Source organism: Nerophis ophidion, linkage group LG12, assembly GCF_033978795.1.
Source record: "Nerophis ophidion isolate RoL-2023_Sa linkage group LG12, RoL_Noph_v1.0, whole genome shotgun sequence".
In the NCBI taxonomy this organism is placed as follows: Eukaryota; Metazoa; Chordata; class Actinopteri; order Syngnathiformes; family Syngnathidae; genus Nerophis; species Nerophis ophidion.
In genome coordinates this window covers 20,542,482-20,614,570 of record NC_084622.1, presented here as the reverse complement: position 1 = coordinate 20,614,570, position 72,089 = coordinate 20,542,482, and the positions used below count along the sequence as shown (strand labels likewise).

The 72,089-nt window shown below is 39.6% G+C and overlaps 4 protein-coding genes across 9 annotated transcripts in view; 1 reads left to right on the top strand and 3 right to left on the bottom strand.

Moving 5' to 3' along the window:
• pllp (plasmolipin) overlaps positions 1-11,062 on the top strand; it is a 21,702-nt gene extending 10,640 nt beyond the window's left edge. Inside the window, exons 2-4 of the mRNA XM_061917063.1 lie at positions 1,814-1,987; positions 4,777-4,893; positions 10,681-11,062. Coding sequence (XP_061773047.1) covers positions 1,814-1,987; positions 4,777-4,893; positions 10,681-10,788 — 399 coding nt within the window. The 3' untranslated portion in view covers positions 10,789-11,062. The remainder of the gene's footprint in view (positions 1-1,813; positions 1,988-4,776; positions 4,894-10,680) is intronic.
• Positions 11,063-18,985: 7,923 nt separating this feature from the next.
• On the bottom strand, positions 18,986-36,150 carry arl2bp (ADP-ribosylation factor-like 2 binding protein). 4 transcript variants are annotated; one of them, XM_061917062.1, is made up of 7 exons: positions 36,012-36,150; positions 26,488-26,557; positions 26,316-26,377; positions 22,974-23,080; positions 22,832-22,917; positions 19,856-19,952; positions 18,986-19,743 (listed from the first exon to the last, which is right to left on the bottom strand). In XM_061917062.1, the coding sequence occupies exons 2-7, from the start codon at positions 26,523-26,525 to the stop codon at positions 19,645-19,647; spliced, it is 489 nt and encodes a 162-aa protein (XP_061773046.1). In that variant the 5' UTR covers positions 26,526-26,557; positions 36,012-36,150; the 3' UTR covers positions 18,986-19,644. The 4 variants fall into 4 exon arrangements, with proteins under 4 accessions (XP_061773046.1, XP_061773043.1, XP_061773045.1 ...); XM_061917059.1 differs by lacking the exon at positions 36,012-36,150 and adding an exon at positions 26,782-26,932; XM_061917061.1 differs by lacking the exon at positions 36,012-36,150 and adding an exon at positions 26,645-26,712.
• On the bottom strand, positions 32,448-65,689 carry rspry1 (ring finger and SPRY domain containing 1). 3 transcript variants are annotated; one of them, XM_061917056.1, is made up of 16 exons: positions 65,398-65,689; positions 65,223-65,272; positions 59,570-60,183; positions 51,575-51,627; positions 48,149-48,261; positions 44,461-44,587; positions 44,315-44,373; positions 43,995-44,061; positions 41,692-41,823; positions 41,484-41,599; positions 40,709-40,852; positions 40,521-40,632; positions 39,425-39,527; positions 39,195-39,347; positions 37,578-37,682; positions 32,448-36,313 (listed from the first exon to the last, which is right to left on the bottom strand). In XM_061917056.1, exons 3-16 carry the CDS (start codon positions 59,959-59,961, stop codon positions 36,217-36,219), a joined length of 1,773 nt encoding a protein of 590 aa, XP_061773040.1. In that variant the 5' UTR covers positions 59,962-60,183; positions 65,223-65,272; positions 65,398-65,689; the 3' UTR covers positions 32,448-36,216. The 3 variants fall into 3 exon arrangements, with proteins under 3 accessions (XP_061773040.1, XP_061773041.1, XP_061773042.1); XM_061917057.1 differs by having other exon boundaries at positions 65,514-65,689; XM_061917058.1 differs by lacking the exon at positions 65,223-65,272 and having other exon boundaries at positions 65,514-65,689.
• Positions 65,690-69,442: 3,753 nt separating this feature from the next.
• On the bottom strand, positions 69,443-69,772 carry LOC133563752 (piercer of microtubule wall 2 protein-like). Its single transcript, XM_061918047.1, has one exon. The coding sequence runs from the start codon at positions 69,770-69,772 to the stop codon at positions 69,443-69,445; it is 330 nt and encodes a 109-aa protein (XP_061774031.1).
• Between the last annotated feature and the right edge of the window lie 2,317 nt (positions 69,773-72,089).

The following is a 72,089-nucleotide window of genomic DNA, read 5'->3' as shown; positions in this document are numbered from 1 at the left end:
AAAGGTGCCTTCAAAGATGTGTAGGTTACCCATGCCTTGGGCACTAATACACCCCCATACCATCGCAGATGCTGGCTTTTCAACTTTGCGCCTATAACAATCCGAATGGTTATTTTCCTCTTTGTTCTGGAGGACACCACGTCCTCTCTTTCCAAATATAATTTGAAATGTGGACTCATCAGACCACAGAACACGTTTCCACTTTGCATCAGTCCATCTTAGATGATCTCGGGCTCAGCCAAGCCTGTGGCGTTTCAGGATATTGTTGACAAATGGGTTTAGCTGCGCATAGCAGAGTTTTAACTTGCACTTACAGATGTAGCGACCAACTGTAGTTACTGGCAGTGGTTTTATGAAGTGTTCCTGAGCCCATGTGGTGATATCCTTTACACACAGATGTCGGTTTTTGATGCAGTACCGCCTGAGGGATCAAAGGTCCGTAATATCATCGCTTACGTGCAGTGATTTCTCTGAAACTTTTGATGATTTTATTAAAATCCCTAAATTCCTTGCAATAGCTCGTTGAGAAATGCTATTCTAAAACTGTTCGACAATTTGCTTACAAAGTGGTGACCCTCGCCCCATCCTTGTTTGAGAAATTACTTAGCATTTCATGGAAGTTGCTTTTATACCCAATCATGGCACCCACCTGTTCCCAATTAGCCTGCACAACTGTGGGACGTTCCAAATAAGTGTTTGATGAGCATTGTACCTCACAAGTGCAGGCTCAAACATGGCCTGAAAAGTAACCTAAAATGAACTCAAATGTAAAATGGTTCACTCTTCAGCACAGGTTCTAAACTCGAGACCCGGGGGCCAAACCCCCACATCATTCTATGTGGCCAGCAAAAGCCTGGAAAAAATGGGTTTCAATAAAATACTTTCTTTAATATTTTTATTTTTTTTGCAAAATGCATTTGTTTTTTCAATTTTGAAAGAAAAAATGCATATTTAAACTTTCATATTCTCTGATCATGCCAATTATATTATTGTATACTGTATTGCAAAACTATTTTTGTGAAATAAAAAATAGTTAAATATCTGTTCGTCACCTATATTCATGAATTTAAAACAAGTTATATATAAAAAAAAGACTGTGGTTTTTACAGCATTTTTCTCTAAATGTACACAGATGTCGGTTTTTGATGCAGTACCGCCTGAGGGATCAAAGGTCCGTAATATCATCGTTTACGTGCAGTGATTTCTCTGAACCTTTTGATGATTTTACGGACCGTAGATGGTAAAATCCCTTAATTCCTTGCAATAGCTCGTTGAGAAATGTTGTTCTAAAACTGTTCGACAATTTGCTTACAAAGTGGTGACCCTCACCTCATCCTTGTTTGTGAATTACTTAGCATTTCATGGAAGGTGCTTTTATACCCAATCATGGCACCCACCTGTTCCCAATTAGCCTGCACACCTGTGGGATGTTCCAAATAAGTGTTTGATGAGCATTCTTCAACTTTATCAGTATTTATTGCCACCTTTCCCAACTTCTTTGTCACGTGTTGCTGGCATCAAATTCTAAAGTTAATGATTATTTGCAAGAAAAGAAAAAGTTTATCAATTTGAACATCAAATATGTTGTCTTTGTAGCATATTCAACTGAATATGGGTTGAAAAGGATTTGCAAATCATTGTATTCCGTTTATATTTACATCTAACACAATTTCCCAACTCATATGGAAACGGGGTTTGTAGTTGCAGTCCAAATGTACAAAATGTTGGGGAAAGACTGACATGGATGTATTGATTGTTGTGTAATAGTTTGCCCAGTGTTTATGATGTGTGTGTCCATCTCTTACCCATCTAGTGTTTGGGCTTGCTCCACTGGGCGCTGATTGCCGCCTCTCCTTACATGTGGGCGCCGGCCAATGGCTGGGTGCTGTTTGTGGCCGTCACCTTCTGGCTTCTCACCACCGTCCTGTTCTTCATGATCCTCTTCCGTGTCCAGACGAGACTTTCCGCAGTGCCGTGGCCCCTCACGGTAAGGTTGATAGACAAAATGGACTTAGAGCACGGCACCGTTGAAGTGGTAGACGGATACAATGTTCTACTTACCTCCACCAGTGGAATTAAATCCCATTGGAAGGAACTTGCCTTTATTCTCGTAAACATAGTTTCTTCTGTAAATCAGAAAACGTCAAAAATACATCTCCTACAGTAGATAAGGCTTTATATTACATGTTTTATGGTCTATTCCAGGGGTCACCAACGCGGTGCCCGCGGGCACCAGGTCGCCCGTAAGGACCAGATGAGTCGCCCGCTGGCCTGTTCTAAAAATAGCTCAAATAGCAGAACTTACCAGTGAGCTGCCGCTATTTTTTAAATTTTATTTATTTACTAGCAAGCTGGTCTCATTTTGCTGGACATTTTTAATTCTAAGAGAGACAAAACTCAAATAGAATTTGAAAAATCGAGAAAATATTTTAAAGACTTGGTCATCACTAAATTCATTTATTTTTCTACTTTGCTTCTTTTAACTTTCAGAAAGACAATTTTCGAGAAAAAATACAACCTTAAAAATTAGGATTTTAAAACACATATACCTTTTTACCTTATAAATTCCTTCCTCTTCTTTCCTGACAATTTAAATAAATGTTCAAGTAAATATTTTTTTTATAGTAAAGAATAATAAATACATTTTAATTTAATTTTTCATTTTAATTTCTTTTTTTTGGACGAAGAATATTTGTGAAATATTTCTTCAAATTTATGATTAAAATTCAAAAAAAATATTCTGGCAAATCTAGAAAATCTTTAGAATCAAATTTAAATCTTATTTCAAAGTCTTTTGAATTTCTTTTAAGATTTTTGTTCTGGAAAAATCTAGAAGAAATAATGATTTGTCTTTGTTAGAAATATAGCTTGGTCCAATTTGTTATATATTCTAACAAAGTGCAGATTTTATTTTAACCTATTTAAAACATGTCATCAAAATTCTAAAATTAATGTTAATCAGGAAAAATTACTAATGATGTTCCATAAATTTTTTTTCAAAAAGATTTGAATTAGCTAGTTTTTCTCTTCTTTTTTTAGGGTGAATTTTGAATTTTAAAGAGTCGAAATTGAAGATAAACTATGTTTCAAAATTAAATTTTTTATTTTTTTCCTGTTTTCTCGTCTTTTAAACAGTTCAATTAAGTGTTTTTTTCAACATTTATTCTCTACAAGAAACCTTCCGTAAAAGGAAAAAAAATGTATGACGGAATGACAGACAGAAATACCCTTTTTTTAAAAAAAAAAAAAAATATATATATATATATATATATATATATGTATATATATATATATATATTAAAGGTAAATTGAGCAAATTGGCTATTTCTGGCAATTTATTTAAGTGTGTATCAAACTGGTAGCCCTTCGTCGCATTAATCAGTACCCAAGAAGTAGCTCTTGGTTTCAAAAAAGTTAGTGACCCCTGATCTATTCCTTATTAATGTACCTCACAAGTGCAGGCTCAAACATGGCCTGAAAAGTAACCTAAAAGGAACTCAAATGTAAAATGGTTCACTCTTCAGCACAGGTTCTAAACTCGAGACCCGGGGGCCAGACCCCCACATCATTCTATGTGGCCAGCAAAAGCCTGGAAAAAATGGGTTTCAATAAAATACTTTCTTTAATATTTTTATTTTTTTACTAAATGCATTTGTGTTTTCAATTTTGACAGAAAAAATGCATATTTAAACTTTCATATACTCTGATCATGCCAATTATATTATTGTATACTGTATTGCAAAACTATTTTTGTGAAATAAAAAATAATTAAATATCTGTTTGTCACCTTTATTCATGATTTTAAAACAAGTTATATATAAAAAAAATTACTGTGGTTTTTACAGCAGTTTTCGCTAAATGAAAAATGTTTTCCTTTTTATATTATAATAAACTGTGGTGACCTGCGATGAGGTGGCGACTTGTCCAGGGTGTACCCCGCCTTCCGCCCGATTGTAGCTGAGATAGGCGCCAGCACCCCCCGCGACCCCGAAAGGGAATAAGCGGTAGGAAATGGATGGATGGATGGAAACTGTGGTGACGTTTTGGCCTTTACAGTAATACACCCCTCGCTTGTCGTCTGCCTCTGGCTCTCTTCCTCTCTCGCCTCGCGTCAGCTTCCCTCTGGCTTCTTCTCATCTCTCCGCCTCTCTCCAGCCCCCGCCTGCTTGATTGTCCCCAGGTGCACGACTCACGCACCTGATCTTGATTGTGGCGTCGCTCTCGGCACGCCCTGCCTCGCCGCTTGCGGTCCCCGCCTCCTCACCGCCATTTTGGGCTGGGCTACGGTGTGCCCTGCCTCTCTGTCGGACTGCGGGCCACGCCTCCTCACCGCCATCTTGGGCTGGGCTACGGTGTGCCCTGCATCGCTGTCGGACTGCCGGCTTTTTTTGATTGATTAATTGATACTTTTATTAGTAGATTGCACAGTACAGTACATATTCCGTACAGTTGAACACTAAATGGTAACGGCCGAATAAGTTTTTCAACTTGTTTAAGTCGGGGTCCACGCTCATCAATTCATGGTAAATGAATTGCTCCGCCTCTCCACAAAAACATACTTGAAGTTGGGATATTGAGTAACACAAAAAATAATTTAAATGATTATATTTCACGGCTAATTTTAGTTTGTACTTATGTAAGTGTCCGGCTCCATGTGCAGGACACTTGGGTCCGTAAGAAAGGATGAGGGTATTTTACAAATAATTGTAAGGTGCTTTTCTACATTTTGATTTCCTGAGGACTGAAATGTCTGACAATGTACGTCTCCTCCACCAGGTGATGGTGTACCATGGAGTTGCAACGCTCCTCTACCTGACTGCCTTCCTGGCCAACGCCGCGTCCGTTCAGCCCTTCTATTACAGCTACTTTTTTGGACATATGGCCGCCGCTGCTGTGAGTGTGACACCTGACACCTGCGCGCACAAGAGCCGACAAATGGACACAAGTATTGGGACTCACATCGTATTCAATTAATTAGTCAACCGGGTGGGTGGTCACCACCAGGGGTTCTTAAAGGCCTACTGAAACCCACTACTACCGACCACGCAGTCTGATAGTTTATATATCAATGATGAAATATTAACATTGCAACACATGCCAATACGGCCTTTTTAGTTTACTAAATTGCAATTTTGAATTTCGCGCGGCAGTATCATGCTAAAATGTCGTGGTATGATGACACGTGCGCGTGACGTCACGCACTGTAGAGGACATTTGTTCCAGCACCGTTCACAACTATAAGTTATCTCTTTTCATCGCATAATTCCACAGTATTCTGGACATATGTGTTGCTGAATCTTTTGCAATTTGTTCAATGAATAATGGAGACGTCAAAGAAGAAAGCTGTAGGTGGGAAGCGGCGTATTGCGGCCACCTTTAGCAGCGCAAACACAGCCGGTGTTTCATTGTTTACATTCCCGAAAGATGACGGTGAAGCTTAACGATGGAACAGAGCGATCAAGCGAACACGGTTGAATTGGACCACTCACACAAAGTACAGTGTACTATGCAGCGATCATTTCGAAAGATCGTGTTTCGAAGAGGGTCCCATGCGAAGGGCAGAGATGGGCATCGCCACCACCCGTCGACTGGTGCTGAAAAAAGGTGCGGGGCTGACCTTCAGTTTGCACAGGTACGACCATATAATCACACTAAAACACTAGTAACACAATAAGCAGATAAGGGATTTTCCAGAATTATCCCAGTAAATTTGTCTAATAACATCTGAATCGCTCCCACTGTATAGTCTTTTTTTTTTTCCTAGTCCTTCACTCTCACTTTCCTCATCCACGAATCTTTCATCCTCGCTCAAATTAATAGGAAAATCGTCATTTTCTCGGTCCGAATGGCTCTCACTGCTGGTGGCCATGATTGTAAATAATGTTCAGATGTGAGGAGCTCCACAACCCGTGACGTCACACGCACATCGTCTGCTACTTTCGGTACAGGCAAGGCTTTTTTATTAGCGACCAAATGTTGCAAACTTTATCGTCGATGTTCTCTACTAAATACTTTCAGCAAAAATATGACAAAATCGCGAAATGATCAAGTATGACACATAGAATGGACCTGCTATCCCCATTTAAATAAAAAAATCTCATTTCTGTAGGGCTTTAACCTTTTTTGACCACATGGCCCATGCAACTTTTACCACTTAGTCCGGGGGTCGGCATCCCGCGGCTCTCGAGCCCCATTCGGCTCCGTAGCGCCCCCCTAGTGGCTCTAAGGAGCTTTTTCAAAAATATATAAAAAATTTAAAAAATGAGGGGAAAAATATATATTTTTTGTTTTAATATAGTTTCTTTAGGGGGATAAACATGACGCAAACCTCCCTAATTGTTATAAAGCACACTGTTTACATTAAACATGCTTCACTGATTCTAGTATTTGGCGAGTGACGTTTTGTCCTACTAATTTCGGCGGTCCGTGAACTCACCGTAGTTTGTTTACATCAGGGGTCGGCAACCTAAAATGTTGAAAGAGCCATATTGGACCAAAAATACGAAAACAAATCTGTCTGGAGCCGCAAAACAAATTTAAAAGCCATATTACATACAGATAATGTGTCATGAGATATAAATTGAATTAAAAGGACTTAAAGGAAACTAAATGAGCTCAAATATAGCTACAAATGAGGCATAATGATGCAATGTGTAAATCTAGCTAGCCTAAATATCATGTTAGCATTGATTAGCTTGCAGTCATGCAGTGTCCAAATATGTCTGATTAGCAGTCCACATAAGTCAATAACATCAACAAAACTCACCTTTGTGCATTCACGCACAACACTGAAGGTTTGGTGGACAAAATGAGACTGAAAAAGAAGTGGCAAAAAACACGTCTTAGAAAGTCGGAGGAAGTTATACATGTAAACGATCCATGGTGAGTTCAAAGACCGTCAAAATTAGTAGGACAAAATGGCAGTCGCCAAATACTCGAATCAATGAAGCATATTTAATACAAACAGTGTGCTTCAAAACAATTAGGGAGGTTTGTGTCATGTTTGTCCTCCTACAGAAAATATATATATTAAAACAAAAAATATATGTCTTCCCTTCATCTTTTTCCATTTTTTATATATTTTTGAAAAAGCTCCAGAGAGCCACTAGGGTGGCGCTAAAGAGCCGCATGCGGCTCCAGAGCCGCGGGTTGCCGATCCCCGGTTTACATGTATAACTTTCTCCAACTTTCTAAGACGTGTTTTATGCCACTTCTTTTTCCGTCTCATTTCGTCAGACAAACTTTAATGTTGCGCGTGAATGCACAAAGGTGAGTTTTGTGGATGTTATTGACTTGTGTGGAGTGCTAATCGGGCATATTTGGTCACTGCATGACTGCAAGCTAATCAATGCTAACATACTATTTAGGCTAGCTAGATGTATATATTGCATTATCATACCTCATTTTAGGTCATTTAGCTTCCTTTAAGTCATCTTCATTCAATTTATATCTCATGACACACTATGTATGTAATATGTTTTTTCATTTTTTTGCAGCTCCAGACAGATTTGTTTTGTATTTTTGGTCCAATATGGCTCTTCCAACATTTTGGTTTGCCGACATCTGACTTAGTCCTTTTACTCCTGACTTTGAACATATTCAATTATCTACTGCAGTTAAACCTAATCAAAATGATATAAAAGCATATTTGAGTTACAAAGATCATAACTCAGCACATACAACATGCCGAACAAGGCTCAGGTCTGACTGCTTATAAAAATAAATAGTAATAAAATATTCATCCATCCATCTTCTTCCTCTTATCCGAGGTCGGGTCGCGGTGGCAGCAGCCTAAGCAGGGAAGCCCGGGACTTCCTTCTCCCCAGCCACTTCGTCCAGCTCCTCCCGGGGGGATTCCTGGGGGACTCCCGAGGCGTTCCCAAGTCTTAGTCTTAGTCTTCCCAACGTGTCCTGGGTCTTCCCTGTGTGTGGGGGGGGGGGGGGGGGGGGGGGGGGGGGGGGGTGTATCTACAGCTAGAAATTACCAAGCCAAGTATTTCATATATATATATATATATATATATATATATATATATACATAAGAAACACTTGACTTTCAGTGAATTGTAGCTATAGATATAGTATACCTTTATTATATAAATACCTTTATTATATATATATATATATACCTTTATTATATATATATATATATATATATATACATAATAAATACTTGAATTTCAGTGTTCATTTATCTACACATATACACACACATAATACTCATCTAATCATTGTTGAGTTAAGGGTTGAAATGTCCATCCTTGTTCTATTTTCTGTCACTGTTTTTCTAACCATGCTGAACACCCTCTCTGATGATGCATTGCTGTGTGGCACGCACAAAAGTGCTTTCATCAAATGCACTACAGTATGGAATCTTCCATGTCTCCCTAGCTTGGCCCAAAACGTACAGTAGATGGCAGTATTGTCCTGTTTAAGAGTGTCACAACATTGCTGTTTACGGCAGACGAACTGCTTTACGGTAGCCGAACATGTGACTGCTGTTGTTGTGTGTTATTACCGCGCAGGGAGGACATTAATGAAACTGCCTAACAATAAACCCACATAAGAAACAAAGAACTCGCCCTCGGTCATTCTACAGTTATAACGTCATTGGGCAGACATGCCGTTTATATTGTAGGAAAGCGGACGTGAAAACAGGCAGTCAACACGTCATTCAGGTCTGCATGGAGCTGGGAGGGGCGTGGCCTCCAGCTCCGCCTGAATTTCGGGAGATTTTCGGGAGAAAATTTGTCCCAGGAGGTTTTTGGGAAAGGCGCTGAATTTTGGGAGTCTACCAGAAAATCCGGGAGGGTTGGCAAGTATGTCTGACGCTCACTCGTTTACACACGAGACGCATTTACGTGTTTCAGCGCTCCAAGTTTGTTGTTTCTTCCCACAAAGTGCCTTGGAAACATTGTCTTTTTACTATTCAGTCCTACGTGTCTGTGTCCGTGACATAAACAAGTTGACAGAATAGTAAAAAGACAATGTTTCCAAGGCACTTTGTGGGAAGGAACAACAAACTTTGAGCGCTGAAACACGTAGATGCGTCACGTGTGTAAACGAGTAAGCGTAAGACTTTGGCACGGAGACTACCGGAAACTAGGAGGGAGCAACTCCCCTTCAAAATAAAGGTCCCTTCTCCATCCATCTATCCATCCATTTTCTACCGCTCAGTCATTTTGGGGACGCGGGGGGCGCTAGTGCCTATCTCAGCTGCATTCGGTGGGAAGGCGGCGTACCTCCTGGACAAGTCGCTACCTCATCACAGGGCCAACACAGACAGACAGACAACATTCACACTCACATTCACACATTAGGGCCAATTTAGTGTTGCCAATCAACCTATCCCCAGGTGCATGTCTTTGGAAGTGGGAGGAAGCCGGAATACCTGGAGGGAACCCACGCAGTCACGGAGAGAACATGCAAATTCCACAAAGAAAGATCCCGAGCCCGGGATTGAACCCAGGACTCTTCCAGGCTACATTATACACCTGGCTACCACCCCTCCGTGCGTCGATTGAGGTGGGCAGGGTTGTGGCGGCGGGTGGGCAGGGTTGTGGCGGCGGGGGTGGAAATTGTAGCCCGTAAGAGTCAGGGATACATGGGATTCTGGGTATTTTTATGTTGTGTTTATGTTGTTATAGTGCGGATGTTTTCCAGAAATGTGTTTGTCATTCTTGTTTGGTGTGGGTTCACAGTGTGGTGCATATTAGTAACAGTGTTAAAGTTGTTTGTATCACAACCCTCAGTGTGACCTGTATGGCTGTTGAACAAGTATGCCTTGCAGTAGCGTATGCGTTCAGACACAGGTCGCATCCAAAATGTGACCGGCCGGCACGCAGATAGCATGGTGAAAATCCTGGTGTGATGACGTGTAGAAAGAGTGTTAGAGGCATTGTCATCACGGCACGACCTCAAACTTAATGTCAGGGTGAAAATCGAAAAATGTATACCCGGGAGATTTCTGATGGACACAAAAAATTTGGGAATCTACCAGACTTCTCCGGGCGGTCGGCAAGTATGCGGCTGAGCCACATCAGAGTGGTCAAAGAGCTGCGGTTTGCCGACCCCTGAATTAGAGGGAACATTGCTCAGGACCTTTGTATTGTGAGGCCGACGCACTAACCCCTCTTCCACCGTGCTGCCAGGTCCCTTCTCATTACCTGATAATGTTCCGTCACATGTGTTCATTCATAGTTTTGATGCCTTCAGTGACAATCTACAAAGGTAAATAGTCATAAGAATAAAGAAAACTCATTGAATGAGTAGAAGGTACTTTTGTCCTGTACTGTAAGTTCATTTCTATTTCCATGATTTTCTAGGGAGAAAAGGGTCATCACTCACCAGCGTGGTGAGATATTGACCAAACATGGGGGACAAAGAGAGACAGGTTTAGATTAAAAAGGAATGTGGGATGGATTGCTGCTCAAATATAGTCAAGGTGAGGAAAAACAAGCAGCAAGCCGTTTTACAGTTTGAGGCTAAAGTCCGAGAAGTCACACACAAACACAGCCTTGGTGGCTTTTACTATCACATTCTTATCAGCCACGTGTTTCAAGTTAAAGGCCCATTATTGTCACGTTAAACTTCACCATCCTCCGTATTGTTTCGTGGGCGCCTTAACAACTCAAGTCATCTCACCGCTCACTCCCGTCTCCTCTTTTTCTGCCCGTCTAGTTTTTCGCCGCCGTCGTGACGGTGGCATACGGCGGCAGTGCTTTCTTCTCCTACTTGGACTGGAAGGGAGACGGAGGAAACGCCGCCACCAGCACGGTGCCCACCTAGGACCGCAACAAAGCCTCGCAAGAAAAAGGAAGAAAAAAAAAGCACAGTTTTATTACTGGAAAAAGTCTTGTGTTTATATGAGGTAATCAAAGAGTCATGTGATGATCAATCATGCTCCACCTGGATGACACTCCCTTGGACACACCATCATACATTATAACTGTAACACACTGGAATGTACTGTTTGCTTTCTGTCCAACGATGAATGTAGAAGTAATATGTGATGTACCGAAACCACTTAGATGGCGTTGTCATAAATGCAATATCGACAATGCATGGGATTATTACTTGTAATAAATGGAAAGTGACATTTTGTATGTAAACTATATTGCCCAATACAGTCTTGTCTAACAAAGCTAGAATGTTTGTGCAACGAGTGCTTAGCGTTTCTAACCCGGTCAATGACACATCGACAAATACATACCGTATTTTCAGAGTATAAGTCGCTCCAGAGTATTAGTCGCACCAGCCAAAAATGCATAATAAAGAAGGAAAAAAAACATATATAAGTCGCACTGGAGCATAAGTCGCATTTTTGGGGAAATGTATTTGATGAAACCCAACACCAAGAGTCATACTTGCCAACCCTGCCGGATTTTCCGGGAGACTCCCGAAATTCAGCGCCTCTCCCGAAAACCTCCCGGACAAATTTTCTCCTGAAAATTTCCTGAAATTCAGGCGGAGCTGGAGGCCACGCCCCCTCCAGCTCCATGCAGAACTGAATGACATGTCGACAGCCTGTTTTCACGCCCGCTTTCCCACAATACAAACAGCCTTGGACACATTGTCTTTTTACTATTCTGTCAACTTGTTTATGTCACGGACACAGACACGTAGGACTGAATAGTAAAAAGACAATGTTTCCAAGGCACTTCGTGGGAAGAAACAGGAGTGCTGAAACACGTAAATGCGTCTCGTGTGTAAACGAGTAAGCGTCAGACATACTTGCCAACCCTCCCGGATTTTCCGGTAGACTCCTGAAATTCAGTGCCTCTCCCGAAAACCTCCTGGGACAAATTTTCTCCCGAAAATCTCCCGAAATTAAGGGGGAGCTGGAGGCCACGTCCCCTCCAGCTCAATGCGGAACTGAGTGACGTGTCGACAACCTGTTTTCACGCCCGCTTTCCCACAATATAAAGAGCGTGCCTGCCCAATGGCGTTATAACTGTAGAAGGATCGAGGGCGAGTTCTTGGTTTCTTATGTGGGTTTATTGTTAGGCAGTTTTATTAATGTCCTCCCAGCGCGGTAACAACACACAACAACAGCAGTCGTGTTTTCGGCTACCGTAAAGCAGTTCGTCTGCCGTAAACAGCAATGTTGTGACACTCTTAAACAGGACAATACTGCCATCTACTATACATGCATATGTGACAATAACATCTACGGCTTTTAGAGAGTGCAGAAGAACGAGGAACATACAGCCATGGCGACGCCAACGACGAGTAAAATGAGGAAATACGCTTGTAAGTTCCGAGCCCCAGCTGCGATTGGACCTGGATAGCCTTCAGGAATAAGTAGTGGACTACCAATTGCTTGGCAGTGAAGATCTTCCTCAGGAAGCAAAGACTGACCGGTTTTGGGCCAGGCTAGGGAGAGATGGAAGATTCCAGACTCTAGTGCATTTGATGAAAGCACTTGTGTGCATCATCAGAGAGGGTGTTCAGCATGGTTAGAATAATAGTGACAGAGAATAGAACAAGGATGGACAATTCAACGCTTAACTAAACAATGAGTAAAAAAGTGTTGTGTGTGTATATGTAAAAATAAATGAACACTGAAATTCAAGTATTGCTCTTATTTATATAATATATATATTGACTTGGTGAATTCTAGCTATATACTCCTCCACTTTCACCACGCCCCGCCCCAACCACGTCCCCGTTGCACCCCACCCCCAACCTCCCGAAATCGGAAGTCTCAAGGTTGGCAAGTATGCTCCAACGTGTCCTAGGTCCAGATCAATGAAGTCATCTTCTTTAATTGGTCTTTCACAGTATCAAATGCTTTGCGCTTCCCGAGCACTGCTGCTGAGTATTTGTTGAAAAGATCCACAGTCCAGTGTCCGCGGGCTGGTCCAGGTCTACTCCAAGACTGCGGGCTACATTCATGACTTGTTGCTTTTCACTGAAGTTAAAGGCCTACTGAAATGAGATTTTCTTATTTAAACGGGGATAGCAGGTTCATTCTATGTGTCATACTTGATCATTTTGCGATATTGCCATATTTTTGCTGAAAGGATTTAGTAGAGAACATCAAGGATAAGGTTCGCAACTTTTGGTCGCAAATAAAAAAGCCTTGCCTGTACCGGAAGTAGCAGACGATGTGCGCGTGACGTCACGGGTTGTGGAGCTCCTCACATCTGAACATTATTTACAATCATAGCCACCAGCAGCAAGAGCGATTCGGACCGAGAAAGCGACGATTTCCCAATTAATTTGAGCGAGGATGAAAGATTCGTGGATGAGGAAAGTGAGAGTGAAGGACTAGGAAAAAAAAAGGAAAAAAAGACTATACAGTGGGAGCGATTCAGATGTTATTAGACAAATTTACTAGGATAATTCTGGAAAATCCCCTTTCTGCTTATTGTGTTACTAGTGTTTTAGTGAGATTATATGGTCGTACCTGTACAACCTGAAGGTCAGCCCCGCACCTTTCTTCAGCACCATCGACGGGTGGTGGCGATGCCCATCTCTGCCCTTCGCAAGGGACACTCTTCGAAACACGATCTTTCGAAATGATCGCTGCATAGTAAACTGTACTTTGTGTGTGTGATCCAATCCAACCGTGTTCGCTTGACTGCTCTGTTCCATAGTAAAGCTTCACCGTCATCTTTCGGGAATGTAAACAATGCAACACCGGCTGTGTTTGTGTTGCTAAAGGCGGCCGCAATACACCGCTTCCCACCTACAGCTTTCTTCTTTGACGTCTCCATTATTCATTGAACAAATTGCAGAAGATTCAACAACACATATGTCCAGAATACTGTGGAATTATGTGATGAAAAGAGACGACTTATAGCTGTGAACGGTGCTGGAACAAAATGTCCTCTACAATGCATGACCACATCATACCGCGACATTTTAGCATGATACTTTTGCGCGAAATTTAAAATTGCAATATAGTAAACTAAACCGGCCGTATTGGCATGTGTTGCAATGTTAAGATATCATCATTGATATATAAACTATCAGACAGCGTGGTCAGTAGTAGTGGGTTTCAGTAGGCCTTTAAGTCAAAGTTAAGTTCAAGAACCAATGATTGTCACACACACACTAGGTGTGGTGAAATTTGTCTTTTGCATTTGACCCATCCCCTTCTCCAACCCCTGGGAGGTGAGGTGAGCAGTGAGCAGCAGCGGTGCCGCGCCCGGGAATCATTTTTAGCGATTTAACCCCCAATTCCAACCCTTGATGCTGAGTGCAGAGCAGGGAGGTAATGGGTCCCATTTTTATAGTCTTTGGTATGACTCGGCCGGGGTTTGAACTCCCAACCTATCAATCTCAGGGGCGTACACTCTAAACACTGGGCCACTGAGTAGGTTGTTGTGGAACTTAAGAAAACTGGGTCTTGGTCATTGATTCGACCTGGGTTTTTGTGCCAAGGATCGTGTGCGCGGTCCAGTTTAACCCGCCCCGCTTGCATTGTCAGTTTAAGATACTCAGGTATCCACGAATCCTCGCTACCTTCAGCCAGTCCCACAACCTGAATACTTAAACTGCGCCCACGATTGTCCAAGTCATCAATGAGCGCCAGTATCACTTTTCTTTTCATAGTCTTGTGACTTTGGCCTGTAACAACTCTGTTGTGGTCTCCATGCTAGCAAGTATGCCTTCCTTCGATTAGATTTAGGGTTCCTGCACATTAAGCTTCCTCGCTCTGCTCCACGTGTTCCACTTTCTGCTTATTTTTTGGGCATATTGTTGGTTATTGCTAGAATAATTATGTATAAATTATCACACAACTCTTATACTTAAAGATTAGATTAGATTAGATTAGATAGTACTTTATTTTTTATTTAAAGGTCGTTGCTATAGTTATTATCAATTGTGCTGAAGTTGTACTTTTCTATCCGTGCAAAGGGACAACTTGCAATCCTGGATTGCGAGTCGTCCCGTATCAGCGTTTGTGTCCAGACTCGGCCTGCTGACTGCCAAGGGCAAACATCGAGTACCTGGACGCAGACAAAGCAGAGACAGGGCGATATCACGAGTGTCAGCACATTTCCATTTCTGAATAATCATATATTGTGTCTAACTGGAGCTGCTAAAATTACCCCCGTTCCTTCAGAAGCAGCCTCGGTGATGTAACCAGGGACCTCCGGAATAAATAGTGGAGCAAGGGCAGTGGTTCTCAACCTTTTTTCAGTGATGTACCCCCTGTGAACATTTTTTTAATTCAAGTACCCCCTGTGAACATTTTTTTAATTCAAGTACCCCCTGATCAGAGCAAAGCATTTATGGTTGAAAAAAAGAGATGAAGTAAATTACAGCACTATGTCATCAGTTTCTGATTTATTAAATTGTGTAACAGAGAAAAAAATTGTGCTCATTTGTAGTGGTCTTTCTTGAACTATTTGGAAAAAAAGATATAAAAATACCTAAAAACTTGTTGAAAAATAAACAAGTGATTCAATTATAAATAGAGATTTCTACACATAGAAGTAATCATCAACTTAAAGTGCCCTCTTTGGGGATTGTAATAGAGATCCATCTGGATTCATCAACTTAATTCTAAACATTTCTTCATAAAAAAAATCTTTAACATCAATATTTATGAAACATGTCTACAAAAAAATCTAGCTGTCAACACTGAATTTTGCATGAACTTACATTCATATTTTGTTGAAGTATTATTCAATAAATATATTTATAAAGAATTTCTGAAGTGTTGCTATTTTTAGAATATTTAAAAAAAATCTCACGTACCCCTTGGCATACTTTCAAGTACCCCCAGGGGTACACGTACCCCCATTTGAGAACTACTGCCTTAGGGCGTAGGTTGAAACTATAACTGAGTGTACAGCCTAATACGACTCTCCTCATTGAGCAAAATTGAACTATGTCTCTGCATGATTCCTTGCTTCTTGTCTGTTTAATAGATGTCATCAGTGTTTGAACCTGACAGTTATTTTTAAAGAAATAATTATCCCGAATCATTACTGAGTCGCGTCAATGACACTTCAGCAACGCAGTTGTGTAAAGTAATCGGATAACTAAAAAATATCACCGGAGCCTTGTGATACGACACCATCTTTCTTCCTCGACAAATCTTTTTTTGATCAAGTAAAGGGATTTATTCCATTGCATAGGTAGATTTTTTTGGTGGTATCTGCATTTTGCAGGAAAATCTAGGCTCTTGCGTACTCAACAGAGTTTGCATGTTGCTTGCTGGACGTCAGCAATCTTGGCTTGGTTGACCACCATTTTATTCCCCTTCTGGAAAGAAGTCACGTGACATATACAAGCAAGTTCCAGTTGATTGCCATGTAAAAAAAAAAAAAATTTGCTTGGATTTGTGCGTACGCAGGGTTTAATATAACTGATTTTTTTTTCTTACATATGTGGTTATCCGAATTTGAACGTGTCTATTTTAGTAAATCCACACAACTCTTGATGCATGAGGCCCCAGATGTTTTGGTTAGATCTTACAGGGTTCACTATTATATGCCAACTAGCGGGGGGAGGCTTGTAATTAAAATGTTGGCTTCCAACTTAAAACATGCGCTGTAAAAAGTCATTGTTCAAAAACAAGAAAAAAAATACAAAAATGAGGGGTATTTTATTTGAACTAAGCAAAATTATCGGCCAATAGAACAAAAAAATTCGTCCTGTCAGGACTTTCCAAAACAGGTCAAATTAGCTAACTACAATGAACCCAAAAATACCTCAAAATAAGTATATTGTCACGGATAACAAGTGCACTTTTGTTGGTCGAAAAAAAAAAACATTTTGCTCAATATGTTGAAAAATATTCTTAAATTAAGTAAATGCTAGTGCCATTATCTTGACATAATGATATGTGCTGGGCATTGCATTACATTTCTTGAAACCAGCAAACTTATACTAAAAACTCATTTATTGTTCTAAATGGAAAGGCAACCGATTGTTACACTCGGGGTCTTATAGCCGCTCAGGCAAACCATATTGTCTAAAAAAGCATTTTTCCATTGATAACATGACATCATCGCGCCAAGTGCGTGCTTTCTTTAGTGCGCATATATACAGCCCGGCCTCCTGCCAAAACATTTTTAATTGTAACTTTGAAGAATTCATCTTAATGTGCATGAACTATTTTCTGTTCAAAATAGTTTGAAATGTCACATGTTAAATGTTTAAATATTAACTGTCAGTTTACTGTACTGTGCCAACTGTACTACTTTACGAGTGCGTATTTTCTATTGTTTCATTGAAAATAAAAAAGCAAAGCCCATTTGGCTGTCATCTGTTTTAATTATGAGACACAATTGTGTCAGTCATGATTATTTTTTTTATGCTTGAGATAAGAAATTATTACTTTAAAAAAGTAGTTTTATACTTTTGAGTGTTGATGACACGGCGTTACAACAATTGATATTCCAGTTCCAAGAATGTTTTACTCAATATAGGTCATCAACTCTCAGCAACAAGCTGTAATATCTTACTGAGATCATTTAGGACCAAAACCCTTAAAACAGGGGTCTCAGACACGTGGCCCGCAGGCCAATTGCGGCCCCCACCTTAATATGAAAGTTTAATGTTAGTGCGGCCCGCAAGTTTTATATGAATGGCGCTTGACAGCGTTGTCTGCGTAGCTGAAGGAATCTACCAATCACGGTGTGGAATATGGCTCTCGAGAGCGGAACATTGACGTCACTTGCGTGATGCAAGCAGAGAAACGTTTTGCCGCTTTTCCACTAGACCCGCACGCACTCTTCCTCCCTCGCTCGCTCGCCTGCTCTCTCTCTCTCTCTCTCTCTCTCTCTGTCACTGCGTGTGTGTTTCTCTCTCGCCGCCTCCCCCAGCGCCGCTCTAACAGTCCGGCCCGGAAAGACGAGCGGACCGGTAGCTTCCGAAGCACTCCGCCGAAGGACCGAGCAAAAATACAAAACTGTGGTGCACTGGACCCCAGCGCTGATAAATAGTCACTAGGCGAATCGGACGTGTAACACATTAGTCGTGATGTTATCCCGTTTGGGGCTAATTGTGCTACTGTAACTGTAAAATCCAGCGTGCTCATAACCACATTCTAGCTGCCGACTTCAACGGGGCTTCCGTGCATGCTCGTTACTACTGTTGCATGATGGGTAGTGTAGTTCTTATATTCCCTAGCTCATAATAGTAATAATAATAACTTTGATTTATATCACGCTTTTCTAAACACTCAAAGCGCTCACAGAGAAGTGGGACTCAACATTCCTTCACACCCGGTGGTGGTAAGCTACATCAGTAGCCACATCTGCCCTGGGGTAGACTGACGGAAGCGTGGCTGCCAGTTTGCGCCTCCGACCACCACCTATCATTCATTCATCATTCATTCACCAGTGTGAGCGGCACCGGGGGCAAAGGGTGAAGTGTCCTGCCCACTGACACAACGGCAGCGATTTTTTGGATGTCAATAGGTGGGAAGTGAACCTGCAACCCTCAGGTTTCTGCTCAGCCACTCTACACACTACGCCGCCCCACATCACAGTGAGTATGTGCATACAATGTAGCTGACTGGAGAAATCAAATTATTATTATTATTAACTATGACTGATTTATTTACTTAATTCTCATTTTGTTAATTTATATACTGATTTTGTGTTGAAAATAAAAATAAAGACATTTAAAAATATTGTTTTTTAGAAATATTTTCTTGCAGCCCGGCCTCACCCAGACTCTGCATCCAGTGGCCCCCAGGTAAATTGAGTTTGAGACCCCTGCCTTAAAACAAGTAAAACACTATCACAAAATCTGCTTAGTGAGAAAATGTATTTTATCAGAAAGAAAATAAGCAAATACCAACCTTATTTGAGATATTTCATCTTACTTAGATTTCAGTTCTAGCAGTGTAATCAGCCAAAACAGCTATTATCTAAAAACACTTATAAATTGGGGCACTTATAAACCAAGGTACCACAGCTATATTTTTACTTTTTATTTTTAAATACAAGTGGAATTTTTTAGGGATGAATAACAGGGCTCAATACAATGGATGATTAATAATAAATAGCACTGGGGGATTTCAGGCTTTTATTTGTTTATTAGAAAGTAGCTGTAAAATAGCACACAATTTTTCATTATTGACACTATACTATACAAAATCACTATTTACACATTTAAAAATCACTGTTACCGGCACAAAACTCAATCCAAACAATAACACATGTTATAAAAATGTCCGGGACTCTTGTTTAGTCAAGCTGAAAACTTTTAGGCTAACATTGACTATTTTTATGTAATTTTTTTTTTTTTTATTTCATCTCTGCAAACAAAAATGTTAGTATTCTTCAAAGAACCCTTCAGAATACATTTATGAATAGAGGAGAGTAAAATGACAATGAGGCTGCTGTCACGTGTATTTTTCATCTTAATCATGCACAAAGATTTAGAAGGGACTGCACTAGTTAGCACTGCACAACAAAAAGAAGGTTCAAGTTGGGATATGGGTTTGACTCTTCATTCTTTCTGTGTGGAGTTCCCTATGCTTGTGTGGGTGCTCATTTGGCTTCCATCAGTCCAAAAACATGTATGTAGAAGTCAGTTGGAGACTTGACATTGTCCATCCATCTAAATGATTGTCTGTTGACTGGGTGAGCTGATCACTACGTCAAATAAAAAAATACTTCACACAAACACATGAAGACTAAAGGCGTACTTGGGTCTACGGTCTGTGTGTCACTGTGATTGATTGCATCCAGAGTAGCTAGAGGCTGCAGGGGTCAAAGGTGTGACGACCAGTCCTTGGCTCAGGTCCAGACTCCGTCCCTCCTTTTCCTGGAGCATGACAAATATTAACCAGTTAGTGTTAAAAGCATACATCATGTATGGATGACTGCACACAACAGATAAGGTTGTGGCTTTTAGGGAAGTCTTTTCACCAACTCACCACTTTATATTGCAGAACCATCTCCTTGAAGGCCATGAAATCAATAAAAGACAGCAGAATGTCCACTATGTCACCTGACACCTCGTCTTTGTGCTGCCTACAGGTGGATGGAAGAAAGATGAATGCTATAAAGTTCTGTTTCAACATGTGAGTCACCTAGTAGCTTGTAAAGCAAAAGCTTAAAAGGCCATCCATCCATCCATTTTCTACCGCTTATTCCCTTTGGGGCCGCTGGTGCCTATTTCAGCTACAATCGGGCAGGGCCAACACAGATAGACAGACAACATTCACACACTAGGGCCCATTTAGTGTTGCCAATCAACCTATCCCCAGGTGCATGTCTTTGGAGGTGGGAGGAAGCCGGAGTACACGGAGGGAACCCACGCACACACGGGATCTGTGGGATTGAACCCCAAACTACTCACGACCTTCGTATTGTGAGGCAGACGCATAAACCCCTCTTCCTCCGTGCTGCCGCTTAAAAGGCCAACCTAAGGTAAAAATACTGTAATTGACTTTTTAAAGATACAACAATAATGTGTCCCTGGAGTCTGTTAATTGTGAATGGTTTGTACTTGTATAGCGCTTTTCTACCTTCAAGGTACTCAAAGCGCTTTGACCCTGTTTCCACATTCATCCATTCACACACATGCAAGGCACTAACCACGAACCATCAGGAGCAAGGGGGAAGTGTCTTGCTCAAGGACACAACGGACGTGACTAGGTTGGTAGTTGTGTGGTCCTCTGTGTTTTTAAAAATTTTGATTTCTATTTACTGTTTTAATTGGTTGTACCCTTTAAAATCGTTTTAATCATATTCATTTTTATATGGTTTTTATATTTATTTTTTGTTTTTATTCAGTCACTGGTGGAGCTAAGGATAATTGGTAAATGGGTTGTACTTGTATAGCGCTTTTCTACCTTTTTAAGGAACTCCAAGCACTTTGACACTATTTCCACATTCACACAAACATTCACACACTGATGGTGGGAGCTGCCATGCAAGGCGCTAACAATGACCCATCAAGCTAAGGATAATATTTGAATATTGTATTTAATATTGTTGTGGAGCACTTTGGAAACATTTTTGTTGTTTGAATGTGGATAAAGTGGATTGGATTGGTAGAAGGTGGAGATCGAACCAGAAACCCTCAGGTTGCTGGCACGGCCACTCTCCAAACCGCGCCACGCCGTACTCAACAAACACGTCTTTCCCTCGTCTTTTTATTTTTTATATGATGTTGTGTGAAAACGTATTTGATGTCATTGTCTTATTTGCGTAATTGGCCAGTTGCAAGAAAACTACGTGAATCCTCTAGGATGATTTGGAATTCTCCATAAATTAAGCATAATATGTATTTTGATTTTCATCAGAATCACAACAATTGACATTAGGGGTGTGGGAAAAAAAACGATTTGAATACAAATCGAATCGAATACATTGTGCGATTCAGAATCGATTCTCATTTTTAAAAAAATCGTTTTTTTTGTTGTTGTTTTTTATCAATCCAAAGCACTACACAGCAATACCATAACAATAAAATCCAATTCCAAAACCAAACCTGACCCAGCAACACTCAGAACTGCAATAAACAGAGCAATTGAGGAGACACAAACATGACACAGAACAAACCAAAAGTAATGAAACAAAAATGAATATTATCAACAACAGCATCAATATTAGTTATAATTTCAGCATAGCAGTGATTAAAAAGCCCTCATTGACATTATCATTAGACATTTATAAAAATTAAAAAAAAAAGAACAATAGTGTCACAGTGGCTTACACTTGCATCGCATCTCATAAGCTTGACAACACACTGTGTCCAATATTTTCACAAAGATAAAATAAGTCATTTTTGGTTCGTTTAATAGTTAAAACAAATTTACATCATTGCAATCAGTTGATAAAACATTGTCTTTTACAATTATAAATGCTTTTTAAAAAAACAAAACTATTATTTGGCTTGCATGTCAGCAGACTGGGGTAGATCTTGTTGAAATCCTATGTATTGAATGAATACAGAATTGTTTTGAATCGGAAAAATATCGTTTTTGAATCGAGAATCAAATCGAATCGAAAAAAAATCAATACATTATCGAATCATGACCCCAAGAATCAATATTGAATTGAATCGTGGGACACCCAAAGATTCACTGCCCTAATAAATACAGTTTTGGTAATTGACTTAGTTGTGATTTCCATCTCTGCATGAAAGTTTAAAAGTAGCATATATTGATGCAGTATGAACAAGAATGTTTTAATGTACTGTAGATACATCGAACCATCATACTGCTGTGATTATATGCATCAAGTGTTCATTCAAGGCTAAGACAAAATATCGAGATATATATCGTGTATCGTGACATGGCCTAAAAATATAGAGATATTAAAAAAAGGCCATATCGCCCAGCCCTACTTCCCATCCAATCTGGCGGAGCTTGAGAGGTGCTGCAGAAATGAGAAACTGCCCAAAGAAAGATGTACCAAGTTTGTAGGATCATATTTAAACATTTGCCAAATGCGCATCAACAAAGTCTTGAGAAAAGGCTGTAAATACTTATGTCAATGTGATCGTTGTCTCTATGGGGTATTGTCTGTAGAATTCTGAGGCTGTAGACATAGCCGCTACAGTCTTCCCTTTCCAGATGCCCAGTATGTCAAATTTGAGCTTAAAATTGTATTAAAAAAGTTCACCAAAAATGTGTGTATTTTCTTAACATTTCAAATTATATTTATATCACTGGAAATGTATCTACAAGACCTGTCTGATAATACTGGTTTCATGTAAATCCATGTATTTTTCAAATTTTAAAAAAACATACCTATAACCAGATACTAGAATAGCCTGTACTTTTTGCTTTTGCCAGGAGAAATGTGTCACTAGTGAGTAACACTGTGGGGCGCTGAATAGGTACCATGTAGCAGAAAATGTACAGGTGTCATGAGCAAGAATAAAAGATGCCATTGCTCACATGAGATGTTCAATGAAGGTGCTCATGTTGAAGCCGGGGATCCTCCTGATCAGCTGCTGCTCCACGTATTTTTCCAACTGTTCCACCTGCACACAAATGCCGTGTGAGAATACAACAAGTGTGGGTTTGATAAGCTACTCACATAATCATTGAAGATGGTTGTGTAGCTGAGCTTGTTCTCTTCAGTGTTGTCAAACTCCTGGTAGTGTTTCTCCAAGAAGCTCAACTGTAGCTGCTGGAACTCCTCCTCTAAAGACATGTCAAGACAACTCACTACAACAATTGTTCACAAAAAGCAATACCAAGAGTGTAAAACTTATTTTCATTGGAGGGCCATGTTCCAATTATTGCTGTCCTCAGAAGGAGGCATGAAACAGTGATTATACTGTATAGGAATATAAACATGTAATAGCCACCCTCAGCGTGACCTGTATGGCTGTTGACCAAGTGTGCTTGCATTCACTCGTGCGTGTGTAAACGCTGCATATTTTAAGTGATTGGGCCGGCACGCTGTTTGAATGGAGGATAAGTGGCTGTGACGACACTAAGGCAGTGCATTTAAGGCACGCCCCCTATATTGTTGTCCGGGTGGAAATTGGGAGAAATTTGGGGGAATGGTTGCCCCGGGAGACTTTCGGGAGGGGCACTGAAATTCCCGCATAAAATAATGTGGCATGTCACGTTAAATGTATGAAATGAAGTAGCAGATCATACGAATGAAGTGGCACGCCACAAAAAAAAATGTTGCACCCTGCATAAAACAATGTGGCAGGTCAAATCAAATGATGTGGCAGGTCAACTCAAATGATGTGGCAGACCAGGAAAAATTATGTGACGGACAACATTAATGATGAGGCGGGCCACAGAAAATTATGTGACGACCCGCATAAAAAAGTATGGCAGTTTAATTTAAATTATGTGGCAGACCAGAGAAAATCATGTGGCGGACTAAGTGATGATCAGTTGGGCCGCTAAAAATTAATTGGCGGGTCACTTTAACTATTGTGGCGGATGACAAATGACGTCAAAATGTTGTTGCGGTGCACATTAAATAAGGTGGCATATCACGTTAAAAGATGTGGAAAACTGCATGAAATGATGTAGCGGACCATATAAATGAAGTGGCGCGCCACAAAAAATGTTTTTGCACCTTGCATAAAACAATGTGGCAAGTTAAATCAAATGATGTGGCAGGTCAGGGAAAATTATGTGACGGACAACATAAATGATGAGGCGATCCACAGAAAATTATGTGAGAACCCGCATAAATTAGTATGGCAGGTTAATTTAAATTATGTGGCAGACCAGATAAACTTATATGGCGGACCAGGTGATGATCAGGTGGGCCACTAAAAATTAAGTGGTGGGTCACTTTAAAGGACGTGGCAAACCACGTAAATGACTTGCAGTGCCACTAAAAATGTTGTTGCAGCCTGCATAAAACAATGTGGCAGGTCACATTAAGTGATATGGCAGACGAGGGAAAATTATGTGACGGACTAAAATAGTATGGCGGGTCAATTTAAACGTGCCAGACCATAAAAAACGAAATGGCAAGCCACTTTAATTGACGCGCCAAACCACAGAAATGACGTGGAGCAACAATAAAAATATTGTTACTGCCCACATAAAATAATGTGGCCCGTTAAATGGTGTGGCAGCCCGGAGGAAATGATGTGATGGACCACATAAATGATGTGGCGGGTCACTGAAAGGCCTACTGAAAGCCGCTACTACCGACCACGCAGTCTGATAGTTTATATATAAATGATGAAATATTAACATTGCAACACATGCCAATACGGCCTTTTTAGTTTACTAAATACCAATTTTAAATTTCACGAGGCAGTATCATGCTAAAACGTCGCGTTATGATGACGCGTGCTCGTGACGTCACGCATTGCGGAGGAAATTTTGTTCCAGCACCGTTCCCAGCTATAAGTCGTCTCTTTTCATCCCATAATTCCACAGTATTATGGACATCTGTGTTGCTGAATCTTTTGCAATTTGTTCAATGAATAACGCAGACGTCAAAGAAGAAAGCTGTAGGTGGGAAGTGGTGTATTGCGGCCGGCTTTAGAAACACAAACACAGCCAGTGTTTCATTGTTTACATTCCCGAAAGATGACGGTGAAGCTTTACTATGGAACAGAGCGGTCAAGCGCTCACGGTTGGATTGGACCACACACACAAAGTACAGTGTATTATGCAGCGATCATTTCGAAAGATCGTGTTTCGAAGAGGGTCCCATGCGAAGGGCAGAGATGGGCATTGCCACCACCCGTCGACTGGTGCTGAATAAAGGTGCGGGGCCGACCTTCAGGTTGTACAGGTACGACCATATAATCTCACTAAAACACTAGTAACACAATAAGCAGGAAAAGGGATTTTCCAGAATTATCCTAGTAAATTTGTCTAATAACATCTGAATCGCTCCCACTGCCCTCGTCTTTATTTTTTTCTAGTCCTTCACTCTCACTTTCCTCATCCACGAATCTTTCATCCTCGCTCAAATTAATGGGGAAATCGTCGCTTTCTCGGTCCGAATCGCTCTCGCTGCTGGTGGCCATGATTGTATACAAGGTTCAGATGTGAGGAGCTCCACAACCTGTGACGTCATACGCACATCGTCAGGCAAGGCTTTTTTATTAGCGACCAAAAGTTGCGAACTTTATCGTCGATGTTCTCTACTAAATCTTTTCAGCAAAAATATTGCAATATCGCGAAATGATCAAGTATGACACATAGAATGGACCTGCTATCCCCGTTTGAATAAGAAAATCTCATTTCACTATATAGCGCCAGTACTTCATCCATGTCCACCGGTCCTGTGGCCATGGGGGTGGGGGGTGGGGGAACACTAGCGTACCACGGCACAGTGGTTAATAAACGGGGAGGGGGTGGTCTCCAAGGTTTCTCATAGTCATCATTGTCAACGTCTTAATGGGGTGAGTTTTTCTTTGCCCTTATGTGGGCCCTACCGAGGATGTCGTTGTGGTTTGTGCAGCCCTTTGAGGGACTTGTGATTTTGGGCTATATAAATAAACATTGATTGATTGCTAATTATTGATTTTCCCAAAATATTTTTCGGACCAATTAGGTGAAGTTGCGTAATATCTCACGGCACACTAGTGTAACGCGACATAGTGGTTGAAAAACAGGGGGGGGGGGGGGATAGTCTCCAAGGTTTCTCATAGTCATCATTGTCAACGTCCCACTGGGGGGAGTTTTTCCTTGCCCTTATGTGGGCCCTACCGAGGATGTCGTGCAGCCTTTTGAGGGACTTGTGATTTAGGGCTATATAAACAAACATTGATTGATTGATAATTATTGATTTTCCAAAAATATTTTTGGGACCAATTAGGTGAAGTTGCGTAATATCTCATGGCACACTAGTGTACCGCGGCACAGTGGTTGAAACACACTGCAATACATAATACGGCACAAGTGAATAGGGAGAGGACGTTTAAAATAGTAATCCTACCCATGATGATGTCCTCTATGCATCCAATAACAGAGTCGAAGGCAGTATCTATGGCTGAGGAACTGTGATGAAGACAAGATTGACACAAAACATTGGGTTTTATTGGACAGAAACCAGACAACGAGACACGTCTCTTCAATTATCAGCGAACTACCGCTTGGCTTGAACTAACCTGGAAATGGCAAAGGTTTCGTCTTCCATGTCAACCATTTCAACAATGTCCTCCCCGCCGGCCTGCACACCTGCGGCGGGGCAGAAATGTAAGGCAACGTCTGCTTTAAAATGCACAAGTCTTTACTTCGTCACAGCTGTGTATTATCACACCTTACAGGTTTAGCGCTTTACTCAACCACGACGTCAGGCGGCGGCCACGGCCGGCTAACGTTAGTCGTTAAAAATGGTGGCTTCCCAAATGAACAATACACATAATATTCATTACAAGACGCGCTAAAAGGTAATCACTTACTTCGTTCTTGAACGTCCATGTTCAGGTGGCAGTGAAGGAAATGGTTGCCCTGGAAACGACGTATTTCGGTGCGGCTTTACGTAATCTCCGACGGAACCAAGTGAAGAGCACATAGGTTCCTACCGTAGGTGAGCGCTGCAAGTTGTGTTGCGTTCGCGGACTGGCTACGAGTCGAAATTTGCGAACTTCCATTCTGGAATAGCAAGCACCCATTTAATTTGTTGTCTCTTTAAGGCATCGTTGACTTTTTACGAGTGTAAATTAGGCTGACCATATTCTGAAATCCCAAAAAGAGGACACATATATGCGTGCCAAGGCGGGCAGCACGACTAGGTGAAAATTTGCCAATGATACTTGAACTTGCTTTATAAATAATATATTTATTTAAATAAAGCATTGTTTCTCCTCTGTTTACAGTATAACAAATTAAGTCACACGTATACTATGTAACATTCAGTTTTAGAAAAAGTACAGAGGTAGCAATATTCAAAATAAACTCTTGTATATAATATACACATAAATAATTCCTCAAAACAGGTTAATTATATTTAAACAAAAAACAGGTAACAGCCCATTCTTTAAAATGTCTCTTGTCAGTCTAGTGGACCATTCTAATGTAAAAATATATATAAATAATGCCTCAAAACATTTGAAACAAAACCAGATGCTCTCAGAGAATACACCAGGGGTCGGGAACCTTTTTGGCTGAGTGAGCCAAGAAAGCAAAATATTGAAAAATGTATTTCTGTAAGAGCGATATAATATATTTTTTAACACTGAACACAACTAAACACGTGCATTTTTAAGTAAGACCAACATTTCTAGAGTATAATAGGTCTCTTATTATTTGGGATAACATTGTTATTCAAAGCCAACTGTGAAGGGGGCGTGGCCTGCGGGCCTGCAGAGAAGCAGGGTGTGCCAGGACCAGCCTCGAAATAAACGACAGGTGCTTAGATGGTCCATCTGGGCTTTGTTATCTAATCACCTGTCGCTCTGTTATAAGTAGCAGCCAGGAGGAGAGACGGGGTTGGAACTGGAGCCGGAGCGCGAGCAAGAACAAAAGAGAAAAAGACAATTGCTGGAAAGCAACTGAGAGACTTATTGAAAAATAAAACAATATTGTAACCCTAAAACAGGCTCTCATGTCGGTGCTTGGTGGTCTGAAGAACACCCAGGATGGCAAGCCCCACACTAACCAATAATAAATAAATTACTTCTTACCATTAATACAACTTCTTGAACATAAACATGAGAATGTTTTATATTTTGAACGTTATTTTTAACACTGTGATTACAAGTGAAATTATTCATTACTTATCGTGTCAAGCAATGTCAGCTCAGATTTATCCGCAGGCCAGAAGCAGTCAGCAAAAGAGCCACATGTGGCTCGCGAGCCATAGGTTCCCTACCCCTGGAATACACCATAGTTGAAGGGTTTTTCACAAATCATTGAAAACAACAAAAACAGAGGTAGCATTTCTGAGCCAATTATTTTCAGCTTCTGTAAAATAAAAAAATGCAGTTAACATTTACAACCAAAAAAGGACCTTTCCCGGCAAAACTCGAACCAACACTTCCTGTCAATAGCGTCACTTCCCTAACTTCCCCGGAAGTCCCGTCCCCCAGCCAAAGCCATTGTTTAACACCCCGTAGCCAGCCACTACAATATTTACAGCTAGAATTCACCAACTCGAGTACTATGTATACGGTAATTTAACCCTGGACGTACATTGAAAATACATGCAACCCTAATTCAAAATGCCGGACAATTGAGGCATTTAAAAAACCCCGCCCGGACACCCCCGCAGAAGAGGACATGTCCGGGGAAAAGACGACGTATGGTCAGCCTAGTGTAAATAAATAGGTCATACGCATGATAATAATCTCATTATCAACAGGGGTGTCAAAAGAGCCATTTGTGTCCCGCTGATATGCAATTATTCATTCAGGTTGGATGGGAAGCATTGGTTTTCAAGCGGTACAGAATGGATGGATGGATGTCTCTGTATATTAGTGCATTCATCTTGAGTCTAGTCAGGGAGGTGACCAAGAACCCGATGGTCATTCTGGAGAGAGGGGAACCGTACAGAAGGGCAACCATCTCTGCAGCAATCCGCCAATCAGGCCTGTATGTTTTAGTGAACAGACAGGCACCATTTCCCAGGAAAACGTTAAAAAAATGCACCTGAAAGACTTTTCAGATCATGCATCCATCCATTTTCTACCACTTGTCCCTTTTGGGGTTGCGGGGGGCGACTTTCAGATCATAAGAAAAAAAATGATATTGTCTGATGAGACAAATATTGAACTCTTTGGCATAAATGCCAGGCATCATGTTTGGAGGAAACAAGGCACCGGTCATCCCCAGGACAATACCATCCCTACAGTGTAGCATGGTGGTGGCAGCATCATGCTGAGGGGTTGTTTTTCAATGACAGGAACTGGGAGACTAGTCAGGATAGAGGGAAAGATGAAGAGGATGAAAACCAACGCTTCCCATTTAACCTGATGGAGCTTGAGATGTTTTGCAAAGAGGAATGGTCAAAACTAGATAGGGAAGTGTGCCAAGCTTGTGGTATTGTATTAATCAAAAATGCTGCCAAACGTGCATTAAAGTATTGAAAAAATGTGTCGATACTTATGTTTAGTTCATTTTTTAAATACATTTGCAAATATTCTTAAAAAAAACTTTTCACATGGGGTATTGTCTGTAGAATTTTGAGGACAAAATGGTTGTATTTCATTTTGGACTAGGCTGTAAGACAGGGGTAGGGAACCTATGGCTCTAGAGCCAGATGTGGCTCTTTTGATGACTGCACCTGGCTCTCAGATCAATTTTAGCTGACATTGCTTAACACGATAAGTAATGAATAAATCCGCAGGTATTCACAGTATCAAAAATAACGTTCAAAATATAAAACATTCTCATGCATTTTCATCCATCCATCCGGTTTCTACCGCACCTGTTCAAGAAGTCGCATTAATGGTAAGAAGTATTTTATTTATTTTTGGCTGGCCTCCGAATAACAATGTTATTAAAAAGAATAAGAGACTTATTGTACTCTAAAAATGTTGGTCTTTCTTAAAAATGCACGCATATAGTTATATTCAGTGTTAAAAAAATAAATAAATAAAAGTTGTCTGGCTCTCACGGAAATACTTTTTAAAATATTTGGCTTGTATGGCTCTCTCAGCCAAAAAGGTTCCCGACCCATGCTGTAAGATAATAAAATGTGGAAAACATGAAGTGTTGTGAATACTTTCCAGATGCACCGTATATCATTGAATATAATATTTAACTTATTTGCTTGGAAGAAAATATTTATTGATGACCAGAAGTAACAAATGTACCCCAGGGCAGTTGTGGCCACTGATGTAGCTTACCACCACCTGGTGTAAATGAATGTTGAGTCCTACTTCTCTGTGAGCGCTTTGAGTGTTTAGAAAAGCGCGATATAATTTTAAGTTATTATCAGTTATTATTAAAGAGTAAAATAGGACCCCGAGATCCATGTTTTGGTGTTATGAAGCGCATGTAAAATATCAACTAATAAATACAGGGTACATCATATAAAATCCATTCATCCATCCATTTTCTACCGCTTATTCCCTTCAGGGTCACGTGGGGTGCTGGAGCCTATCTCAGCTACAATCCGGCGGAAGGCGGGCTACATCCTAGACAAGCCGCTACCTCATCGCAGGGCCAACACAGATAGACAGACAACATTCACACTCACACACTAGGACCAATTTAGTGTTGCCAATCAACCTATACCCAGGTCCATGTCTTTGGAAGTGGGAGGGAACACACGCAGTCACGGGGAGGACATGCAAACTCCACACAGAGCCCGGGATTCACTCAGGACTATTCAGGACCTTCGTATTGTGAGGCAGACGCACTAACCCATCTACCACCGTGCTGCCCGTCATATAAAAAATAAAATGAAATAAAATATATCATGTAAAATCTTTACCACAAATGCATTTGATTTTTTAGAATATATCAGCATATTCCCACAAATAGTCGTATTGCATTTAATTTGTCGTACGCAGATCGAATCTTTGTCCGAGTTGGTCCAGGAAAATGTGCAACTTTGTGTTTTTATTATGTTAAAATTTGTTATTTGCACTACAAAATATGTATTTCCCATACATTTTTTAGTACAAAACATGCATCAAATTAAATTAAAGTTTTAATAAAAAGTATAAAAATCATTTGACATAAAGTATTAAATACACCCTTTTGTAAGGGGGGACGAGACCTTAAACTAAAACGTTGCTTAATGCCCCCAATTAGCCTGTAAGCATTCGACAAGAAGGGGTGCAAAATATATCAATCAATGGAAAATCAACAGGGGGAAGACATTCCAATATCTGGAGAGAAACGTTAGCGACAACGGCAAGGGCTCTGAAGAAAATATGGGTAAGGTTTGGAAAGGCAAATTCAACATTTAGCAGCTTGTACAATACAGTATATTAGAGAAAAAAAATCACGTTTGAAACAAAACCCTGAAAATATGAAGCAGCAGTTATTTCAGCATAACTCTATGCACCTGAGAAATAGCAAATGACAGCCAAGGACTAACAAAAGATGGATGTTTCTGTTAAAGAAAGATTTTAGGCATCCTGGAGAAACCATATTAGAAACCAACCAGAATGGCAAGGAACCAAGGAGTTTCCAATGCAAACTATAAGATAAAAGAAGGATTGTTTGTCTTGATACGATGGATGACAACATAATCTACAAAATACAGCAATTGAAAGGGAAAAAGAGGAAGACCATCCACAACATTGACAAACATTTCATGGGAACAGACGAAGAAACAACTTGCAAATCAATGTCCTCCTGAGGACGGAACGACTTAAGGTCTAATCTAATGTAAGGTATTCTGTAGTAAATGACACCTCAGTGAGTATATGCCACACTCACTAATTGCATTGACACAGCACTGATCTCATGTTGCTGTTTCATAATGGTCATCCACCATCTACTGGATTAAAACAGTCATTATATTCGACCAAAAAAATCAATGATTGTTTTAGTTTTGCTAAAAAGGAATATGAAAACCTTAAGTCTGGTCAATGAGCCAAATCGTAATTTACCTTATTTGGTGATATAAGATTAAAATGATACAAGAGACAAAATAGTACTAATTTAGTTTCATAAGGTATCGATGCTTCAGTATCGTTTGACCCACATAACTAATAATTTGGTTTATCACAAATAACACAAAGCTGATATGTCTGTTTTGTTAAGACGTACATTGGAGTAGTTTTATTTTTTTTTTAGCACCATGCATCAAAGTGGTCGCTTGCCTCATCTTTTTGGTGTGCTTGGCTGGACCAAGTATGGACTCCACTGACTGGCTCTTGTATGCGATTCTCTCATAGTGCTAACATTTGTAGTATTAGCAAACATAGGACCCTTGAAATATTTAGTAGTATTTGATTACAATGGTGATCATTATTATTCCCATTCTTAGGAATTACTTTTATCAAAGTATTTTTATGTCAGTTTTTAATTGATAAAATGAACATGTGTCTATTTAAAAAAAAAAAATCTTACGTCCATCCATCCATTTCCTACCGCTTGTCCCATGTGATCTATATTTGGAGTACAGTATATACTTTGATGTGTAAAAAACATGTAAAGAAACACTGTCTTGTCATGTAAACATCACATGAATATACATTTATTACAAATAGCACAATCCAAGAAACATCAATCTTTCATAAACCATATTTTTAGGAATTCTGGGGAGACATTCCTCTTTTCAGTTTTTTTTAATCAATGAACTATTTCTCGCAGCTTCTCTTTTAAGGTGCTCCAAATAAGCAAACAGTAACTAAACAGGCAATTTGTCCCACGCAGCGATTCAAGTCATCTTCAGAAACCTTTCCAGTAAACTTTAACACATCTACTTCATGCGTTTACTGGGTTTCTTTTAAAAACAATTCAGCCTAATCTTAAGATACTCCATTGCATAAATATACTCGTTCTTGGAAACCAACGGGCTGCTTTCATACAAGAGCTTGCTACAGTAGCCCCTGTAAGGGCAAGAAATGGCAAAAAGGCCTTAGATAAATGTTTGATTCTAGTCGGGGTGGGCGAATCGATGCAAATATTGATAGTATTGATACCAATGGTAGTATTAATATCGGCTCAATAATAGTGTAATAAGATTGATATTTCTTATGTATCTATATTTTCTGGAATGTCTTTATTGTTAGATGGTCGTAGGTATAGTTGATTCTTGGACCTGGATTTTAATGAGCCAATAGTAGTGTTGGCTTTTGTTGACCTAATTAGCACTATACTTAATTTTGCTCTTTGTCTTATACTGTTGTAAAGCCTTTAAATATTCTTATTCATCCGGGTCATTGAATTGATCGCAACTCTACTGTTCTTATAGGAGATATTTCCCCTCTCATCTGCTCTCGTGTAAGGGTGCAGTGCAGGAACTAAGGAAAAAAATTCTGCCCTCAAGACTAAAGCTCTCAAATCATTGACGTTTGTGTTCACAGACTTTAGATTGGACAACCCTAGTCTGAGGACAGGATCCCGGAATTAGTGTTTATCTTCTGGATACTGCATCATAACCTTAATCTAGAACTGAGAGATAGAACGTCTTCTCAGACAATCTGAATAATCCAGTTGTGATCTATTCAGTACCGTACGAATATGTAGATATTGTTAAATTGTTCACAAATAAGATTACCAAAATCTTCAGCCTGCGTTTTATTTCGATTAAAATCCCAATCAACTAATGCATGGCAATGAAAATGTGCATATTTTCAAGTGAAAAGTAAAGTTATCTGCAATATTGGCCCTCTTTTTACTTGGTACCAGATCAATGTGCCAAATATCGCCCACCCCTACATACCCGTCTAGTCAGTTTAAAGAGGTCTCATTTGTTTGTAACTAAAGGGCATAGAGTACAATTTTGGTGCCAATATACTTCTGTAAACAAATAGACTCAAGATAATAAAATAATAGAATTGCAAACACAAATGCCAGACTTGGGGATACATCATTCACATTGACGTTTCACATTTGCTTTTACAACAATCCAACTCTGGAGTTTTCAAAGTGTGAGGACCCAGGGGCTTAACTTCAGTTTAAAATATATTTTAATAGCTGCTTAGCTTAAGCGATGTTGAAAATACATAGGAATTATTTGTAGTTCTTGTAGTGAGAGTGTCAACAGTTAAGGGTGTGTGTTGATATGTAAATAAACAGTTGTGAGTGGGAGAAAAATGAGGCTGACCACTTTGAAAACCCCAGATGTAACTGATACTCCATCTTTCAAAACCAAATGCTGGATATATATTTTTTTAGCGCCAGTTAAGTAAACTCAAGACGGATACTTTTCCTATTATCAACATTCACAATTATACTGGGAACAAATAACCTTCTGTTAGACTGATGACAGTGAACAATCCAAATCTGAGTTTATAAATAAAGCACGACACACAAGCGCAGATGAATAAGTTCAAAATCTTTACAGTACCGGATCACTCTTTACTTCCTTTATGGTTTGATGAAAGACTAGTGAAGTCTTCTGGTAAGATCGGATATTTTACATTTTGTAAACTAAATAAGTAAACTGCATGTTTTTGTGGACATTTGTACATGGAAGTCTGACATTGTTGCAGATATGTGAAATGGATCCGCACAGGAACCAAGAGATAGCGATGGTACACAGAGCAAAGACAATAACAATGCTATTTGGGGATTTACATCCACTAATGTTCGTCTGTACTTTGGGCTTATTGCAGCCACATGTGTCCATAACAACGGTTGGGACCATTCATCTTAATATTGACCATATTGAAATACCAAGAGTGGTATTAAGAATTGGATGATTCCTAGTGTGATGAAATCAGTTTTACTCTAGTATTTACCCATACATTCATTTATTTGCGACGGCCTGCCAAATTTTGTACCACCACAAATAGATTTGCCAATACCTGTTTTCCCACCCTCATTAACACATTTTAATGTACCTGGTCTGCCCAAGAACACGACAAAATAGGAGGTATCAGTGCTGCCAACTAGGCAACTTTATCTCTATAATTTAGCAAGTATATGTTACCTTTTTATACTTTTTTTACAAAAAGTGACAAGCGACATATCTGGGAGGGAATTTTGGAGGCTATTGTTTTTTTTTACCAGGAACACCGGGTGCAATCAAAGACAGTTCAATCATATTTGTGGCATTTTTAACAACAAAAAGAAACCAGTTTTCTTATACCATTATAAATATTTGTCTTGCTTTTTTTTTAACTAAATTTTTACATATGCATCATGGCCAATTGTGTAAATTTGACACCTTGTGGGGAAAACACTGATGTTTATTGTCACTGAGTGTCACATCTTTGGTTTTAGAGTTATTGATACTGTTACATTGCTGCTATTGTTACATCAGGAGGCAAACCGTCAAATATCTGCACATGAGCTAGGTGTAGTTTAACAACATAATAAAACCAGTTTGCTAATAGCTTTAAAAAATGTTGTTTTGCCTTTTTTTATTTTAACTTATTTTTTACAAATGCGTCATGGCCAATTGTGTAAATTTGACATCTTGTGGGGAAAACACTGATGTTTATTGTCACTGAGTGTCACAATATCTGTGGTTTTAGAGTTATTGATATTGTTACATTGCTGCTATTGTTACATTAGGAGGCAAACCGTCAAATATTTGAACGTGAGCTAGATGTAGTTTTTGTTTAATTATTTTGCACCATTGATTTTAGTTTGCTCAAAAAATTGTATTAAAGGGAATAATTATTTTATTGATATTGTTACTTTGTTTTATAATTGACATTTTGGGGGCTAGAACCTTTGTCCTGTGTGGATTTTAATTAGCCAATTCAAGGCAAATTGTGAAAATCATTTAATATCCTTTGTATATTAAAGAAAAACGCATCAATATTTGCAATACTTCCCCTGGATTTACCAAATTTGCAGTATCGCCCACCCTCATTCATTACTACTACCTTGCAGAGCCCAACGTGTGTGTCTATGATGTGATTATGTAGTGTCCTCTAAACAAGAATACAGTGGGATCTTTTGTGAAAAGAGGTTCACAAATTGGATCTTACGGATTATAGGGGTTGGTTTTGATGTGATTAATTGTTTCTGCTCCCTCCATCAGAGTCTGTCTGGCTTCTGCTCTTAGAAGAATACAAAAGAGGAGGCATGTCTAAATGAGTGAGAAGCTCACAGGAATCCCGCTGCAGTCGGCTTCCACATCCGCTCGTCTGCTTCCTATCGTCACCCCTCCATCAAGGCCTCCTCTGACCAGAACGCGTAGCACGGATGCTTTCACTGCGGCACCATCCTCCAAGCCGGCTGGGCCAGAGGGGCTTAGAGGGGGAGGTGTCTGTAGGGCTTGTGCATCTCTCCTTACAGGAGCAGGTTAGAGTGTGTCAGGAGACATGTGCAATGAGTCTGACGCGAGTCTGGATGTCCTGGCGACACAGGGGGCACGTTTCTAACTGTAAGGCACACTCCATACACATACCCCTGGAAGAAGATAAAGACAAAAACAACCACAATAACACTTTTATTAACTAGCCACAGAAATATTAATCATGTCAACCTCTCATTTGTCAACAAACTAATCCATAATCAAACTACCACCATCATAAAAGCCTAATTAAATGTGGAGCCAATGTTTTGAGTAACATTTCAAGTGCGTGAATGCAGACAATTTTAACAGGGAGTTAACCACTTAGTAATACGGAAACAATCAAACATGTCACTCTAAATTTAAAAACTTCACCATAGTACAAAATGTAAAAATAACATGAAAGTTGGCTTTTAAAATGGGAATCAATAAGGATTAAAAAAAAACATCCAATTTAGGTCAACATATGCTAAGCTTTCTGTACAAAACATCCACATTTTAGTTTAGTTTTATTGGTGACAAAGCGAGGCTTACATCTAGTGGTATCAATAAGCATTGACTTTATTTTATGAAGAAAAAAAAAACTAGGCCACACTTTGGACATTACTGCCTTAATTTATGTGTAGAATGTGCTCACTTCTCTTAACAACAGATACGGTACTGTAGATAGAGGCAAATTAAAACAAAAAAAATACTTTTGATATATATAGTATAACCAAAAACTGGTCAAATGTGCAAATTTTAGATTGGACTTTATAAAGATCCCACTTTACAGTAGTAACACAATATGTAGCACAACAGCATGGACTTTATAAAGATCCCACTTTACAGTAGTAACACAAGATGTAAAACAATTGCAGACGCCTCAGACCCTAGTCACAAACTGCTCATACTCCCCCCGCCCCCGGCAGGTGTTACAAATCACTGTATGCCAAACAAAACAACCCGTCATAACAATAGTTTCTTCCTTCTGGCTGGCAATTAGATAAACCCTGTGAAATAACTTGAACTAATCTGTCACTGTGATTGTACTCACTCATGCTCACTTCATTATCTTTTTGCTCCGTTCTATTCACCACTGCGTTATTACTTATTAGCCTTGCATAATAAGTACTTGTTTATATTTTTAGTTAATTATTAATATTATTTGTTTTACATTGAAGAAGGCAACACAAGTCAAATTCATTGTGTGTTATCCATCCAAATTCTATCGCTTATTCCCTTGGGGTCGCGGGGGGCGCCTATGCCTATCTCAGCTACAATTGGGCGGAAGGGGGGGTACGCCCTGGACAAGTCGCCACCTCATCGCAGGGCCAACACAGATTACTTGGCCAATTAAGCAAATTCTGATTCTGATATTTGGGAGACAACATGACCTACCCGTGTCCACAGGGCCGCAGCGCTGTGTCAGCCATGACGTCACAGCACAGCGTGCAGCAGTTGTCCCGGATGCTAACCTGTTTCAGTAAAGCCAGGCGCCGATGTCTAGGAATAAAGCACAGGAAATGTTGAGTTTGCGTTAACAAAAAGAAGTTGCCTTTGATAAACTATGATGATGATGTACTGCATCACAACTTGTCATATATGTATTACTTTTTAGTCAGGTGACTCCAAGGCAAGGAAGAAATGCCCAGTTAAAATTCTCAGACACAAACGATAAATTAAGGTCATGTTAGAACGATAACGCACATACTAAATTCCATTATGGCTTTACTTCTCATAACAGTTTTCTTGCACTTTCACAGAAATGATATTTATATTTAAATTGACGCCCCTCAGACTGACTGATTACGTAAGCTATTGCGTGACAACATTTTTTTGCACCGACAGCAGTTTGTCGACATGTTTTATTGTTCCTTTATTGCATATTTCTATTGTGATTTTTCTATTTTCATATGATAATTCATACTCTTATCTTATCTTAGCGCAATAATATTTCTAAAAAGGATATTTCCCAGACTCTGGTGTTGGAAAAAAGTCTCCGCTCACATAATGGTAGACTTTATTTATTTATTTCTACCCTCAAAAAAAAAAATGACCGAATTTGTACAATAAAAAGCCAGAAGAAACAACCACAGCTGACTTAGTGGCGCATTATGACGTCTCTGTTCATCAATATAGTGATATTATACATGTAAAATGGCATGTGTGCATCAGCTTTAACATCAGTGCACACTTACAGGGATCCCAGGAAATATCAAGATTTTTTTTTCCGATGCCTGTGCGGGTTATATTCGCACACACAGATTTGCCGTTGCACGAAATAAAATTAAGTCAATACAATATTCGGTTTACAACTTGCTCACAGTAAAATGTTTCAAACCAAAAAATATAAGAACACCAGCTAACTCAAGGGACCCCAAAATGGCAAAAAAGTATATGTCCTATAGTCTTTATTTACGGCTTTTCTTGTCAGGAGAACAACTTCTCGTGGCTCTGGATTAATGTACCCTTTTCTTTGTGCATTTCTGCTTGAAGTTGAACAGAAAGGTATTTTAAGTTAATTAATGCATTTCTTGTTCAAACCAGTGTTAAGAACCCCAAATCTTTTACATTATTACAACAATAACGTCTAACTTCACGCTGCGTGCGTCTTTGAAACTTTGATTGATTGATCTGGACACGTACGCACGCACATATATATAAATATGTATATATATATATACATATATATAAATGCATACATACATACTGACGTTGGCTTAAGCTGGCGTTTTCTTAGTAACAAAAAGAACACTGGATCAGGACTTAATGGGTTGGTCCACACAATTTGGTTGTTCACATAAGCGGTCACTGTATAAACACATTACATACCAGCACTGACAGGAGCCTAAAAAAATCAAAAGGTGGAAGAAAGTTATGTCCGTTTTATTTTATTTTTTATTAGGATTGAATGCCTTAAGATGGTGGTGTGGTCCATCTTTTTATGCTTTAAAGAAAATACATGATAATGTAACAATGCCTGTATCACATACCACTACCCTAACTTCATCTTACCTGGGCAGGATGATCTTTTCACTGGGAAGCAGTGACGCAAAGTCGTTAAAGGTGCTGAACTTGACTGAGGGCGGGTGGCGGAAAGGCTTGGCGCCAAAGTTGAACTCACACTGCTGGTATGACATAAAACTGGCCGCCGCAAAGAAGCCAGACCTGACAGATTGAGGGGAAAGAAGCGATTTTGTGGTGAGAAGGTAAAGGAGAAAAACAAAAGTGGAAGGAAAACTTACGTTGCTGAAGAGAAAACCTGTTTTTCTGGCGGCAGCTGATGTCCGTTCAGATAAAAGATCATATGCTTTTTGCTGAGGTCCAACAGGAAGCCGATAGCGTCTCCTAAAATAGGTCACCATACATTTGAATCCATACAGCATTCTCTAGCCCTCTGTGTATGAGGAATATGGGTGCTTAATGGCTGGAATATATTTTTGTGTCACGTAGCTTGCGTCCCCTCTGACGGCGTCTTGTTTGTTTTATAGTTCTTCCGTGAGCGGTGGCGCCAGACCCGTAATTCTCTTCTAAAATACTAAGGGGCAGTGTCTACAGAAGGAGCAACTGCAGCTGTTGTTGACTAGAGACTGTGTTTCCTTCTCAGAAGAGTGAGCACAGAAAACAACCACTCAACCGGCAGAGACTATATTAGTATGCAACACTATTTGGCCGTTTGGGACATGGGACAAGAGAAAGCTATCATGTAATGGTAAAAATAAACAAAACTAAACTAAAAAAACGATTGTAAGTTAACGACATGTTGGTGTTTATCTGTATGGTCATGTTTAGAGATCACATGTTCGTAATTATACCGTGCCTGAAAGATTATTGACAAAGAACGAGAAGTGTTGTGTGTGCACAATAAAAAATACGTGTCGAAATTGAACCTGTTCTTTGCACAAAATTGGCATTAAAAGTTAAAAAGGATGCTGACCTTTTTGGACGCAACAACAATAAAATAAGCTTGTGTTAGGCAAGATATTAAGTACACATGATGCACAATATCAGTTTTCATGCAAATATTTAATCACTGATGTTTTTAATACAATAATTTGTGTATTTTAAGAACAAAGTCTAGTCGCCTGTGTTCAGGGATGCTCCTTGGCATAAACTGATCAATCAGCACTGCTTTCTGCATTGCTGGCGACAAAACCATTGGGCTTTTTGGAAAGTGCACACAAGCCTTGTGGGAGGCTACGCAGGAGAAGGGGAAAGATGGCGTTGCCTACGCAAGATACGTGACACGAGATTATACACAAGGCTTAAACTCTAACCATCTGTAGATACAAAAATCTGACATATCAGAAATGCTAAATCGAATGTTTTCAAAAAGCATACCCTCCTTCCAGCAGGGGTGAGCGTGAGGTTTACTGCGAGCATTGTACCAGATAAGCTGCCTGCAGCCATCGTATGCACACGAGTATTCGTCATCGCCAATCCCGTAACCCTCCTGCAACACACATTTGAACAGGTTAAAAAACACTTGAATGATCTCTGCACAGGATGAGATTAGACAGATGGAGTACATGGTTGAGGAACTTGCTGTCCTTGGTGGCCCATCCGATTTGCATCACACCCGATGTAACGACCGTCACTTCATAGTACCAAATGCCAGAATCCACACAGAAAGTACAACGTACACTTTCAAATGAGGAGGCATCACACCGTGCCTGTGGGGGAGAAAAAAGACACAAACACATTTCTAAAAAAATTGTGCAATTTCAGCAGTCTAATAATCTTGTGTTGAAGACTAGCAATCGTGACACCAAGAGAGACTATCTGCACCTTATTGCTTTTTTTATCCTGCACTACCAAGAGCTAATGCAACAAAATTGTGTTCTTATTTGTACTGTTAAGTTCAAATTTGAATGACAATAAAAAGGAAGTCTACGACTAAGTCTAAGACTATCAGGTGTAACTAGAGAAGTTATCAATTATACTTCATTGGAACAAAACTGATCATTAAAGGACAACAAATAGTGTATTGTTTATCTATAGCAGCAGCATCTGTAGCCACCTGTTGCTATTCATTTTTGTTTGGTGGTTGTGCTGAGACTTTTTAATGTAATATATGTGCCTTGATTTGGCCTACAATCTGCAACACCTGCAGCAATCAGCAGAGGGCGCAAGCAAATCAGGCTCAAAACGTGTTAAAACAAAGCTGAACAGTCCAAAAGTTATTTGTAAACATTGAATTAATGCAACCAGACTGCTTTAAATTGCCTAACAAAAAGATGTACCATCAAAAATGAAACAAACTATTGATACTGAAAATATATTTGAGGCTAATTTCAGACTGACCTCTAATCCACTAGGGGAGATTTTGAGGTACTCGCTGACGTCGTTGCTGTTGAGCATGGCGTTGATATGGGTGAGGTTGACCTTCTCATAGGTGAATTGACGCCCTTCTTTGAGAACTGGATAGAGGGAACAGAAGAAGAACCATTGGCACAACTCAACTACACAAAAACTTCTCATCAGAAAGTGCTGAACAGACGGGACCCCTCACATAAGTTGTCTAAGCTCCATTGTGAGCAGAATCCGACCTGCCTCTTCAGGTAGTCAGGATGCTCCGACCATGACTCCAACACAGCCAGTCTGCTGCCTATACATGACTCGGACACTGTCAGTTTGTTCTCACCTAAGGATGGCAAAGAAGACCAGTGAAAAAGTAGAACATTTGTCTTATTTTTTGTAAAGGGTGGGGAGATCAATCCAAATATCGACAATATCAATACCAAGATCACTGCTAGACTGAAGAGATTGAAAAAAAAATCAGTTTTCTTCTATGTTTATGCACACATTGTTTCTATTATTACTTTTGAATTTTTAGTTATTCATTAGAAGTTTAGGTAGTAAGTCCTTGGACACAAGATGGCTTAAAGAATTTGAATTTAAAGCAATAGTAGTTTTCGCTTTTGCTTAATTATTTTGCATTCCTGACTTTATTCTGCTTTAAAAAACTGTATTAAAAAATGTAATCATGAAATAATTGTAATATTTGGTTGATATTAAAGGTGTAATGGTAAGTGTAGTTTAGACTTGTTACAGATGTGTACCAATTTCCTAATTAGTACACATTAAGAGTGAGGGACAGGAATTATGCCGCATGTTAGATGTCTATGCAAACAAATAGACTCAGACTTCCTTTTTATTGTCATACAAATTTGAACTTTACAGTACAGATAAGAAGAAAATTTAATTGTATTAGTTCATGGTAGCGCAGGATAAAAAATCAATAAGGTGCATATATAAATAAATAAATTACTGTACAGATAAATACAGCAACATACCTCACTGCCCTGTCCTTTGCGAGTGAAAGTAACAACTAGCAATAGTGTTTAGAAAAACCCAGAAGCTGGAGATCAGATCAGATCAAAAAGACCTGAAATACTTTATTAATCCCAGAGGAGAAATTAAAATGTTCAACAAAATCCCATTCCAGATCAGACAAACATTACAGGGAGATACAACAGGATCGCTGACGGGTCTGCCAACTTCCGGGGCCCTTTTACAAAAAAAGTGAGGTACAGGTAAACAATGAGGGTGGGGAGAGAAATAAAAAAACGGTCTAAGCCTGGGTCCCCGGAGAGGGGGTCCAGACTGGGGCCAAGGGAAAAAACAACTCATAACCATAGCACACATCCCTCTTACATGTGTGTAAGAGGAAAAAATCTAAAGACATTAAAATATTCTCTTCTCTCAATATAGGAGGGTTATATTTGATTCAGGATTTTCTTAATTGAATCAGATTTGATAGATCTTGTCCAGAGTCGACGATCAGTCAAATCTATGAAGTCCGTTTTTTATTGTCTTTATTGTTGTTTTTTTAAAGAATGGATCCCCACAAAAAAATAGCAATCATATACAGTACTAGGCACTAGCCACCAGGTGTCAGCAAGGTCACATTAAATGTTTTCTAAATTGTTATTTAAGAATTGTATTGCAAAATTAGATCAGAATCAGAATCCGTTTTTTTGGTCAAGTATGTTTAAAACACAAGGAATTTGACTTGATACTGTGCTCTCTTTGCTAAATACTAGAAACCAAGAAAAAACAACCAACTAGACTAGCAGTTTGTAGTTTTTTATGTTCCAGTTTTCAAATCCATCCATTTTCTACCGCTTATTCCCTTTGGGGTCGCTGGTGCCTATCAGCTACAATCGGGCGGAAAGCGGGGCACACCCTGGACAAGTCACCACCTCATCGCAGGACATTCACACTCACATTAACACATATGGGCCAATTTTAGTGTTGCCAATCAACCTATCCCCAGGTGCATGTCTTTGGAGGTGGGAGGAAGCCGGAGTACTCGGAGGGAACCCACACAGTCAAGGGGAGGACATGCAAACTCCACACAGAAAGATCCCGAGCCCAGGATTGAACCCAGGACTACTCAGGACCTTTGTATAGTGAGGCAAAATCATTAGAGCTCAAAAGCTAAGTAGTTTTGTGTTATGGCATTTTGTTCCATTATTGCAATGTTACGCACCAAACTGTGATCATAGCGCATTGTTGCACCCCTAGTTGATATTGTTACGTTGTCTAATACTGTTTTTTTTGTCTGCCTAAAGTCTTTGTACTGCATTCCTGTCTAATTATAATCATGACCAACAAATTAAAAGCTAGACCACAAAAGTATTTAATGCTCTTCAAAATGTTCAAGTAAAAATATCTGTGATACTGGCCTGGTATTTACTTTTATTACTGAAATGATGTTGCCCACCCCTAATTTTTTAGCCTGTTCGTGCCAAACTCGATAAAATTTCAAACCATCATCAATGTGTCTCTAAAGCCGGAATGTGAACTTACTTGTTTGAGAGAACTTCTCCAGGGCAATAAGAGCAAACAGCATGACAGTGGGGTGTGCTTCAGAGCTCTGTAGAAAACACATGAACAAATTACGCATTAAATTGATAAAAAAGTACTATTTTTCTGTACTCCAAAACATGTCAAACGAGAAAGCATTTCCAAATTCAGCTGAGTGTATTTCTCCGAAGTTTACCACTGAGGACTTTTTTACAACGATAAACAACAAAAAATACATTTTAATGTGTGTTGCTTTATACATTAAAAACTATTCAGCCATCATTTTAAAATGTAACTTATTATTTTGCCTCTGCATTACTTACCAAGCTTTCTAGAAGGTACTCGAGAGTTCCAGGGCTCAACAGTCCAATGCTGGCGGGACCTTAGAGAGAAGACATAAAATTAGATAGCCGACAGTGATAAGTCACCGGTCAGTCTGAAAGACAAACATTCAATGGTGTCAATGTACCAGCCAGTTTCTCAGCCAGACATCCCAAGACAGCTGTGGTGTTTCTGTGTTTGGAAGGGCTCAGAGCGTCCTGTCGAGCCACAGCCGCACTCAGACTCAGCATGTCTGAGAGTTTCTGGAGGGCATCCTAGAGATGACATTAGGACTTACTTACTCGAACCATGAAAACAGTGAATTTTAGGGGGAAATCAACCGTAATATATAAAGTACTGCACACACACACCTCTCTTTTTAATTAACAGTCATGTCGACTTAGTAAAAAAGTAAATACAAGGCTATGTCCCATACATTAATTAAATTGTGGCAGGCTGCCATAAATTTGAGCCACCACAATTGAATGGGGCACTACCTGTTAGCCCTTGCTCATATACAGATTATAATGAGACTGTCTGTGGATGTAGATTGTTGTTAAACCTCTGTACAGTCACGGGGACTATGCATCGCAACTGCGCTTCTAAACACAGCTCACCCGCACCTTGTCTGCCAGAGAATAAGAAGACATAGCAGGCGGACTAAGTTTCGCCAAATTAGCAGCATTGTTGCTATAAATAACAAGAAGTAAGACCTCTAGATACTCTAAAGGGACAAGTGACACATTTATTGAGACTTGAAAGCATGCATTGCTCTTCTTAAACAGCTGTAGCTCCCTCACAGGACACTGTCTTGCTAAAAAAAAAAAAAAAAAAAGTCAAAAACCGGCAAGAGAAGAAAGATAATTTCTCGTTCTAAGCGTAATTGTATTTTGCAAACTCTTTGTCTTAAACTACAAATTTGTCATGGCCAATTTTGGTTTTGGAGAGGCAGCTTGCTTCAACTTTACATTGCAGTGCAATATTTGGTTAAACTTCTTTATCAAATTGTGTACATTTTTAGAAAAGAGTTAACTTGAAAACACACTTAATGGTATGACTGGTTCTTAGGTATATCTAACTGCATACTAAAGATAAAACAGTTTATGGTAACAAAACCATTAGGTAAACCTGACATGGTTCGAAGTGGGTAAGTTGCTAGGATCATGTTTTTTTTTTTTTTTTTTTTGTGTTACTATCTGTTTGGATAAACAACGATAAACAACAAAAAATAAATTTTGTTGAGGCAAAAAAGGGTCCTGTAATTTCAACATTAACAACGCAAACAGAATCACAATATTGGCTAATAAAAGCAGAATCTACTGTCAAATGCGGAATATCACAGACATTGACACAAATGTGACTGAAATGCTGATATCATGAAGAGAAGGAACGCTTGTCTTGGGAAATCATGTGTCCGGGACCGCTCATTCGCCCATTAAACACTCACCTGCCCTCTACTTGACTAAAAAATGTTGAAACCATCATTGTATCTGCAAACAACCTGCAAAACTATTGCTAGCCAGGAAAACCCATACTCTCGCAACACATGTTGTGAACGACCCCGCCAACGTAAGCTCAACGTACAGACCGTATGGCAGTTGTAACTTGAGACTGCCACTCTCTTTTTTTTCCACACAGACTTAAGTTGTCTCCACTCAAAAACATAGCAGTGGTCAAGCTCCATTAAGAAGAGCAGCACACTTCCAGCCTTCAATCTGTTTTTTAGGCTGCCCTTTTTTTGCTGCAGCTGTTACATATACTGTAATATTGTACATGGTATTTGGTATTTGTCATATATTGTATATATTATATAAAATATAATATGATATATAAGTATATATTATATAATGTATATATAATATGTAAATATTACATGTATATATTATTTTATATTGCTACTATGGTAAATTTTTTGTCTACTTTATACCTTTTAGTTTTCGCCCTCTTTTTGTGCCCTTGTGTACATTATGCTTTCCATTCTTATCCTTTCCATCCTTTGTAACTGAGTTACTGTGTGGAACAATTTCCCTTGTGGATCATTAAGGTTTGTCTAAGTCTAAGTTTAAGTCTAATAACTGTTCTGTGTGCAACATCCCGTCTGACTGTGCTAACAAAGTAAGGTTTCAAACACACCCTAAACAAGTCGCCACTTCATGGCCGGGCCAATACAGAGACAGACAATCAGCCTATCCCCATGTGTATGTCTTAGGAGATGGGAAGATGCCGGAGTACTCGGAGAGAACCCTCAAGTAAATACAATTAAATTCGTATTTTTGGAATATCTTTGCAGGGTCTTCTGCATCCTTGATTCGGCTGTATTATCTTATCTCTTGGCTGCTGCAGTTTGCATCCTGCTGCTGGAGGAAATAATTCAGTGTGTCCAGGCATCCATGATATAGCCTGTTTGGACATGCACAGGGCTTGTTAACTGTGCAACTCTCATGAAGGAGAGCGGCTACGCGTCTCCTCTGCCATGCCCTCTAGAGTAGGCGAGTCGCGCTGCAGGAAACGCAGAGGCTAGCTCTTTTTTCTAGCTCCCTTTGCTAGCTCTCGGTTTGTAGTGTGCTCAAAGCACTAAATGCGTGATTAAAATCCTTCGCACTAAAACATACATATACACATACTGTGCATATGCAAGCACATATGCATAAATGCACTCATGCATATAATTAAATTTCATCAAACATACTGTATATTAACGTTGTTCCCCAAAGGGAAACTGGGTGACACATGGCACACTGACAAAGCTTATCCAATAGTACTATAACAATCTACAAGGTTAATACAGTTTGGTTCTCTTTCTTCCCCTCCATTTATCTGCTTTCTTTTATATTTCAAGTTATCATTAATTATACCGTATTTTTCGGATTATAAATCGCTCCGGAGTATACGTTGCACCGGCCGAAAATGCATAATAAAGAAGGAAAAAAACATATATACATTGCACTGGAGTATAAGTCGCATTTTTGGGGGAAATGTATTTGATTAAATCCAACACCAAGAATAGACATTTGAAAGGCAATTTAAAATAAATAAAGAATAGTGGACAACAGGCTAAATAAGTGTACGTTATATGAGGCATAAATAACCAACTGAGAACGTGCCTGGTATGTTAACGTAACATATTATGGTAAGAGTCATTCAAATAACTATAACATATAGAACATGCTATACGTTTACCAAACAATCTCTCACTACTCATCGCTAAATCCGATGAAATCTTCTTCTGTGATGTCGCTTCTAAACAACTCTGCCAACTCCAAAGGTATGCGCCGCTTCCTCTTGTCGTTTTCTGCTGCATATTTTACTACGTCCAGCTTGTAATCTGCAGCACATTATTTCCTTTTCGGTGCCATTTTTGTTCAACCCTTCTCAGTTTTTATAAGTTACCGCCAACGTTGAAACGATCCATTTATCATTTATCTATTTATAATCGTCACTAAAAATAGATCAGGTCACAAAGTACAAGAAGTCACGAGAATGTAGAAAAAAAATATTTGGTGGGTGCACATACATTTCCTTTAACAGTGAGAGAAAATCAGATTGTAGCAGCTGGAAAAAGCACACTGCAAATTACATTTCTACTACAGCAAGGACACACAAGTGTCACTAATGGAACAGAAACCAGACCTCATTCAATACAATCCCATTATGGTGAAGAAACACGATGCCCTTTAGACAGGAAAAGTCAGCTGCATATTTGCACGGTCATGTTGTTATCTGAACATGCTGACTCACTTTTGTTGCACAAACCACAAACTGTGGTTTAAAACACGTTGTACTTCCTTACAAGTATTAATTCAAACGTATTTACTATTGATGATGTTATGCCTTACCTTAGTGGGAAGGGGACACTCGTCCAACAGCAGGGTGATGACTGCAGGCCCAAGTGGGTCGTCCAATGGTATCACTCGAATCAGAGACTGGACAACCTCCAGCCAGCCATCGTCTAAGAGAGAAGAATAAGATGACTAATTTGTGCGTCTGTTCAGCAACGTATATCCGAGTGTGAAGTGCAATAACTAAAGTTCCTACAGGCCTGAGGTCGGCAACATTTAAGAGTCACCCTTCCAATTCCATAGCAATTTTTCTATCCAAAAAACATTTGGACCACCTGGTCTAGGGTGACTGGTAGCAGACTGATAAGTGCAGAGGCTGTCTTTAAGGCTAGCCATCTATCAGCTAATTCCGAACTTGACTGTTACAAAAAATTAGCCAGCTACCATGACCATGCCAGAAAAAAATCATCACTGACTATGTGCACTTAAAAGCAGTGAATGCCCCCCCCCACACACACAGTATCTATTAAAGCAGATTAATTAATAGATAGATAGATGGATAGATAGATAGAGAGATAGATAGATAGATAGATAGATAGATAGATAGATAGATAGATAGATAGATAGATAGATAGATAGATGGATACAGTGGGGCAAAAAAGTATTTAGTCAGCCACCGATTGTGCAAGTTCTCCCACTTCAAATGATGACAGAGGTCTGTAATTTTCATCATAGGTACACTTCAACTGTGAGAGACGGAATGTGAAAAAAAATCCAGGAATTCACATGGCAGGAATTTTAAAGAATTTATTTGTAAATTATGGTGGAAAATAAGTATTTGGTCAACCATTCAAACCTCTCACTGATGGAAGGAGGTTTTGGCTCAAAATCTCACGATACATGGCCCCATTCATTCTTTCCTTAACACGGATCAATCATCCTGTCCCCTTAGCAGAAAAACAGCCCCAAAGCATGATGTTTCCACCCCCATGCTTCACAGTATCTAAGGAAGTAAATATTAAAATAAATGGAGATAAAATTGAGCGTGTCTTTGATACTAAGTTTTTGGGAGTTATAATTGATTATAAATTATCATGGAGACAACATGTAAATTATATAAAAACAAAAATATCAAAAACACTTGGTGTTTTGTATAAAACTAAAGAATTACTTAATTATAATTCTTTTTTAACAATTTATTATACTTTGATACTTCCATACATGACATACTGTGTAGAACTCTGGGGAACCACTTTTAAAACCATAACTAATGATATTGTTTTGCTGCAAAAAAAAAAGCTGTACGGCTAATAAACAAAGCAGGATATTATGACCATACCCATCCATTATTTGTTAAATCAAAACTTATGAAATTTCAAGATATTGTTTATTATAAAATAACACAGATAATGTTCAAAGCAAAAATAAATACTTTTCCAGAAGGAATTCAAAAATACTTCTCTCTACAGACCAGCAAATACAATCTAAGAGATGGATCTAAGTTTATTTTACCAAAAGCAAGACTAGTTGTTAAACGTAGATGTTTATCTGTTCTCGGTGTTAATTTGTGGAATTCAGTTGGTAAAGAAATAAAAATGAGTGACTCAGTATTTAATTTAAAAAAGAACATGTCATAATGTATTTTAAAAAGTTATGTGAACTAGAAATTTATGTTTGTTTGGTTAAATGTTGTATTTAGAAGGTATGTATGTTTATCTATTTACAGAAAAGTGTATGTGTGTAGGTACATATTTTTGTATTATTTGTTGGGGGGCAGCCTGCATGTGGATGCTGAATGACTATATTTCTTTTTGTGTTGCAGAATTATTAGAAAAGGTAACTTAATTGAATGTAAAAAAATTATGTTGGGCATATAAGCTTTTTTGCTTCTGCCTGTTTCAGTCATGTTATTCATTTTTGAATCGTGATCTATGTTTGAATACGTTTTTGTTAGACTGAAAATAAACTGAAACTGAACTGAACTGAACAGTAGGTTTGGTGTTCTTGGGATGCAACTCATTATTCTTCTTCCTCCAAACACAACGAGTTGAGTTTATACCAAAAAGTTCTATTTTGGTTTCATCTGACCACATGACATTCTCCCAATCCTCTGCTGTATTATCCATGTGCTCTCTGGCAAACCTCAGACGGGCCTAGACATGCATTGGCTTAAGCAGGGGGACACGTCTGGCACTGCAGGATTTGATTCCCTGTCGGCGTAGTGTGTTACTGATGGTAACCTTTGTTACTTTGGTTTCAGCTCTCTGCAGGTCATTAACCAGGTCCCCCGTGTGGTTCTGGGATTTTTGCTCACCGTTATTGGGATCACTTTGACCCCACGGGATGAGATCTTGCGTGGAGCCCCAGATAGAGGGAGATTATCAGTGATCTTGTATGTCTTCCATTTTCTGATAATTGTTCCCACAGATGATTTTTTCACACCAAGCTGCTTGCCTATTGTAGATTCACTCTTCCCAGTCTGGTGTAGGTCTACAATTATTTTCCTGGTGTCCTTCGACAGCTCTTTGGTCTTGGCCATAGTGGAGTTTGGAGTCTGACTGTTTGAGGCTGAGGACAGGTGTCTTTTATACAGAAAACAAGTTCAAACAAGTGCCATTAATACAGGTAACGAGTGGAGGACAGAAGAGCTTCTTAAAGAAGAAGTTACAGGTCTGTGAGAGCCAGAGCTCTTCCTTGTTTGAAGTGACCAAATACTTATTTTCCACCATAATTTACAAATACAGTTTTTTAAATTCCTACAATGTGAATTCCTGGATTTTTCTTTCACATTCTGTCTCTCACAGTTAAAGTGGACCTATGATGAAAATTACAGACCTCTGTCATCACTTTAAGTGGGAGAACTTGCACAATCGGTGGCTGACTAAATACTTTTTTGCCCCACTGTAGATAGATAGATAGATAGATAGATAGATAGATAGATAGATAGATAGATAGATAGATAGATAGATAGATAGATAGATAGATAGATAGATAGATAGATAGATAGATAGATAGATAGATAGATAGATAGATAGATAGATAGATAGATAGATGGATAGATGGATAGATAGATAGATAGATAGATAGATAAATAGATAGATAGATAGATAGATAGAACTTTTAGTACGAGAGGCCACTATCTGAGTAAATATGGTCCATTGACAGCCTGAATGGCTCGCAGTGTTTCCTGTTAATCCTCCTTCTGTCACTATATTTAGGTAGTAACTATCCATCCATTCTTCCATCCATTCATCCATCCAACACAGATAGACAGACAACATTCACACTCACATTCACACACTAGGGCCAATTTTTAGTGTTGCCAATCAACCTATCCCCAGGTGCATGTCTTTGGAAGTGGGAGGAAGCCGGAGTACCCGGAGGGAACCCACGCATTCACTGGGAGAACATGCAAACTACTGCAACTAAAATGTTAATCTGTTAAGACAGTTAAACACAAACTACAAATGTGAATTTACTTACCAGTCTCAGCCATCTCGTGCAATGTGATCATGGAATAGGGGGGCTCTTGGTCACTGAAAAGTAAATGTGTCTGTGTCAATATTATCCAACTTTTGAATGCTTTAGATACATGATGTTGATGTAAAAATAGATATGAACGACATTCTTATTACCGTTTACAGTAGATGCCCACTATTTGCAGGGGGTACATTCCAAAACCCCCTACAACTGACGGAAAAGCGCTATTTTTGAAAGTCTAACATGCCTGTCACAGTTCTTAAAGACATTTTAGAAATTCAGTTTAACCAATTAAGAATCACTTCCAATACATGTAGTAACACAATATCAAATCTTGTCAAAGCCTCTTCCTGTTGGAAACAATCAAGTGAATGGACTTCTGCAACAGCACCCTTTTCTGCATTCATAGCTACTGCGGCCTTCTTTCCCTCGCCATCAAACAGCTTCCTATTTACAGTAGGTTCACCCCAAAAAAAAGAGTATTTCCAATTTCAAGCATGGAAAATAAATCTGTGAGAGAGCAAATGTCAAACTGCAAATACAGTAGGTCTGGGTTAGTTTGCCTGTGAGAATCCTGCAAGGGACTGAAGCATTAATGACTATCTGCAGTGTACTCAAACAACCACCAGGGAGCATCTGTGAGCAGATAATAATGCATCATCTATTTCTCTTGGACTTAACAGGCCAGTAGTGCATTTTTCACTCATGCTTTAAGTGAGGGATGCGGCAAAAACTGACCCAGACCCACTGTAGGCAGAGATATAATGTATTGCCTTGTCGGCAATAACATAAAAATGTGTTTCAAGCCAAAGTGTGCATTTGTGTTTGAGGTAATGGTTTTAAAGACGTTATGGATTTATTTTAGTGGTTGTTATTGCTGATGTTGCAGTTTTTTTTATCGGCCAGCCAGCTAAAAGCCTTTTTCATCAACACCAACATCACGATAGGCAGTTTTGTGTGTTTGTGCAAACAAAGTGAAATCACCTCTTTTGTTGGGTTTGTCCAATTTTCTTTTCATCCAATACTGAATTATACTACAGTGTTATTACTATATGACAGTACCATAAACTGAGAAAAAATCTGGTGAAGTATTCGGACACCTTCTAGATTTTCTTCTGTCAAAAAAACGAAAAAATGTAGCAAAATTTTGTGGTCTTTAAACCCAAGAGCTATTGTTCAGTATACTTCATCAAACATCTGGTCAGCTTGTTGATTATTTCAAGCACTGCTTCCCCCAAGTTGGAGGCTTGTGTATCGTTCAAGCATGAATAAAGTTAATGATACTAGGGATGTGTACCTTTCCCATCTGATACCGGTACGCAATGGTGCCAACTTTTCGTACTTTTGTCTGTCTTAACAAATGTTTATTGTTTAATACTGAAATCTCACTTTTTAATGTAACGTCATATCCGTGCTGTCCAGTAGTTATATCTTGTTATCTTATACATTTCTGTATCTCATTTGCAAATATTATAAAGTAGTGATGTAACGCTTTCAAAATCTAACTGTATGATATCACATTTTTAATAGTACGGTATATTATTGTGGTATAGCTCCAAAAATAGAGATTTTTTTAATGTGTAAAACGAGGAGGCGGGAATGTTTAGGATAAAAACAATGCTCAAATGTTCTCATTTTTTATCATAGTAATTTACAACCAAAAAAAAATGTTTAAGTGCAAATAATAGTGCAGGAACAACTACTGTTTCAAGCAAATATTAAAACAAAATAACTTACAGTTGATGTCTTTAAACATGCAGTGTAACAAGTGTAAACCAATAATGTTTACTTTAGTGTCTTTCAACTTTAACTTTCTGAGAAGCAGTGTCCTCTGCAGTGGACATAGGGTTTTTTTTTGTTTGAAAAATGCTGATACTCAGAAATGTTAACCAACAATTCAGCTTTATATCGCACAAATTGATGTGTAGCTTTGCTGGCTTCAAATAGGTTTTCTGGGTGACGGCTTATGAGGTGGCAACTCGTTTAAGGTGTACCGTGCCTTTGCCCCAACGTTTACACAGATGCCTACCATGAATTGATTTACGTGGACCCCGACTTAAACAAGTTGAAAAACTTATTTGGGTGTTACCATTTAGTGGTCAATTGTACGGAATATGTACTGAACTGTGCAATCTACTAATAAAAGTTTCACTCAATCAATCAAAATGCCTAGAGGGCGCTAACTTGTCAATGTATTTTACACTATATAGCCTGCCCTCTTGTACGTAATGATGTAATTACATCGGTACGTAACACATGCACGCTCATTAGTTTTAAGTGTTTATAGCAATTAATAGAAAATTGGAGAGCTAGCGTTAGCTGTCATTGAATGCACAGTACAGGCCAAAAGTTTGGACACACTTTCTCCTCATTCAATGCATTTTCATTATTTTAATGACTATTTGCACTGTATATTGTCACTGTATATATTCTGTCATAACAACAACATGACTGCCAATTGTTTGTTTCTTCTTTTGGATTTCTTTTGTATGTGTACATGCTCTTTGCACGCATGTGTTCACAAGAACGGGTGAGTGACCACCGTTAAAACCAATCATTTATTCATTTTATTTGGGACAGTAAAAAATGTTATTACATCAAATTTGGAATTGTGAAAAATATAGACAATTGACAGACAAATGTGTTCTGTTAAACCACTAACGGTGACATAAGCTAGAGTTGGCGGTTGGCGGTTTTTTTGCTTTGAAAAATGTTACTGTGAGGAAGTTGCAACAGCACCTTTAATACAGGAATGTCCCATAGAACTCTTTCAAAAGCACCTGCATATATTGACTTAACTGGGTAAGTTTTAGCATATTTAGTACACACTGTGTATCAAAATGACCCCATTTGCCCATTCTTTAATCTTAAAAATGTATGCACCGCTTAATGGAAAAAGTTCAAACACCTCTGATCTAACATATGTTGTTTTCACAGCAGGAAGCTGGCATACTTAAAAAGCTGATACATTTTACACCTGCCATCCAAACCTGTTACTAATTAACAAAATACCAACAAAAAAAAATGTTTGTTGCCCCCTAAAATGCTGACAACATTGGCACAAATGTTATAGTTCTGGACCAAGAAATTGTGTCTACAGGAAGAATTCCCCACAAAAAACAGACAGTAGTAATTTTGAGCTTGTTTTCCAACAAGTTCAGACAAATTTTGGACAGCTCACTTTTAGATCCAAATGTTGGCGGGCCTGCATCAGCCGACTGACGTCACCTACAGAAGACATGTTGCGTAGTATGCGTTTTGGTGCCATCTTCAGCCCGATTAAAGTTATTTGTGTGCATAATCGAAAGGAATGGTCAAATATGGCTTCCAGATGCAGTGTTGCAGGTCAACTAAAGAAGGGGTCAGCCTGCATACATTTCCAAATGATGTGAATAGGAGGAAAGTATGGACCTCTCCAGTCAAACTGACTCAGGCAAAATGAGATGGACCAAAGGAGAGGAGTATATCATTTACAGCACAGGTGTCAAAGTCAATGCCGGGGGCAAGATCTGGCCAGCCACATTATTTTATGTGGCCTGCAAAAGCCTAAAAAAAAGTGTTTTTTTCTTATCAAATCTATTAAACTTTCCAATTTGACAGAAAAAAAATACATCTACTTCAAACTATTTCATATACTTTATGTAAGCTAATATTGCAACAAATATTAAATTGTTACACATTTTACCGCATTTTCTTTGTTAAAATCAAAATAAGTGCCTAAATAATCGATTTCAAAGCAAGTTATCCATCAAATTGTACACTGTAGAAATGATTTTCACTCCAAAATAAAAAACAGGTAAGTCACCGGATTTTTTTTTTTACTGTAAAACAACTGTAAATTTTACAGTAAGAGCGGTGGCACTTTTTTCCATTTCCATGTATGTGTTAAAAATTAAAAACATTCACTGTAAAATGTACAGATTTTTTTTTAAAACAATGTATGTACAAAATATATATATTAATAGGGGTGTCAAAAAATAGATTTTCAGATTAATCGTGATTATTAATTAAAAAAAAGTCTAAAATTGGACCAAGCTATATTTTTAACAAAGACAAATCCTTTTTTCTTCTAGATTTTTCAGGACAAAAATTTTAAATGAAATTCAAAAGGCTTTGAAAAGTTTTAAATTTAATTATACAGATTTTCTATATTTGCCAGAATATTTTTTTTTAAATTTAATCATAATAAGTTTGAAAAAATATTTCACAAATATTCTTTGTCAAAAAAACAGAAGCTAAAATGAAGAATTAAATTAAAATGTATTTATTATTCTTTACAATTAAAAAAAAAAAATTTACTTGAACATTGATTTAAATTGTCAGGAAAAAAGAGGAAGGAATTTAAAAGGTAAAAAGGTATATGTGTTTAAAAATCCCAAAATCATTTTTAAGGTTGTATTTTTTCTGTAAAATTGTCTTTCTGAAAGTTAGAAGAAGCAAAGTAAGAAGATAAGAGAAATGTATTCAAACAAGTGAAGACCAAGTCTTTAAAATATTTTCTTGCATTTTCAAATTCTATTTGAGTTTTGTCTCTCTTACAATTAAAAATGTCGAGCAAAGCAAGACCAGTTTGCTAGTAAATACATAAAATGTAAAAAATAGAGGCAGCTCACTGGTAAGTGCTGCTATTTGATCTATTTTTAGAACAGGCCAGCGGGCTACTCATCTGGTCCTTACGGGCTACCTGGTGCCTGCGGGCACCGCGTTGGTGACCCCTTTTATAGAGGAATGTAGTTAATCATAGAACTGGCACCCAATGTTATTGAAAAAGTGTAGATTTTGGAGAATTCCTTTGAATCGAGGATTGATTCTGAATCGAATCATTACCCAAAGAATTGAACCGAATCGTGTAGTTCCCAAGGATTCACAGCCCTAATATAACACTATTATTTACTGTTACAGAGCGGCCCTCTGAGGGCAGCTAGAACTGCCATGTGGCCCTCCACAATACCCAGTTTGACACTCGTGATTTACAGCAATCATTTGAATGATTCAGACTTCAAAGAAAAGTTTCGGTTGGAGTTTAAATAATAATAAAAAAATAAGAGACTCAAGCCAAGTGTGATCCCTAAAATCAGGAGTAGCGTCAAGGAGAGAAAAACTGAGTCCAAACATGTGGAAAAACAGAGACAGAAAAGCACACAAAGGCCTTCTAAAACGAGCTTGCGAACGCACAAAAACCTGGCGCATGACCTTTTTCATGACAGAGAGGAGATGTGTCAAGACTGACGTTGACATGGAAATGTGCACTGCCTCACGCCAACTTCATGCCTGACGTACATACGTTTCTACAGGCTGTGGATATTTTGGCAACACACAGAAGTGGTCTTTCAGGCTTTGCCAACAACTGATTTTAACAATGTAAAAATTATAGAGGCAAGGACATAAAATGTACTTTTTTGCCAATGCATAATTCTTCATATTCATATTAATATTTGTGAGGACATATTAATTTATCTAGGTGATCATTTTGCCAACTAATGCTGTCAAACAGTGTTCCTGTGATGCCATGTCTTGACAGCAGCAGTGGGTGGTTGCCGCCAACATATAGGGCTGCTACAGTAAGAAGCTCTCCTGAGTTCTGATAATAAATTGAGTAATCAAAGTATTTTGTATCCTTTGTGATATGCTGGTATGTTTACATTTAAAAGATTGCAAGATTACATCATTTTGTCTGCAGGCAGCAAGCGCTTTTCCGCAGGACACGGCAATTTCAACCTGCCGGTGATCGCTCCAAATACCAGAAAGACGCACCTCCTCCTGACTTGTGATTGGCTACAACGTGCAGCACTTATTATTGCATATTTAAAATGGGGCGTGGCCTGGGCATGCCAAGCCTTGCCAACATCTGGAAACAATTTTAAGTTGATTGTGATGTAAAAAATAAATGCGTGAACACACTGTAACACATCTGAATATGTACTTGCGTACGTAGTTTTCTGTATTTGAACATACGTCTATTTTTAGTAGGAACGCCATGCAACTCTAATTACACGAGGCCCATGACGCTCAAAAACGAGAGAAAAATAAGGTAAGCTGCTGGTATTCTATTTTGCGTCCTTTTCTACTGATGATTGACGAAACAAAGGCTGGGGTTTCCATGGAAGAGGAGATGGAGGAGTAGGGAAGTCCGGAAATGGACATTATTTTGTATTTCTTGTTTGCTAATAAAGTTAACCAGGGCGACAAAAACCTGCAATTAAGTGATCAAAATAATAGTTTTACCGTACATGCTTGTATACAAACGGTTTATTTGGGGAAATAGGTTCCAGTTCTGTAGATGACATCACAGCAAGAGGGGCGACATATCAAGTCTGGCAATGAAAAGGGGGTGTTACAAGTAAAATTAGTAATCTACTAATTACTCAAAAGCTACCAAATTTTTCAGACTATGAGGCGCACTTGAAATCCTTTCATTTTCTCAAAACTCAACAGTGCGCCTTAAAACCCGGTGTGCCTAATGTACTGAATGATTCTAGTTGTGCTTACCAACCTCGAAGCTATTTAATTTGGTACATGGAGAAATGATAAGTGTGACCAGTAGATGGCAGGCCAACTTAAGGGATATGTGTAGACTGCAATATGACTCAAGTAAACAACACCAAAATGTTTTATGTTTCATTGAAAATATAGAACATTACACACGGAGCTCAAAAATCTATCAAAATGTTTCAGTACGACTTTGGTAAGCTATGAAGCTGCACCGCTTGATGGATTGTACTGTGCTTCAACATACGAGTATTATTATGGTGATATTATGCAACGGAGACTTTTCTTATGTTCTGATCTGTATTTGGGATCTGCATACGTCCTGAAAATTTGTGCGTGTCTGCCTTTGTTGTCCGTGTAGTAGTCGATAAGCTTCTTTTTTTTTTCCTCCATCTTATTGTTATGGGACATTTATCCTCCGCTGTTGCCATTTCTAATATAAAGTAGCGTAAAGTTCTTACTTATATTTGTCAGTGAACTCGCCATGAAAGCACTAAAACATACCGGTGTAGTGAGTTTACATAATTCACCCAAGGAACATTAGTTATTAGAGTTCCAGTCTGACGTTTTTTCACGGGACACATTTCCGGCGTTGTTGTTGCACAAGTGAGCCACGGATGAGGAGATGCTGCTACGTTATTGAAGTAAAGTCTGAATGTCATTAAAACAGTTAGCTCGATCTTTTGACACTTCTTCCACTCCCGTCCTCTCACACTACACCGCTACAACAAAGATGATGGGGAGAAGATGCTGACGAAGGTGAGCCACGTAAATAACACCGCCCACAAAACGGCGCATCATAAAGCGACTGTCAGAAAGCAGTTAAAAGATTATTTTTTTTAAATAATCTACCCAACATTTTAACCAAAAGAACCACAATTACATGTTATGCAGACCATAAGGAAGTGTTTTATATTTAGAAAATATATATATATATATGAACTCTTTAGTGCACCCTATAATCCGGTACACCTTTTGTATAAAAATAGAAATTTTAACCAAAAGAACCACAATTACATGTTATGCAGACCACAAGGAAGTGTTTTATATTTAGAAAAAATATATATATATGAACTCTTTAGTGCACCCTATAATCCGGTACACCTTTTGTAAAAATAGACATTTTAACCAAAAGAACCACAATTACATGTTATGCAGACCACAAGGAAGTGTTTTACATTTAGAAAAAAAATATATATATGAACTCTTTAGTGCACCCTATAATCCGGTACACCTTTTGTATAAAAATAGACCTGACTAGACCCGCTCATTGGCAGTGCGCCTTATAATCCGGTGCAACCTATGGTCCGGAAAATACAGTAATTGATATTATGGAATATGACTGCCAGATTCATTTTCAAGCGCACAAAATATATAAAGACAATTCGTTAGTGAAATTTCCGTCATCTATTCACTATGGGTGATTTAACAGAACAGAAGTAGTTTCTTGGTGACATTGCAAAGTGGAATCAAAATAAAGAGGTGTATTATCGGGAGAGAGTATCTTACTTGTCCACAAGGGTCCTGATGACAGCCAGCGTGTCCAGCACCAAGCCATCCACATTCTGCTTCTTCCGCCGTGGCTCGTGGGGGCCACGCCCCCTCCGTGGGGGTCTGACAGGGTCCCTCGGGCGACCGCCACGAGACTCCCCAGCGTCGACGGTCGCACCTGTCCCGTGATCCGTCCGCCTGGCCTGTCCCCTTGAGCCCCTGAAGGCTCTGGACGCCCCGTGATGGTCCTCCAAGTCGCTGTCATCCCGGCACACGCAGCTGTTCCCCATGGCTCCACGGCCTGCGAGGGTCTCCCACAGGGATGAAAAGGTGTTTGCGGAGGAAAGGAGTAGGAGAACCTGTGCGAGGCTCCTGCAGGCACAGTAACTGATCCAGGCAGCTACTATCATATCATTGGATGAGCCGGGTTATGGCGGGTTCTCGTCCCAGAGGGCAGGGTTGTGTCAACGCAAATGATCATTGTGAATCACGTCAAGTGGGGATGGAGGGTCAAGTTTGGGTTTACTCATTTATAGGTGAGTTGATGAGCCGAGAGGAGTCAGGCGATGCGATGAAGTCTTTGAACATTATAAAAATCTCAAGGTTTGGATGCAGTTCCAGGTCTTAAAACACTGTGGGAAAGTAAAAGAGTCAAATGTAAGGCAAGTTGATTTGTCCAAATAATAACCACATTCTAGGAAAGTGGTCCCCAACCTTTTTTGCAACACGGACCGGTTTATGTAGGCTTAATTTTTAGGGACCGGCTTTCCACTTGTGCCAGATAAATATAGCAAGAATAAGTGCATGAAAAATACAATTCAATATAACGCTTAATTAGTGGCAGCCCTGGGTGTATTTCTTTGCAATGAAATGCAGATGGAAATCAGCCTTTGGCTACAATCTGTCATTTTTCTATTATCATTAATGTGCATTGTATCATGTCACAGAGTTATAAAAAAATAAAAAATGGAAACTACCTACCAGGAGTTTTATTGTACATCTATAAACAAACTTATTGGTGTGTCTTCTGCACAGGTGAAAAACTCAAGGCCAAGGTATTAGGTTTTTTGTCTAGTTTGACAGGGAAAAAAATAGTGTCCAATATTGCAACAAATATTATATTATCTAACTTTCTTCGCCAAAATCCAAAAAAAACTTAAATATCTGCTTAACTTATGATTTCAAAGCAAGTTATCCATTAAATTGTACACTATACAAATGAAATGACCAATAGAATAGGGAGTTTATTTTACAGCACATTACTGTAAGTTAAAATAAAACAACCAATGTTGTTTTTTTTTACAGAAAAATTCTGTCGACTGAGCTGTCAATTTTTTGTTTTTTTTACTGTAAAATCCACGATTGCCGATGTTATTGTACCGCATTTTATTATGGTAAAAAACTGGCAGCTGAGTTGCTAAAATAAAATTAAACAGCGGTTCTGTATTTCTATTTAAAGTAATATGTTTTAAAAATAATAATAAGAAATTTTGATGTGCCTGCTATCTGTGACCTGGACCTCTGCCCGAGGGTTGCCGGGGGTCACTGGAAGCCGCCTAACTTATTAGAGGGTGCCGAGTGTCTGAGCGTATTCTGTATTAAATGCTGTAATAAATTAAGCATGATGATTTGAGCATACATGTATGTCATCGTGTGGCCCCACTTTTAACTCTTTGTTTCAAACGCTTATTGAAAACGCTTATTTACAGTAAGTCATTCATTTGACTTAGTCATTATTTTGTCTTAGTAAGTCAATATTTACTAAGTCAAAATAATGACATACTTAGTATCTCAGGCAACTAGGACTGTTCTGTTTTTATGTTTTTACTTTACGGGGAAAAAATATAGAGATACATATATAGGTGACGCCCCCTTCCCCCTGGAGAGACACCACCTGAACTAACAAATTTATATAAATATATAAGAAATACTGAAACATTTAAGTGAATTACAGCTATATATATATATATATATTATATATATATATACACACACACGCACGCACGCACGCACGCACGCACACACACACACACACACACACACACACACACACACACACACACACACACACACACACACACACACACACACACACACACACACACACACACACACACACACACACACACACACACACACCCCCCAGCAGGCCCTTTGAATATCTCCCAAACCCCGCCCACCTCAACCGACGCACGGGGGGTTATAATGTAACCTGGAAGAGTTAGGGATACATGGGTTTCTGGGTATTTGTTCTGTCGTGTTTATGCTGTGTTACAGTGCGGATGTGGCGCAGTGGCCGTGCGCAACCCGGGGGTCCCTGGTTCAATCCCCATCTCGTACCAGCCTCGTCACATCCATTGTGTCCTGAGCAAGACACTTCACCCTTGCTCCTGATGGGTGCTGGTTAGCGCCTTGCATGGCAGCTCGCTCCATCAGTGTGTGAATGTGTGTGTGAATGGGTTAATCTGGAAGTAGTGTCAAAGCGCTTTGAGTACCTTGAAGGTAGAAAAGCGCTATACAAGTACAACCCATTTATCATTTATTTATGTTCTCCTGAAATGTGTTTGTCATTCTTGTTTGGTGTGGGTTCACAGTGTGGCGCATATTAGTAAGAGTGCTAAAGTTGTTTAAACGGCCACCCTCAGTGTGACCTGTATTGCTGTTAAATAAGGATGCCTTGCAGTCTCTTACGTGTGTCTGCAATAGCCTCATCAAACAATTCTCTGGACTGGCAAGCTATTTATACAAGCTGTAGAGGGAGCTAGCAGTAGTGCCATCATTGTACACCCGTATTATTGTTCTTTGGGTGAACACCAACCTACATTCAAGAGAATAATTACTCTGAAATTCGGGAGTCTCCCGGGAAAATTAGGAGGGTCGGCAGGTGTGACGCTGTCAAGCGGCATTCATATAAAACTTGCGGGCCGCACTAACATTACATTTTCATATTAAGGTGTGGGCCGCGTATCTGAGACCCCTGGTCTATACATAGCACAAAGCAAAAAAAAACTATGTGTGCAGTATTATTTCATTATAAATTTCAAAAGAGTTATGTGGCTCCCATTGTTTTCTTTACTTTGTGAAACGGGTCAAAATGGCTCTTTGAGTGGTAAAGGTTGCCAACTCCTGGTCTAGTGGGACAGGCCAAAGTTAAGTGGGAGAAAATGCAAACATTTTATAAATTATTTTATGTTTCTCTCCGGCCTGGTAGCAAATGCATAACGGACCGGTACTGTTCCCCGGACCGTTGGTTGGGGACCACCGTTCTTGGGGGAAGTAACATGTACCTCCTCTTGTATAGCCTGCAGTTTGCGTACAAGGCAGGCGTTGGTGTGGAGGATGCTATCCTTTACCTGCTGCACCGAGCCCACTCACACCTGGATAAGGGAAATGGCACTGTGAGGATCCTCTTCCTGGACTTCTCGAGTGCCTTTAATACCATACAGCCCCGCCACCTCCAGGACAAGCTGGACAGAATGCGAGTGGACCTCTGCCCGGTTGCCTGGATTTCGAACTACCCCACCGACAAGCCACAGTACGTCAGACTGAAGGACATCATGTCTGACAGTGTAATCAGCAGCACCGGAGCATCGCAAGGAACGGTGCTGGCCCCTCTTCTCTTCACCCTGTACACGGCTGACTTTTGCTACAACTCAGAGCTGTGTCACATCCAGAAGTACGCTGATGACACAGCCATCGTCAGTGCATCAGGGACAGCAGAGAGGAGGAGTTTGGAAGCCTGGTGAGGGACTTTGCTGTCTGGTGCCACACGAACCTCTTGCAACTCAACCCCTCAAAGACCAAGGAGCTGGTCATTAACTTTAGGAGGTCGAGTCCACGGTCACAACCTAATGTGATGTAGGGAATTGAGGTACAGACTGTGGACCCATTCAAGTACCTCAGGGTTTGGGTGGACAATAAGCTGGACTGGACTGTTAACACGGACCACCTGTGCAACAAAGGACAGAGCAGGCTGTACTTCCTCAGGAGGCTGCGCTCCTTCAACATCTGCAAAAAACTCCTGTGGATGTACTACCAGTCTGTGGTTGCCAGTGTTCTGTTCTACGTGGTAGTGTGCTGGGGGGGCAGTACATCTAAGGACAGCTCCAGACTGGAGAAACTGATCAGGAGGGCCGGTTCTACAATCGGAATGAAACTGGGCTCACTGGTGACGCTGGCAGAGAAGGACTGTGGAAAAACTAGTGAGCATCCTGTATGATGCCAGTCACCCTCTGCATACCGTTATCAGTAGCCAGAGGAGCCTCAGTGCTAGACTGCTTCATCCCAAGTGCAGGACTAATAGACTCAAAAACTCCTTTGTCTCACACACTATTAGACTGTACAACTCCACTCTGGGGAGGGGGGAGGGGGGTACTCGGATGACAGGGGATGCAAAACAATAACAGTGCAATACGTTTTCATTACATGGTCACTACTGCCTAGTTTCTCTTGTTATATTCTTATTTTACTGTTATATTTTTATTCCCATTGTTGCTTTTTATTTTTATTCTTATTTTAATATTTTTCTATTTTCTTTCCATTCAAACCCACATTATTTACTTTTTACTTTTTAAATTGATCTCATCTCTGTACACTGCTGCTGGAATTTAAATTTTCCTGAAGGAATCCATAAATTACCATCTATCTATCTTTCTATTAGGGGTGTGGGAAAAAATCGATTCGAATACGAATTGAATCGAATTCTTTGTGCGATTCAGAATTGAATCTTTTTTTTTTTTAATCAATCCAACAAACCACTACACAGCAATACCATAACAATGCAATCTAATTCCAAAACCAAACCTGACCCAGCAACACTCAGAACTGCAATAAACAAAGCAATTGAGAGACACAAACACGACACAGAACAAACCAAAAGTAGTGAAACAAAAATGAATATTATCGACAACAGTATCAATATTAGTTATAATTTCAGCATAGTAGTGATTAAAAATCCCTCGTTGACATTGTCATTAGACACTTATAGCAATTAAAAAAAAAACAATAGTGTCACAGTGGCTTACACTTGCATCGCATCTCATAAGCTTGACAACACACTGTGTCCAATGTTTTCACAAAGATAAAATAAGTCATATTTTTGGTTCGTTTAATAGTTGAAACAAATTTACATTATTGCAATCAGTGGATAAAACATTGTCCTTTACAATTATAAAAGCTTTTTTTTTTTTTAAATCTACTACTCTGCTAGCATGTCAGCAGACTGGGGTAGATCCTGTTGAAATCCTATGTATTGAATGAATACAGAATAGTTTTGAATCGGAAAAATGCCGTTTTTGAATCGAAAAATTTGATATATTACCGAATCGTGACCCCAAGAATCGATACTGAATCGAATCGTGGGACACCCAAAGATTCGCAGCCCTACTCTCTATCTATCTACCGATACCTGTGGTTGGGGACCACCGTTCTAGGGGGAAGTAACATGTACCTCCTCTTGTAGCACAAAATACACATGTTTTCGTCCCAATAAATAAATAAAAAAAGAAAATAAACAAACGTGAAGACATCGGAGCGGCATTGTTTTGTTAACAGTTAGCCTGTTAGCTCGCAGCCATCCTTACGAGCGTTCCTTGAATAAAGTATTATAAAAAGACAAAACAAGTCCTATATCCACCATTTCGCTTCGAATTGAATTAAAGTGTAGACTTACGTCTTCCTGGCTGGGAAGGTGAGCGGCGTTCACACACACAAGTACGGCAGCTAAAAAGAAGAGAGATTATTAGCCGAGCTAAAGCAGGCTAGCCGCGACTGTCCAAGTGTGCAAGTTAGCAAACATGAGTCAACTAGGCGTGGTTCCGGAGCAGCTAGACTAAGTTAATATTTACCCGAAGAGCGTGTATCCCCAACACCCGCACACGGCTACAACGCGGCCGGCAACACTCGCAAAAACCTGTCAACAGTACGAAAAAAAAAATACCACACAAGCTAGCTTGCTTGCTACCTGCTAAGTTCCGTAGCCTCGGCGGATCGCTGGCCAGCATCATCCGCTGAGGGAGGCAGTGTGCGGGGAGACTGACTGATGGAACATTGGCCAGCAATACGACGTGACAAAACCTGTATCAATTCTAATAGACTTAGACCAGTGGTTCTTAACCTAGTTGGAAGTACCGAATCCCACCAGTTTCATAAGCGCATTCACCCAAACCTTCTTTAGTGAAAAATAAAATATATATATATATATATATATATTCAAATTCAAGACAGTCACCGTATTTCCTTGAATTGCTGCCATGGCGCTAATTAATTTAAAACCTCTTCTCACTCCTGCGCTTACCAAAGGCATGCGGTAAAAGTAAGCATGCGCTCATTACTTTAAAAACTCTTCTCACTTACGAAAGGCATGCAGTAAAAAAATGAGTGTGATGTAAGGATACCATCATGAAAAGCACATATAATAAAAAAAAAATTGTTATTATGGTCGCTTCACGGTGGCAGAGGGGTTAGTGCGTCTGCCTCTATTTTTTTTATCTTCCAAGATGGCGCTGCTGTAGTGGCTGCTGTTGGCAGGAGCTCCGTGCTCTTGTGTCATCCTTTTGTGTTTCCCTCTTGTTTGCATGTGTTATTATATTTTCTTGCCTTTTGGTCCGGGACCCTTTGGGACTGTGTGACAAGGGGTGGCACTTTTGTGACCTCTGTGGTGCTTTTTTGGGGGGGACTTCTGGATCTGCCTCCCGGGAGCCTTTTGGCCGTTTGGCCATGGAGACCAGCTGCTGGGTGTCTGCCACACCAGAGTCGGTTTGGAGGGACTAGAGGAGATGCGGATGAGGGGACTGCGGAGCTAGCATTGATCGCTGGGACGGAGAGGCTTCGCTGTATCTTGGCTGGGTGAGCAGGTGTCGGACACCTCAGTCACCTTGGACGTATCCTCGCTCATCCATGCGGACTGGACACTGGCCGAGAGTGGAGTCGGCTATCTTGGTTGCTTTGTTGGGTCTGCTCCTGTCTCTGGCCATGCTCCCTCCACCCCAGCGGACGATGGTGTGGAACACCGCAGAGGCCACCACAGTGGATATGTTTCTTTTACTTTTTATTCATAGCTGTATGTAGAAGTGTCTGGTTGTATCTGTTGCTTTAATGTCTTTAATGTCCTCTGTGTTCTCTGATCTTTGATGTTTCCGTCTTACACACATGTAAGAGGGATGTGTGCTATGGCTATTAATTGTTTTTTTCCCTCGGCCTCAGTTTGCACCCCTCTCCAGGGCCCAGACTAAGACCGATTTTTTTTTCTTATTTTAATATATTTCTTTCTCTCTCTCTCTCTCTCTCTCTCTCTCTCTCTTTCTCCCCCGTTTACCTGTATCTCATCTTTTTTGTAAGGGGCGCTGGAAGCCGGCAGACCCGTCAGCGATCCTGTTCTGTCTCCCTGTAGTGTTTGTCTGATCTTGAATGGGATTGTGCTGAAAATTTTAATTTTCCTGAAGGAACTCTCCTGACGGAATATATAAAGTAATATCTATCTATCTATCTATCACAATACGAAGGTCCTGAGTAGTCAGGGTTCAATCCCGGGTTTTGGATCTTTATGTGTGGAGTTTGCATGTTCACCCCGTGAATGCGTGGGTTCCCTCCGGTAACTCCGGCTTCCTCCCACTTCCAAAGACATGCACCCGAGGATAGGTTGATTTGCACCACTAAATTGGCCCTAGTGTGTGAATGTGAGTGTGAATGTTGTCTGTGTTGGCCCTGCGATGAGATGGCGACTTTTCCAGAGTGTACGCCGCCTTCCGCCCGATTGTACTTGAGATATGCACCAGCGCCCCCCGCAACACAAACGAAATAAGCGGTAGGAAATGGGTGGATGGAACACTGCAAATAATTGCTCATTTGTAGTGATGTTTTTTGAACTATCGGGAAAAAAATACATAAAAATAACTGAAAACTTGTTGAAAAATAAACAAGTGATTCAATTATAAATGAAGATTTCTACACATAGAAGTAATCAACTTAAAGTGCCCTCTTTGGTGATTGTATTAGAGATCCATCTGGAAAGGCCATGTAACACAGTGGGAAAAATGCCCCTGTGCCAACTTTGCTGCCATCAAATTCTAAATAAATTATTATTTGCAAAAAATAAATTAAGTTTCGCAGTTCAAACATCAAATATCTTGTCTTTGGAGTCAATCTGATTGAATATAAGTTGAAAAGGATTTGCAAATTGTAGCATTGTTTTTTATTTACGAATTACACAACGTGCCAACGTCACTGGTTTTGTGTTTTGTGTTTTATTGACACATTCCCAGGTGTTTGCGGGCCAGATAAAATGATGCCGTGGGTTATTATCTGGCCCGCCGGGCATTGAGTTTGTCCTGCTAGACACCGACTTCTATTTAAGAATACAACTTTAACATTTGACATCCAAACAATTAAACAAGGCGACTCGGTAAAGAATCTGGGTATTATCTTCGACCCAACTCTCTCCTTTGAGCCACACATTAAAAGCGTTACTAAAATGGCATTCTTTCATCTCCGTAATATCGCTAAAATTCGCTCCATTCTGTCCACTAAAGACGCTGAGATCATTATCCATACGTTTGTTACGTCTCGTCTCGATTACTGTAACATATTATTTTCGGGTCTCCCCATGTCTGGCATTAAAAGATTACAGTTAGTAGAAAATGCGGCTGCTAGACTTTTGACAACAAGAAAGTTTGATCATATTACGTCTATACTGGCTCACCTGCACTGGCTTCCTGTGCACTTAAGATGTGACTTTAAGGTTTTACTACTTACGTATAAAATACTACACGGTCTAGCTCCAGCCTATCTTGCCGATTGTATTCTACCATATGTACAATAAATACATCTGCGTTCAAAGGACTCCGGCTTATTAGTTATTCCCAAAGCCCAAAAAAAGTATGCGGGCTATCGAGCATTTTCCATTCGGGCTCCAGTACTCTGGAATGCCCTCCCGGTAACAGTTCGAGATGCCACCTCAGTAGAAGCATTTAAGTCTCACCTTAAAACTCATTTGTATACTCTAGCCTTTAAATAGACTCCCTTTTTAGACCAGTTGATCTGCCGTTTCTTTTCTTTTTCTCCTATGTCCCACTCTCCCTTGTGGAGGGGTCCGGTCCGATGGCCATGGATGAAGTACTGGCTGTCCAGAGTCGGGACCCAGGATGGACCGCTCGCCTGTGTATCGGCTGGGGACATCTCTGCGCTGCTGATCTGCCTCCGCTTGGGATGGTTTCCTGCTGGCTCCGCTGTGGACGGGACTCTCGCTGCTGTGTTGGATCCGCTTTGGACTGGACTCTCGTGGCTGTGTTGGATCCACTATGGATTGAACTTTCACAGTATCATGTTAGACCTGCTCGACATCCATTGCTTTCGGTCCCCTAGAGGGGGCAGGGGGGTTGCCCACGTATGTGGTCCTCTCCAAGGTTCTCATAGTCATCATTGTCACCGACGTCCCACTGGGTGTGAGTTTTCCTTGCCCTTATGTGGGCCTACCGAGGATGTCGTAGTGGTTTGTGTTGTGGTTTGTGCAGCCCTTTGAGACACTAGTGATTTAGGGCTATATAAGCAAACATTGATTGATTGATGATTGATTGACTTGTGGGCTAAGAGATATTTTTGGCGGCCCTCACAGGGGAAATGTGCCCTGGTCCCATAGTTAAGAAACCCAGCGCTAAAGTGCATTTTTCAGCGGTATGATTCATAAACACTGCCTGAGAATAGTCCTGTTGTCTTTATTTAAAACTATGAGTAATTGTACATAACCACAATATGCAGTGAAATTCTTGTCTTATGAACCAAGATAGTAATCGTGCGATACATGTTTGGGTTCCGAATCGTCATCAAAGCATGTACTATTCGGCAGAAATAGTTTATTGCCGCCCTCAACACCTCTCACTGAGTCAAGCTGGAGAGTCAGATAGTGTGTTGTAAATTGGGACAGTCGTACACCCTGCTGCGGTCCACCGTGGTGTTGAAGCAGGTGTCTCGGTACATGCCGCTCCTGCTCAAATGTTTGGTGAACTTTTGGGTTCTCGGGTGGAAAGTACACGCGGTGGTTTCAGCGCACGGAGGATACAGGCCATAGTCCGCAGAGGTGGTCCTGTACAGGGCGTTCTGGGGCTTGGACCAGGGTGTCGCAGGTGGACCTTTGAAGGATGGATTGAATGTGCAGGAGAAGACTGGGTTGCCAGGGGTGATGCATGCTTGTGTGTTTTCTGCCTGCTTTTCACTGGAGGATGACATCACTGAAGCCCCTATTTAAGTAAACATTTATTTTAATATTTGAAAAGTCACAAAATTAAGTTAATTTCATAATATTGCTGCTTATACCTGTATAGGTGGCACACAGTCGCTAATAGAAACACGCACCAAAAATATCCATCTTCATCGATTTCCCCATAGACCTCATGATCATCTTTATAATCATGATTAGCTTTAGTTTGCAGCATTACGCTAAGCAAAGCCAGACTACTCGCCATGTTAGTCGACTCTTTGTACGGCGACGTTTGTTCACACGTCGTCCTAAATGTGTCTTTGTCATACTGAGGTGGAAAATAGCGGTGGGAGGATGTCAACGATGTCGATAGCAGGTACAGCACCAATACTAGCGTGATAAGTTCGTTCAGTTTGCGTCTGTTGAATTTCACAAGCTCCTGGGAGGAAGTCTTGATAATCGGATTTGAATGCACGATTCACTTTATTTTGATGAAACGATTATTTGAAAATTACGACCTTTTGGGGTTTATGCTGCGTTCGCGGGTGGGTGATGTGCGGAGTTCCCACTGTTTTGAATGCACCACGCATGGAAGGCGATGACGGATAATGACTGAAGGATTGTTGTTATTGGAAGGTAAAAGACGAAGATAGACGCGTGATGTTGGAATCAAACCTGTTTGCGTGATTTTTAAACTAAAAAGTTAAAAAGAACGTCGGTGTGCATTTTTAGACGCTATACAGTATGTAATGAACGCGATTTTTGTTGCCATTGCTAGACTGTCATACATTGTTATATTTCGTGTTAAGTTGTTTGCAATTAAGGGTTTCATTTAATTATCACGATCAACAAGTTAAAGACAAAATCAATGAAGGCTCATAAAAGTTTGGTATCGGGTCTGACGATAGCCAAATATGCAGTGTCTCCTGTGATTTTATGAGCTAGGTAACATAGGAACTTCATTACCCAGCATGCCACAGTAATGAAGAGCATGCTCTGTTTAGGTTGAACGCTGTGGAGTAAACTTTAATAACTCAGCCAACACGCCTCGTCTGCATATTTTATGATTATACAAGACAACACATCCCTCACCACTAATGAAAGTATTTGCAGTATCTCCCACCCCCAAATTAAACTATCACCAGGTTACGTCATCTCATCACGCGACTCTAGACCCGCCCTCCACGAGTGGTAAACCGTTCATTTTACTATTCGTCTTTGATGCTAAATATTTTGTTTTGAAAAAGCACATGGCACAAAACAATCGAACAGTCATTTCAACAGCAACATAAATTGTAAACAACATGAAGACAAAATACCGTCAGAAAGCGGATTCTCCAAACTCGCGTTGTTCTCCCTGAGGTCGGCAGTAGAGTTTGGTTGCCATGGTGATCATTAAACAACCGGTGTTGTGGGCGGGACAATGCGCAGAAATGTTTTAATAGTAAATTAAAATACAATAAATAATAATGTATCTATTTGGGTTTGTTGTTTGTTTAATAATTTAAAACTGTGTTAACATATATTTTTTTTCTATTTCTATCCATCCATTCCCTACCGCTTATCCCTTTTGGGGTCGGGGGTGGGGTGGGGTGTGCTAGAGCCTTTCTCAGGGCCAACACAGATAGACGGACCTATTTATTTATATTAATTTTATAAACCTTTATTTATAAATTGCAATATTTACAAACAATTTAGAAATATATATATATATATGTGTATATATATATATATATATATAAACATTTTAGAATTATATATATATATGTATATACATATGTGTATGTATATATATAATTCGCAGCCCTAATATATATATGTATATGTGTATATATATATATATATATATATATATACATACATACATATACATATGTATGTATGTATATATATATATGTATGTATGTGTATATATATATATATATATATATATATATATATATATATATATATATATATATATATATATATATATATATGTATCAGGGCATCAGGGTTGAGAATCTTTGGGTGTCCCACGATTCGATTTAATATCAATTCCTGGGGCTTCACGGTGGCAGAGGGGTTAGTGCGTCTGCCTCACAATAAGTTCCTGCAGTCCTGGGTTCAAATCCAGGCTCGGGATCTTTCTGTGTGGAGTTTGCATGTTCTCCCCGTGAATGCGTGGGTTCCCTCCGGGTAATCCGGCTTCCTCCCACTTCCAAAGACATGCACCTGGGGATAGGTTGATTGGCAACACTAAAATGGCCCTAGTGTGTGAATGTGAGTGTGAATGTTGTCCGTCTGTGTCGGCCCTGCGATGAGATAGCAACTTGTCCAGGATGTACCCCGCCTTCCGCCCGATTG

Bases quoted from the DNA above. Each gene is read 5' to 3' on its own strand.
- arl2bp (XM_061917059.1), bottom strand. The intron at 26,378-26,487 runs GTTAGTTCAAGC...TCTTCATCACAG, and splicing joins GAAACCTTTGCCATTTCCAG to TTCCTCAGCCATAGATACTG. The intron at 23,081-26,315 runs GTAGGATTACTA...ACATGTCTTTAG, and splicing joins CATAGAGGACATCATCATGG to AGGAGGAGTTCCAGCAGCTA.
- rspry1 (XM_061917056.1), bottom strand. From the start codon at position 59,961: ATGATAGTAGCTGCCTGGATCAGTTACTGTGCCTGCAGGAGCCTCGCA. The intron at 41,824-43,994 runs GTAAGTTCACAT...TGCCATCCTTAG, and splicing joins GGAGAAGTTCTCTCAAACAA to GTGAGAACAAACTGACAGTG. The intron at 40,633-40,708 runs GTACTCCATCTG...TGTGTGTTGCAG, and splicing joins ACAGCAAGTTCCTCAACCAT to GAGGGTTACGGGATTGGCGA.
- LOC133563752 (XM_061918047.1), bottom strand. From the start codon at position 69,772: ATGTCATCCTCCAGTGAAAAGCAGGCAGAAAACACACAAGCATGCATC.